General features: G+C 35.7%; 5 protein-coding genes across 7 annotated transcripts; 1 reads left to right on the top strand and 4 right to left on the bottom strand.

The window, feature by feature from the left end:
- Positions 1–18,756: 18,756 nt before the first annotated feature.
- LOC111882314 (probable nucleoside diphosphate kinase 5) lies at positions 18,757–20,502 on the bottom strand. Of its 2 annotated transcripts, none has more exons than XM_023878677.3 (6): positions 20,323–20,502; positions 20,126–20,211; positions 19,618–19,842; positions 19,407–19,514; positions 19,142–19,251; positions 18,757–18,961 (listed from the first exon to the last, which is right to left on the bottom strand). In XM_023878677.3, the coding sequence occupies exons 2-6, from the start codon at positions 20,209–20,211 to the stop codon at positions 18,930–18,932; spliced, it is 561 nt and encodes a 186-aa protein (XP_023734445.1). In that variant the 5' UTR covers positions 20,323–20,502; the 3' UTR covers positions 18,757–18,929. The 2 variants fall into 2 exon arrangements, with proteins under 2 accessions (XP_023734445.1, XP_023734448.1); XM_023878680.3 differs by having other exon boundaries at positions 20,339–20,488.
- Positions 20,503–21,354: 852 nt separating this feature from the next.
- LOC111882302 (uncharacterized) lies at positions 21,355–26,389 on the bottom strand. Its single transcript, XM_023878662.3, has 12 exons — positions 25,693–26,389; positions 24,118–24,270; positions 23,801–24,016; positions 23,607–23,696; positions 23,391–23,507; positions 23,038–23,307; positions 22,706–22,940; positions 22,528–22,628; positions 22,282–22,452; positions 22,127–22,201; positions 21,936–22,043; positions 21,355–21,864 (listed from the first exon to the last, which is right to left on the bottom strand). The coding sequence occupies exons 1-12, from the start codon at positions 26,125–26,127 to the stop codon at positions 21,523–21,525; spliced, it is 2,313 nt and encodes a 770-aa protein (XP_023734430.1). The 5' UTR covers positions 26,128–26,389; the 3' UTR covers positions 21,355–21,522.
- Positions 26,390–33,113: 6,724 nt separating this feature from the next.
- On the bottom strand, positions 33,114–33,988 carry LOC111882296 (40S ribosomal protein S29). The gene is made up of 3 exons (XM_023878655.3): positions 33,830–33,988; positions 33,447–33,546; positions 33,114–33,280 (listed from the first exon to the last, which is right to left on the bottom strand). Exons 1-3 carry the CDS (start codon positions 33,889–33,891, stop codon positions 33,272–33,274), a joined length of 171 nt encoding a protein of 56 aa, XP_023734423.1. The 5' UTR covers positions 33,892–33,988; the 3' UTR covers positions 33,114–33,271.
- A 171-nt stretch (positions 33,989–34,159) lies between these two features.
- Positions 34,160–36,002, top strand: LOC111882288 (proteasome subunit alpha type-6). Its single transcript, XM_023878645.2, has 9 exons — positions 34,160–34,347; positions 34,545–34,639; positions 34,734–34,815; positions 34,906–35,002; positions 35,087–35,145; positions 35,237–35,319; positions 35,398–35,493; positions 35,587–35,646; positions 35,738–36,002. Exons 1-9 carry the CDS (start codon positions 34,272–34,274, stop codon positions 35,828–35,830), a joined length of 741 nt encoding a protein of 246 aa, XP_023734413.1. The 5' UTR covers positions 34,160–34,271; the 3' UTR covers positions 35,831–36,002.
- A 4,656-nt stretch (positions 36,003–40,658) lies between these two features.
- On the bottom strand, positions 40,659–44,140 carry LOC111882277 (developmentally-regulated G-protein 2). Of its 2 annotated transcripts, none has more exons than XM_052770112.1 (12): positions 43,875–44,140; positions 43,144–43,225; positions 42,961–43,028; positions 42,800–42,876; positions 42,541–42,721; positions 42,394–42,450; positions 42,253–42,327; positions 42,047–42,166; positions 41,502–41,672; positions 41,315–41,428; positions 41,072–41,242; positions 40,659–40,977 (listed from the first exon to the last, which is right to left on the bottom strand). In XM_052770112.1, the coding sequence occupies exons 2-12, from the start codon at positions 43,211–43,213 to the stop codon at positions 40,882–40,884; spliced, it is 1,200 nt and encodes a 399-aa protein (XP_052626072.1). In that variant the 5' UTR covers positions 43,214–43,225; positions 43,875–44,140; the 3' UTR covers positions 40,659–40,881. The 2 variants fall into 2 exon arrangements, with proteins under 2 accessions (XP_052626072.1, XP_023734394.1); XM_023878626.3 differs by having other exon boundaries at positions 43,144–43,229; positions 43,875–44,139.
- Between the last annotated feature and the right edge of the window lie 27,949 nt (positions 44,141–72,089).

Genomic DNA, 72,089 nt, shown 5'->3' with positions numbered 1-72,089 from the left:
CCCCTCCCCAAGCTTAAAGATAAGCATCGTCCCCGATGCTTGGAGAGGGCGGAACAACCTATCTAATCACCGGAAGGTGGTGGGGGATGGTAGTCGGGTTGGGTAAGAGTCTAAAACAGTCACAAGTGCACACATATTGAATTTTAAAGCAAAATATGAACGATTAAAGATATGGAAAGAATTTACCGAATCGTTCTTGGAGCCTTGCAGTTGGTGGGAACCTCCTCTTTAACGTCCCCAAGCTTGCCTACATGAAGTATCAAGCCCAAAAGCACAAAACAAATTGTGAAAATTTCGGACCTAGGGGTTCTTGGAAGAGAGAAATTGTTTTGGGGATGAGTTATGGGTGAATGGGGGTGATAAAAACCGACTTTTAGACTTAAAACACATTTGTTCAACAGCCAACACGACCCGTGTTCTTTTAGTGTAAAATCACACGGCTCATGTTGGGGGTTTAAAATTCTGCAAATGGCTGAACACAGCCCGTGTTGGGCATAAGGTAAAAAAGACACGGGCCGTGTACCCCTCTAACAATAGGCGACATAACCTGCGCAACCTTGTTGTAGGTAGCGTCTCGCCCTCGCTGCTGAACACAAGGTCGATCCACCCTGCGGCCTCTCGCCCTGAATCACTAAACCTCCCCCACTTAGGGTCCGAACCTGCCCAAGCTGTTGCTTGCAGTCGATCACTGCCCCATTGGGGCTCAACCAGTCCATACCCACTATCACCTTATTCCCTCATAGGTGAATCACTAAACCTCCCCCACTGGGACTTTTTATGTCCCCTCTGATTGCACTGAAAGCAAATCAGATCTGATGCTGCAACAGCAGTAGCAAAGGCCGTACAATCCCTACTCAAATGCCCAATCCGACCGTACTTGTAGCAGCCGGAACTCCCTGCCTTGCACGCCCCCTCGTGCAATCTCCCACACTTGCCACATCGACCGTGGCTCTGCTGACACCTAGATCTGTGATCTGAAACCTTGGGCTTTTTGCCCAAACTACCTGTACCCGAAACCGCCTCCGGTTTCCTCTTCTTCTCCATCTCGAGATCAATCTCCCTCTCCCGAGCCCTAGCAATCATGTCATCCAGCGTTATACAGCTGGACTGGCTCACAAACTGGCGGATATCGCTCCGCAACATCTCATGATAATGGGCCTTCTTCATCTCCTCATCGGCTACGTACTGAGGAACGAGAAGGGCCCTTTCCCTGAACTTGGCGGTGATCTCCGCCACTGTCTCTGTAGTCTGGGTGAGGTCCTGAAACTCCCTAGCTAACTGTTGCACCTCAATAACCGGTGCAAACTCCGCCCTGAGCCTGGTAGAGAAGTCAGCCCAGGTCATGGCGTCCAATGTTGCATCATCTCCAATGGTATGTCCGACCTCCTCCCACCAATCCTGTGCCCTGTCCTTTAGAAGACAGGACGCCAATCTGACCTTGTCCCCCTCGGGACACCTGCTAGTGCGGAAAGCGTTGGCCACATCTGCCAACCATCTAGTACTCGCTATGGGGTCCCGCGCCCCATGATAGTCCGGAGCTCCACATGCCCTGAACTCCCTGAATGTAAGGGTGTGCGACCCCATCATGGCCGCCACCTCGGTACGGAAGGTGCCCAATCTCTCATCCATCAGCTCTAGAATTCCCTCCTTGATCGAACCAAAGATCACAGGAGTCTGCTCTATAATGATGCGCGTAATCTCCGAAGAAAGAAACTCTCGGGTCTGCTCATCCATGCGCTCGTCCCCCGAGCCTGAACCTGATCCCTCCCCGGCACCTCCACTGCCGGCTGCTGGTCTCGAACGCAAAACCACCATTCTGAAACACATCACAACTACATCAGAAAACTGAAATATCTCAAGGGATCATTAATACCACAACTAGCTTCCTGGTCTTGTCTCAGCCTTTCTTGATTCGAGTACGGATCCTCTGCTTTCAGTAGTACGGGCCCATACTACCTTCCACATCTATCCGTACTTTCTTCAAGAACTGCCTTGACTCCACCTAGCCACTTCTACTACTACTGATCTCTGCTACTCTCATCCTAGGCTTGCCCTAGGGAAACCTCAGACTCAACTCAACTAGTCCTCAGCTGCTGAAGGCCTCCTTATAATGCTAATTAGCCACCACCTGAACACCATCACATGTGACGAGGCTCAAATAATCCTTCAAGTAAAAGACTCGTCCCTATAACGGTTGGACTCAAACAAGAGCTGCGCAATAGGGGCCAATTCCAGCACTCTGGGATTATTCAACCCTTATCACATGTGGTGTGACGTGTTCACCTAATGGCTAACTCCCATCACTCAGAATCCCACAAAGCACGAAGCAAGCAGCATTCGAACACAAGAACCACTCAAGCCATCCTATCCTCATAACGGGGAAACTGTACTAGCATACAATGCTAAGCTCATACTATTAGGCATAACCTAAATAGGCTATCCTACTGCTGTCTATTCAATACTAGCATGCAATACTCATAAAGCTGTAACACATAAAGCAGGAACATAAGGCATCCTCCTAGATCCTTAGTCCTATACTAGCATGCTGTTCTACTGAAACTGAAACTGAACAAATAACTTGTATGGGTAATTTGGGAGTACTTACTTGAGCTCGGCTGATCGCATGCACCACATCCTTATCTCGTTTTAAGAAAAATTTCCTTTCTTTCTAAACGCTTTTAAAATTTCTTTAGAAACATTTTTCTTTTCAAAAACCTTTTATTTTTCCTTAGTTTGAGTTCAGATACACCCGGAAGTGTATCCGAATCCCTCAAACCAAGGCTCTGATACCAACTTGAAACAACCCAAAAATACGACCCGAAAATTTCATTTTCAATATAACCAAAAATCATAAAACTGAGTATATCATAATAAGACCATGCGTTGCGTATCTCAAAACCATACTAAAATACTGTAACAAGAAAACTGTGTCACAACTGTATCAAAACATATTTAAGAAAACTGAGTCAACTCCCAAGATAAAAACTGAAGCTGTGGTGTGTGCGATGCCATCATTCCGAGCTCTTCCCTTTGTTTGCGGAAGTACCTGAAACCAAAACTGAAACTGTAAGCACGAAGCTTAGTGAGCTCCCCCAAACTACCACATACCATACAATACATATAAAGCACATACTGGGCCTTGCCCACTGCATCAGACCGAAGTCTGGAACTAGCTGCATCGGACCGAAGTCCGGAACTGACTGGGACCTTGTCCCCTGCATCGGACCAGAGTCCAGAACTAACTGCATCGGACCGGAGTCCGGAACTGACTGCATCGGACCGAAGTCCGGAACTAGCTGCGCCGGACCGAAGTTCGGAACTGACTGGGACCTTGTCCCCTGCATCGGACCGAAGTCCGGAACTGGCTGATCATGGCATAGCATAACACATATCAACTATTATAATCACATATATTGCATACTACATCGGAACAGAGTCCGGAACACATAACACAACATGCTTGAATCACAAAGACATCAAGCACTCTAACTACTGCATTAGACCAAAGTCCGGGACTACTGCTAATTAGATGGGCCGGCATTGTGGCCGTAGACCCGTTCCTACTGAGAGGAAACTCACCTCGTGAACTGGCTGCTGTGTGTATGGCTCTGAAAGCTATCTGCTGCTGCTCCGGTATCTCCCCGGCTACAAGTCCATAAACACACTTAATCAAATACTAAACACTGCACTGGGGTAAAATGACTCTTTTACCCTTGGTCAAAGTCAACCCTCTCGGTCAAAGTCAACTCACAGTTGACCTGACTCGCCGAGTTGGGCCGCCAACTCGCCGAGTCTCTAATCTCATTTCACAACCCCACTCGTGGCTACTCGTCGAGTATGGCATCGACTCGACAAGTAATCTCTCGATCAAGAACTCAGACAATCTGCATCCGACTCGCCGAGTCATATGAACAACTCGACGAGCTGTTCTTGAGCTTAAGAAGATTGCCTTGGACTCGCCGAGTTGTATGAACGACTCGCCGAGTCCCTCCATTACTGAGTCTAACCTCAAACTCGCTGAGTCCACTCTACCACTCACTGGTCCTACTCGGCATCACTCGAAAAGGGAAATCGGGGACTCTCGACTCGACTCGCCGAGTCGTTCTTCAAACTCGCCAAGTCGCTTGCATGCAACAACTCAAAACTCGATTCTGCTTGAATCCAGTGCATAAAACTTATAGATCTGGACTCCCTTAACTCGATTAGCACGTAAAGATTCTATCTTTACGTGCCCATATGCATCCATGAAGATAAAATGGCTCAAAATCATAAAGAGAAGGCTAGATCTAGGGTTTTCATACTAGGAATCAACAAAAGACAATAGATCCGGGCTCTACAACTCCTAAATAAACAGATCCAAGGATATCTCGACCTAATAAGGCATCCATACCATCATAAGGCTTGAGAAAAGCATCAAACTACATCTAGAAGAGTTCTAATGGAGGTTTAAAGCATAAAACAGGGGGAAATCCGAAGAATACCTCAAAGAACTCTGATTTGCCCTTGAATCTTTGCTCTACAACTCTTCTCCTTGCTCCTTTCTTCTTTTCCTTCTTCAAGCCTTCAAAAATTTAACACAAGAACACTTAGATCACTCAAGAACGGATTAGGGTTTTCTCACAGCTCTCTGAGGGTGAAGGAGGCGAGATTGAGGGCTATAAGGTGGCTTAAATAGTGAGCAACCCGGGGATTTAGGGTTTCTTTCAGACAGATAGACTCGCCGAGTCCAGAATATGGACTCGCCGAGTCTCCGGCTAACACGTGCTCGAAATCCCGTCCCTACTCGGCGAGTCAGGCTATGAACTCGCCGAGTCCCTCTTGCAAACATCAAAATAAAAACCATGGAATCATCATACCGGAGACGGGTCGTTACATTTGTCCTCAAGTTATGGATTACCAAAAGTCTTTCTTTTAAAGTCCATTAATAAACACATAGGTTACATAAAATGAAGAGTCTCGCATTTTAATAAACAATTAAGTCATAAGTTATGAAAGATGAAAAGTTTTAAAAGTTACAAAACTTGCCCTTAAGTTTTGGAACATGTAAATTCACCTTAAAAATTTTAGTTTCAACCCCTAGAATTTTAAAAGTTAAAATTCAACCCTTATCAATTATAATAAATGAAGATCCATCTTGCCATATGTCAATCTCTCATAAGTTTTGACACTTGTCATTTTGTTATATTTTTAAAATAAATAATATCCACATATCAATTCTTAAGTTTTTCAAATTTTAAAATTAAAAAGCCACATAATATTTATATATTTATAAATATAAAGTATTAAATGTCATAAATATGATACTAAATTGCAGTTAATACGTTTCTTTATTTCTTATTTTAAAATTTTATTTTAAAAAATATTTATTATTTACATTTTTATATTTAATCTCTTTTTAATCAACCCGTGTAATACACGGGTTTTATACCTAGTACTTTATAATATTATAAGTTAATATATATATATATATATATATATATATATATATATATATATATATATATATATATATATGTATAAGAAAAAATTGTTTTACCATTACTAGGCCTCATTCACGAAGCTGGTCTATAAGGGGGGTATAAGGTTACTGCTTATAAAATGGCAGCTTAATGGGTCTCCACTATCACCCACCGCTTCCTTGACTGGTGGAGGGTCGTTAGCCGAATAGGTAGGATAATTACTTTAATCCTCATTAAAGTATGATGGTTATAAATTAGCTAAATGTTTTTATAAATTCTCAATCTTAGTTACTTCAGGAAATGTGAATTAGGGATGAGATTTAGAACCGGAAAACCGGACCGGAACCGGAATCGGACTAGATCCAGAACCGTTAGAACCGGAATATGTAGAACCGGGTCTGGTTCCGGGTTTAAAAATTGGCTTTATCCGGGTTCCGGGTAATCCGGGTTTGGGTCCATCGGGTCCGGGTAAACCGGGTCTAAAAACCGGAACCACTTTTAGGGTCGGAACCGGTTTTTGTGAAACGTTTAAAAGATGCATATCTTATTCGTTTCAACTTCAATTGACATACGGTTTTTTCCAACATGTAGTTTAGAGTTTATACATGATTTTAGACTAGAAATTTGTCATTTTTAGTTTTATATTCATTGACTTACAGTCCTCCAAAGTCGAGATATCAAAGCTGGAAGTTTTTAGTTTTTCAGTTTTTTTGTATACGGTGAAAGTTTTAAAACATGCATATCTAATTCGTTTGAAGTCGGATTGACATGTGGGTTTTTCCAACTTCTAATTTACAGTTTTACATGAGTTTAGACTACAATTTTGTCATTTTTGGTTTAACATTCAATGATTTACAGTCCTTCGAAGTCAGGATATCAAAACTGAAAATTTTCAACTTTTCAGCTATTTGTTTTTGTACTTTGTATTATGTGAAAATATTAACACAAGCATATCTTATTCGTTTAAAGTTGGATTGACATGTGAGTTTTTCTAGAGTATATATTTTAGAGTTTGTACATGATTTTAGACTATATTTTTGTTAATTTTGGTTTCGTATTCAGTGAGTTACAGTCCCCTAAAGTCAGGATATCAATATGAAAATTTTGGTTTCGTATTCAGTGAGTTACAGTCCCCTAAAGTCAGGATATCAAACCACTAGGTAGTAAGTAATTACCAAAAAATTCCGGTTTTTCCGTGTTTTCTGGTTCTAAACCCACTTTATCCGGTTCCAACCTACCCACTTTGATTTTTCCGGGTTTTCCGGTTCTAGACCCACTTTACCCGGAACCATACCCGAAACCGAACCAGAACCGATTCCTATATACCGGTCCGGTTTCTGGTTCTATAAAATCCCGTTAACCGGTTCCGGGTTTTCCGGGTCCGGGTCCATCCGGTCCGGGTTTGGACCCACTTTCATCCCTAATGTGAATATGGTGCTAACCCATGAAATTACATTTTGCACTTTGCTTAACTCGTTAGTAGAGAATGTATGGTTAACCGGCACACTAACCTCGACTTCACAAGGTAGGCAAAGGGTGGCTTAAGGTTTATCATAGATCAGTGGAGCGCGTGTGGTTAACCGACACATCGGTTAGGTGATAAACATTAAGAGTACCAAGTAATTTGCATGGTTAATTCACACCTTGTTCTGTGATACTCGGCATCCCAGTCACAAAACATGAAGGGCACATTCGAGATTGAAACATGCCATTGAAAAGTTCAATGAACCTCAAAGAATCAAGGAGTTTCAAAACTAATTAAAACCTAATAATATATTTCGGTTTTCATGGTGGAAATTGGTGAATCGTCATTCACCTACCTTCAAATATTTTATAGCTTGGATTACGACATCCCTCTTCTAAGTTATAAAATACTGTGTTGGGTCCTAGCCTTAATATTACATTTGGGTGTCTTATTAAGGACTATCTTTACATCTAATCTAAACTTGTCCTTCTTTCTTTTCAGATGTCTTCCAACAATGTTGCTTCTGGCTCAAACCCTACCGACTCCTTCTCTACCATGAACCTTTGTAGGAGAGTCTTCTTTGATGGATCCAACTTCAATGATTGGATCAGGAACATCAGGATGGTCACTCGGTATGAGGACAAGGAATATGTCCTCGACAAGGAGCTTAAGGATCTTGATGAGTCTACCGCTACTCCCGAGGAGATCGCTGACTTTAGGGTGCAGAGAGATGCTACTAAAGTGGAATGTATCATGTTGGCCACAATGACAGCCGAGCTCCAAAAGTCCTATAAGGACTATTACCCTTTTAAGATGCACCAGGACTTGATGGACCGCTACCATCAAAGTGTTCATCAAGGGAGGTATGAAATCATCCCCTCCATGATAACAACCTGAATGAAGGATGGTGAACCCATCACGGGCCACATGCAGAAAATGAAAACATTTGTGGACCGTTTGCTGAAATTGAATGTGAACTTTCTCAAGGAGTTGGCAATAGGCATCATTTTGCACTCCTTACTTCCTTGTTATGATCAATTCAGAATGACATATCACATGAACAAGGAGGAAGTTACACTCAACAAACCTCTAGGACTTTTGAAGACTGTCGGATTATCCATTGTATGTATCTACCCTAAAACTTAACAAAATATAAAATTTTGAAGAGAAATTATACAACGAAACGATTGTTTTTATAGAAATTGTGAAGGGTTGCTTCGGTGAAGGTGTCATCCACCTACCTGCTAGATACTCCACCGGTAAAGCTCGATTTACATGATCTTCTTCAAATCGGTGATGATGAATTTTACTTCCTGCAACCCGTTACAAGCATCTTTGGTGGTCCAATTGGGCCACCATGTCAAAATCTTCTGAACCCTAGTCTCGTTGGCAGTTACAAGATTGTGAAAGTAGATCATCTTTTTTTTCCTTATTATATGTTGTCAATCCTTGGATATGTGTCATTTTTGTTTTGAATCCACCAAAAACGATGTATATATATGTACTTGTTGTCTCTCTTAGAAAACATTAAACTATATATGCATATGTCACATGTTCAATGAAAGTCCTCAATGAAGGCAATAGGGTTTCGGCTCGATGAAAGTCATCAACGATGTATGTATAAGAACTTTTGGATTTATCTCCTCTTTGCAGGTTCCATTGGAGCCGGGGCAGTTATTTTCTGGACATAGATATTCAAGTTGAGAGGTAACTATAAACATTGTTATTTTTCTCAAATTATCTAGTATCCATTATAATTTTCTCAAATTACTCGGTTGACATCATCAATCTTAGAAAGAAAACCAATTAGGGTGGAAAATGGAATGAGATGATCAGAAGAAAGGAAGAAGGTGGTTGTTGTTGTTGGTGGTGGTGGTGGCGGTAGATGCCGATGATGGTTGTGGTGTTGGTCCTAACAGTGGTGGTGGTAGTATATTCAAATGGACCACCAACAATCTTGGGGACCAAGATTTGCTGACTAAGACGTACATAGAGGTATTTAATTATAAGCCAACATATTATTTCCTACATGGCACTCTTGGCATCATTAACTTATTATTACAAGTAACCTGACCAAACTAGCCAGTAAAAGTTGAATTTGTTCCCTTATAATGCAAAAAATATCATGAGCGACCATTTAAACCAAAACCCGAAATTTCGTTAGGCTGCAGTGACAATAACCCAACTTTTAAAACGTTTAAAATTACACAAAAATACTTATCTAAAACACGTCATTGATTTTCAAAAATGGTAATTAAGTTGCAAAAATATTAAAAAAAAAGTTTTCTGTTAAACGCAACTTTTAGATTTAGAACTTTTTGTTTTAGCTAAAAGAGAGAAACTCCTGCTACTAAACAAAAAAATTTCTGTGTTTGAAAAAGAAAAAAAAAAACTAAAAGCTTCTAAAAACTATATGCCTAACACGCCTAGTCAAACTTTGCTGACTCGAACTCTTGCCAAAAGTACTTCAAGACAATTATAATCATTACTAATTGTTAAAATATACCAAATATGATGAATTTCAAACTTGAGAAACTCAACTCAGATTTACATCCTTACAGTGTTCTCATGAAGTCACCCTTATGATTTTTTTTTGAACGATTTGAAAGTTTCATAATCATAAGCTTTTTGAAACAGTCATATAACGTCCCAAAAATTATAAGGTAAAAGTTTCATTTTTAATTCAACCATAAACACCATTAATCCATTTCAATCATACAAAAGCATATCAAAGTAAAATAGTTATTAGAGTACAATCCCAAAATTATAAAGTTGTGGAAACATAGGTGGATGCGTTGTGCTCAAACCGAGACCTTCCCTCTCGAACCAAGTACCTAAAACCATAACCATAAAACCGTAAACATAAAGCTTATTGAGTTCCCCAAAATACCGCATGCCATATATATGTCAGCTTAAGGCTGTACCAAGTCTATTTCACCCCCGAGTCTATTTCAACTCACATGTTAGCACAAGGCTATATTGGGTCTATTTCACCCCGAAGTCTATTTCAACTCATATGTTAGCACAAGGTTGTACTGGGTCTATTTCACCCCCACATATATATAGAAAACAAGCACACATGCATACAACACATACAATAGGAGTCACAAAGACTACAAGCACATACAATCCCTAGTGTCCTACAGTATAGTGAGCAAACTCACCTCAGTCTGCAGAAAATCCAACAGATGCTTGGGCTACTGAACCGGAGAATCCCCGCGCTAACCAATCAAATACAACCAAAATCAATAATTGAGTCATAATCCATATTCGGGACTTTAATTTACTAAACCTGACTCCTGGGGTAAAAGACCATTTTGTTGGAATAGTGTCTAAGGCTGCAACTATATTATGCAAGTATTTGACCCGATTGTGCATGGTCTTTTTGGGTTGCCTTCACCATAGCAACTTGATAGAATGATTTATTATGAGAGAATATATATTATTAATATATTATGAGAATAATATAAGGAATAATAATATTATTTGATTAATATAAGTCATAGATTAATTAGTATTAATTTGGTGACTTAAAGAGATTAATTAAATAAGAGGATATAAACTGTCAATTGTTTGATAGTTACACTTTGGGCTGTAAATCCTTATTTGATAGAGGATGGACGAATTCTAGGGCTTGGGATAGCCTCAAATTCGTCCAAGGCATATCTTAGGTAAGGATTGGAATTGCTTTAAGGAAAGATTATCCAACTAGGGTTTAAGGGTGAAACCCTAGGAGCCTACAAGTATAAATAGACCCCTAGGGCAAGGGAAATCGGCATCTCTTCTAAAGAAAGAAAACCCTGGCCGAATTTCTTCCCTAATCTCTCTCTTAAATCATCCTCCAAGACAACAAGATCAAACAAGAGTTTCAAAGGTAAAATTCTAGATCTTATTTTGTATTGTTCTTATACCTAATTAGTCATTAGAAGTCTTGGATTCAAAGCATGTTTAATTAGAGAAACCTAGATCCAAGCATTAGGGTTTGCATGTGCACATAGGAATGTTCATATTGTAACGCCCGTAGATCAGGGGTAGTCAATTTAGAGACGATAAGCGTCAAAAATGACTTTTGATATAAGATTATTTAGGATGAATAATCCTAACTAAGTTGTAGTATATTTTACAAGGATTCTGTACATATAAAGAACGCCAAAATCCGAGTAATAACGAAGAAGTTATGACTTGTTGAAGTTTCGCGACAGAACCGGCACAACGCTGAATGACGTAAAAAGTGAATTTACGTTAGAGTGATATTTAGCCTTAGCGATCTAAACGAGAATCGGAGATCTCGTTGTTAGTAGCGAAACGACGAAAAGTTAGGCAAGAACGGACGTCAAACGAAGAAGTTATGAATTTATAACGAAATTTTCTGTCCCGGCCTATTAAAAATAAATAATAAAAATAAAAGTCAAAATTAGCCGACGGAGTCTAAACGAAAGTCGTAGAGCGTAGTCTCACCTACGCGTGGATATAAAGAACGTCGAAAACGGAGTTCGTATGAAGAAGATATGAATTTTCAAAGTTTATTAAATAATTAATAATTAAATTTAATTATTAAATCCCGGTATTATCCGAAGGCGAGTCATCGGACTCATCCGAAGTACGCCCCGCGTACAGCGAAGCATAACGACCTTCGCACTCGAGTTCTTCGGATGACGCATGCAGTGACGTTTCGGACGCGTACGCCCCGCGTACTCCGAGGCTCCAGCCTCCTATAAATAGGATGCGAGGGCAGCCGGCTTATTTGCTCTTTTTCTCTCTTCTCTCTCCCGTTTTGCATCGTTTTGCGTGCCCGAAGTGTCCCGAAGCCCCGGTCTCAATCCCGAGTCCCGAAGCAAGATCCGAAGCCCCGAGAATCCCGAAGAGCGTGATTCCCAAGCCGAAGCTCTGCCCGCGAGAAGTTCAATTTTTGTGAAGATCTTCCAGATCTGCGGAGATATACTACTTCTGCAAGCCGTAGTGCTGTCTGAACATCTTCTGATCAAGTGAGTGTATACTACCTTTCATAAACACGATAATAATACAAGTATGGTTTGAATGTATTAAGTATATTGTTGTTTATATGCGTGAGTGTATACTACCTTTCATAAACACGATAATAATACAAGTATGGTTTGAATGTATTAAGTATATTGTTGTTTATATGCGTGAGTGTGTAGTTACTTTCTTCTAACACATAAATATGAAGTATTTGCTATGAAATACGTGCTATGTGTTTATATATCACTAGTTTATAACCCGTGGGAATCACGGTTATAAGATTAATTAAACTTTAATAGTTAAAATTTAAAATTATTAGTAGCTTATTTTAAATAAATTATTAATTAAGAGGTTTTTTAGTTATATAAAATTATAATCATTGATTTAAATAAATATGTAAAATTATATCACTTTATAATTTTTATTAATTTTATTTTAATTTTTATTCTAATGTTGTTAATTTAATGTAATTAGAATGAGAAATTTAAATTATGAAATTTTAAATGGAGAATCAATATGCTGACAAATGGTATGCATTAATTATAAGACATAAGAAGGTGAAACATGACAAAAAATAAATAAAATATACATTAATTATGAGGCTTAATATGATGACACATGTCAAAAGAGATTAAAAACTACTCTTTTATTAGAATAGGGAGATTTGTCTATTTGAGATGGGCTTGGGATTGATGTTTTATACAAGTGTTAAATGATTTAAACTGTGTAAGTATTTATATCTACGAAAATGTTGGGCAGAACTTAGGTAGATGGGATAGTTGGTGACTATGGAGTTAGCGCCTATTGTATAAACCTTGGCGACGATGTGACTTCGTGCCTATTTGATGAACCTTAGCGACTATGGAGTTAGCGCACGTTGAGTAAACCTTGGCGACTATGGAGTTAGTGCTTGTTGAGTAAGCCTTGGCGACTATGGAGTTAGCGCATGTTAAGTGAACCTTGGTGACTATGGAGTTAGCGCCGCTTGAGTAAACCCCGACGACTATGGAGTTAGCGTCTGATAACTATGGATTTAGTACCTGATAAATAAACTTTGGCAGCAATGGACTTCGTGCCAATTCCTTAGGTAAATCCTTAGGAATGAATGAATGAAGGATAGTTGGTTCTTAGGGTAAAACCTTAAGAAGATAATGGGGATGGGTAATTGGGTTGATTGTTTGCTGATTAAATATAATAATTATATTATTGTGGGTTGAAAACCCTATGTGCTCACCAGGCTCCCAAGCCTGACCCACTCAGTTTTCTTTTCATTACAGGTAATGGAACCAGGGTATAAGTTGGTGGACTTGACGAGAGATTTTGGATTATAGATCAGTAGTTAAATAACTATTGTAAGGTCTATTTTATATTGTTTATGCTTTTGGTCTGTATCGAACATGACATCCCAAGGTTTTATTATTAAATGAAAATACAATCTCTTTGAGAAATGTTTGGATAAATGGTCATCATATTTTTCTTTTGGGAACAGATTCCGCAACAGTTTTCTTTAAACGATTACTCTGATTTTAAAAACAAAGCATAAACAAATCGGTCTTTTCTGGCCGTGAAATTGGGGATGTCACACATATGGCCAAAACCCATCACATTTTACCCTTCCCCTTAATTGGCCCAATTAACCATGGTCCAAACTCGATAGCACTTAAAGCCTAATGATGGCCCAAATCCGAAAGACACTCAAGGCCTAATATGGGCCTAATTCCATAAAGGCCCAAGGCCTAACAATGGCCCATCTCTGCAATACTGGTGGCCCAAAAAGAGCCTAAAACCCTAGAGTCCAAAAGTGGCCCAAAATCAAAAGCCCAAATGGCTCCTGGTTGAGTACGCTCAGCGTACCATTGGCTACCCCCCCCCCCCCCCCCCCCCGCGTACGACCTACTGTTGCATAACGTGCAACTTGCCAAAGCTTGAAAATGGGGTATTCGTGCATTAAGTTGAGCGTACACATACATATGCCTAGCATAGTCACCAGATGTCCAAAACTCATAATAAGCACTTAATGTTTAAGACCAAAACGTCCGAACTCAGATCTAACCTCATTTTAAGGTCTTAACATGTAAATTTGGCAACTTTACTCCTTTTCATGTCTTAATGGGACCCAATACCCGTTTTTATCCATCTAAGTCCATAATATGAACACAACTCTTACATGGTTCATCCAAACCCATCAAGATGGCATTTTTATGCACTAACATCATCAGAAATGTTAATATCTAACGTTCTAAGCTCCTGGAGTATCTCAGACTCACAAGGGTGACTCAAGGGACCATAATATGCCCAAAACAAATCCCAAGACTAGATCTAACATATAGAGTCATCAAGATAAAAGCTTTATACCTTCATATGCTAGAAAAAATGATGAAGACTTTGGATCTAGGAGCTCCATTCCAACCAATGCCTGAACACCAAGCTCCTTCTTCTTTAAATTGTACAAAAACACCAAAAGTTAACTACCCAAGCTTAAGAACACTCAAGAACAAGCTAGGGTTTCGTATTTAAGGTTAGATGGGATGGAGGCTGAGGATAAGAGGGTTTGAGGATAAGTTAAGGCCTTTAAATAGGGTCCAAGACCCTAAATTAGGGTTTGAAACTAAGTCGAATACGCCTAGCGTACGCGAAGGAGCCTTTGTGATTACTCCAACCAAGTACACCCAACATACATCCCTTGTATGCCTAGTGTACCCGGCAAGCCCCCAACCAATCTATCTTTCGATGGCCATGACTTTTGCGTCCTAACTCCGTTTTCGATGATCTTTATATCCACAGAAAGGTAATGAGTAGCTTTACAACCCTATCTAATTACTTTTGACTTAAAACACCTCAAAATAAAATCATTAATTCATGAAAGGCCCGGACCATCACTTTTACCATTATACCCTTGGGCTCCAAAGTACACCCAAACTCTTGGATCACATAATCTACATTACCCACATCCAAATGGTTCCAAACCTCTCTTTCCCCAAATCCCAAAGCCTTATGATAGTTGATCTTCAGGTCACGACCCCAAGTTATGAAACGATTCGAAATAGGGTGTTACAGGTCAAACCAAAAGATTAATTTTATTGTCACAAGGTCTTTTTCATAATTAAGAGTATGCAATTAATTAGTGGAAAATTGACTTATCAGAGTAATTACTTTTTAGTTTTGTTCACATATGCGTAACTTCATTTTTTTTGTACACATGTAGGTAAAGAACTTTTTAGAAGTGTTTACATATGATTGGCTGTAGCAAGTTACAATCGGTCATAATGATCATATCTGAACATTTCCAACAAGTTTGTTATCTAGATGTATAAAAAAAAGTTACCAAGATATGAACAAAACAAAAATATAATTATCAAAATAAGTTAATTTCCCTTTTTACTAAGGCGGTCGATCATAATGTTTGCAATATTAATAGATTCAATTAAATTTCCATAAAACAATATTTATGATCATTTATAAGCATTTAAATTGGTCATGACATGTTACGAGCTGCTTTTGGTAGCATAACTATCAAATCACGAGATATATATATATATATATATATATATATATATATATATATATATATATATATATATATATATATATATATATATAAAGACAGGAGCAATGTTATCGATGTAAATAAAAGTTATTTCTATTTTTTTGTATTTTAAGTTATTGTAATACATAGAACAAACTTAATTGAAGATGGTGTTTTATTTCATGTTATTGTTTTTTTATCTCTGGTATTTTTAGCATGTAGTAATTTTAATTTTTATATTTAATATCTTAAACAATAAAATTCTATAATTATCAAAATAAGTTAATTTCCCTTTTTACTAAAGCGTTCGATCATAATATTTGCAATATTAATAGATTCAATTAAATTTCCATAAAACAATATTTATAAGCATTTATAAGCATTTAAATTGGTCATGACATGTTACGAGCTGCTTTTGGTAGCATAACTATCAAATCACGAGATATATATATATATATATATATATATATATATATATATATATATATATATATATATATATATATAGCAATGTTATCGATGTAAATAAAAGTTATTTCTATTTTTTTGTATTTTAAGTTATTGTAATACATAGAACAAACTTAGATGACGATGGTGTTTTATTTCATGTTATTGTTTTTTATCTCTGGTATTTTTAGCATGTAGTAATTTTAATTTTTATATTTAATATCTTAAACAATAAAATTCTATAAAATAACGATGTGTTTTTTCCCTGTCAAATTTGGAGTTAAAGATATTTACCAAAATAGCATGGTTTTAAAAACATTACCATTTAGGTTAAATTTTATACCAAATCAAAATCATAAGGTACAATAAAAAAAAGGGGGGAATGGAATTATCAGGATAATTACCTTTTCATTTTGTTCACATTTTGGTAACTTCTTTTTTCTATATACATCTAGGTAACGAACTTGTTGAAGGTGTTCACATATGACCATTATTACCTGTTGTAATTTGTTATAGCCGATCATAATTGTCATATGTAAATATTTTTTACAAGTTTGTTATCTATATGTGTACAAAAAATTGAAGTTACCTATATGTGAACAAAACGAAAAGATAATTACCCTGATAAGTCAAATTCCTGCCAGACTTTTTATTTAATACTATCTGCCATTAAAAAAAACATTGATCCACTTTATACTAAATTTTATTTGATTTTTAAAAGATAAGGAAGCCGTATGATATATTTGGGTAATATGATTCTAATTATTTGAAATAATAATATTCATTACATGAATTATCAATAGTCACACGTAAAAAATAGCTGAAAGTGGAACTTATTATTAATCAAGGGGTCGATGAGGAAAATTAAGCAAACTTATCTCAGGGATTAACTGAAAAAAAAATTGACTTGAGTGTTAAGTGTTAACGTCGTTAGCAAATCAACTCCCATCGGAAAACACGTGGATCATTTTATTTATTATTTTAAAAGCTATGTGTAACACCCATGTATTATATGAGTTCATTTAAAAAAAATTAAATTTGAAATTTTAAACATTTGAGAAGTTTGAATTTATAAGAAATATTAAAAAAAATATTGAATTATTAAAACTAATGTATTTTTTCTCTTTTAAATTTAAAACAAATAATAGATAAATAAAAAAAGAAAACTAATAGGGTTTTAATTTAGAAAATTTAAAATTAGAACGAAAGTCAATTAATGAAATTAATATGTATTTATTATTACATTTATTTCAATTAATATATTTAATTAACTATTATATGAAATTTTATAAAAAAGAAAATAACCACAAAATATCATGTGGGAAAATTTAATTAAAAATAACCACAAAATGACATGTGGCGAAATCAATGAGAATGAGACATATTGACAAAAATATTTTCATTCTAATTATTAGAGTAGATTCTCTGCGAAATACTGCCGTTTGTAACAACTAACAACTTTTGACCTCTCATGGATCGTAGGGACCATTTTCAAATTTCTCGGGAATTTTCAGGTTTAATCAATACTTTTATTAAACATTATTAATTCTTAATATATTACAGATATGGCTTAATTAAGGTATTTGAGCTCTTAACGAATTATATATTTTCATATTTTTTTAGTCATTTGAAGCAATCTTAATTCTTAAATACTATATGTTAAGCATAATAATCAAGTATAAATTGCATATAGGATAAAACCCATTTACTTGTAGCTCCGGTAATATTTTAGGATAATAACAGTCTGTATATCTTTTTAATGATCGGCCGTAATTAAGTTAATCTCAAAGCAAGGTGCCTAATATGTCATTGCTTAGCTAATGTTGCTCATAATCATATGATTGAAATACGGATAGCAGTAATTAAGATACAAACTTTAGTATTTTATTGGGTAAAGGCATTTAGATAAGCAGGTGTGTCGATGAATGTAAATGTAGACGTGTGTGTGTTGACTTCCAAGGACTTATGAAAAGAAGAATTAATATATAATTAGTCAATTAGAATATTAATTAGTGCATGGGCCGGATGGATTAATGGATAATTGGACGACACGTAGTAATGGGAATAAGTGAACGTCCAGCAGGTTCTTTCTAGAGATTAGGCAAATGCGTTAATAAGAAGTTAATTATGATTAAAACAAGTGTTATTCCTTCTTCCACCTCCTAATCCAATTAAATTATCTTCTACATCGTCCCTTCATTACGCTTCTTGCTTCCACTTAAACCACTCCCCATATTCTTGGAGATAATAAGATATCATAAACAATAACAGTAATTTTAATAATAGATCGACCCCACCCCTTACAACCATAGATGTTTCTATAAATCATATGCTATCAAACATCCATATATTTTGATGACTGACGACTTCTTTTTAATTGTGTCTTATTTATAAAATATAATGTGAAAAGGCCCATTAAACAAAAACTAAAAGAAAATCATACGTGATTTTTGTATGGAATGGAGTCTATAATTTTGAATAATGGGGGAGTGATTAGAATGGAAACCGTGTAGCAGACATGGTTTTGTTGAATGCAAAAAAAAACGTCATGCCCTACATCATCAATTTGGGATTTAGATTTTTTACTGAGAGTTGTTATCTTCCCTCGAGATGCATGTTAAAAAAAAAAAAAAAAAAAAAAAAAAAGGACACTAGCAATCACTTATCACTACAACCAATGACTTGCTAGTAATTTTAACTTTTAACAGAAGAGAAGAGGAAATAAAGGGATGTGATGGGCCTCCATGCTAGAGTCATTGGGTTAATAAATACAGCCTACTTATATCAGCATTGGTGGAACCAACTTTCCTAATTAGGAAGTTCATTCTTTTCTTACAATAAAGAAAAAAAAGGCTAATGATGTTACTTTCACCAATCAATAAATTTCTAAATAAACTTTTTTTCATAAACCATTAATGAAAATGTAAGAATATGTAAATGAGACATAACTTAAACAACAAAAATAATAATTCATCTGCTACAGGATCTAACACCCCGATTACCATTCATGACAACATTTTGGGTTCTTGACAGAATGTATGTGTTTTTTTCTTTAGAGTTCATCATGCTTCAGAGTAGTTCCTTCTGTTGTATTACACAATTACAAAAACCAGCATAAGTCACTCATCTTCCATCAAACATATTTTTTTTTGTGTTTTACTATTATAAAAAAAAAAAAACATTCATCTTTATATAATTTACTTATGTTCATGTGATAATTGTAGTTCATAAGCTAAAGGAAAGTAACATGACAAAAAATTTAACCTGAAAATGTCTCTGTGAAGAAAAATGAAATTTCCCTTGCAGCCGACTCACGTGAATCTGAACCATGAACACAATTCCGCTCCAAATCCTGCCCACACATGGCCCTAATGCTATACAAGACAAAACTTTAGATAACAATTAACATTTAACAACATCACCATGGAAAGTAAAAAAGGTGCCATTAACTATATTCCTTAGTGATACAAAGTTTTCAGGCTTGAATCACAAGAATACAACATGATAAGAGAAACGCGACAAAAAAAACCTGTGAGGATGTGTAGATTTAGCCTTGTGAGCATCAGTTGGTCCAATAAGAGTGCGCCAATCAGCAATAGCATTAGCTTTTTGCAAAGCCATTATTAACACTGGACCACTGACAAGTTGTAAAGATCAAGAGACCAATATTAAGAACAATGAGCTTAGATTGTAACTTTTATGAAAACTGAACAGATTGTTTTAAGAAGACAAGAAAATACCTTGTCATGTATTTAACAAGGTTGGGAAAGAAACTCTTTGTTGAGTGCTCGGCATAGAAACTTCTCACACTATCTTCATCAAGGTGTACTGTAGCTTCTCTTTGGATGCTGAAGCCAGAATCCAGAATAATCTTCCTTATTGAGCTAGTATAGTTACCAAAAACCCCATCTGGTTTCACTATTGCTAATGTCCTCTCGGTTTCCAATTCACCATTTGCAAATGATCTAAAATTATATGCAATAAGACAGCATTAGAGCAAGTTCTATAAGCAAGTACATTGAGAGAAAAGGAAGCTCTTGGCATCAACAACTCGTCGATTACTAGATATGCATAGCAGCTCTACTAATATTATTCTGTTTAACTACTCAACTTGAGATCACATTTATGAATAGACAGCTTATGCAACAACTTGAATAACTTAGTTAAATCTATAGACTTCAATTTCCTAATTTCATTGAAGTTCATTAAGCATATCATTCAGAAATTAGAAACCCTAACACTATTCACCTGTGCGATAGAGCAGCAACAGAGGTCAGAAGGATAATTATTACAGCATCCCCAAAGCAAATTCCGCAACGGAGATTCATAAGCATCTAAATGAAGAAAAAAATCAGCTATCAGATACATCAAGTGATGAAAATTCGAACAATTGCAAAACAAAACATAAGGGGAACAATACAAAGTTAAGAGTTACTGAATGGAACCTTTGAGTCGACGAACCTTAATTGCGAGTGCAATGGAAGCGTGACAGGGTGTCGATTCAGGGAAGGAATAGGCGGGAATGAGTAGTCAAGGACCGGAAGAAACGCTGTTGATGGAACTTGCACGCGTTTAGGCACTTGCCCAAATTTTTGGAAAATATATTTTTTGTTGAATAAACTTTGTAAAATAGAAAAAAAAAAAAAAAAGTTATTATGAGTTTTATAATATAAAGTTCTTTTTTGTAAAGAAACTTTATTACAATGGAGATATTTTAAGATTTTTGGTTTTCTCACGTGACAAAAAAAACTTATAGGAAAAAGTTTGAGGACAAATGGACAATGGTTACTAAAATTTAAGTGTTTTTTTATTTTTTATGAAGTTTGTTATTTGATTTTGATTTTGAAAAAATTAAACTGTTCGATTCAATTTTCTATTTTAAGTTTGATAACCATGGTTGTGACAAGATTATAATATTCATAATAACAAAGCTTTTACCTATAAGTTTTTTTGTTGTCATAAGATGTTATTTGATTAATTATTTAATTTTTATTTTCGATCAGGCTATCCGATATCTAGGCAAAAGCACAATCCCATGTTGCTTGTGGTTTCTATTAGTGAACAATGCCCCAAGTATAATAAGTGTATTGTGGAATGAAAGTGGTCATGGATGTTAAGGGAATGAATTTGTATATTTTTCTCTTTTTTTTCTCTCTTTTTCACTGGTCTATAACCTCATGAAATGGTTTGATGATGAGGTGGATTTTTCACTGGTATATAACCTTATGAAATGGTTTGAAGATAAGGTGGATTGAGCATGAGGATACCCCATTTCCTTACATTCTAATTGCCATTAGTTGTATAAATCTAGAATGATTTTGTTACTATACTACTACATTACCAAATTCAACAAATATCGTATACATGTTTTTAATAAATTTAGTTTCAACAAGTAAAAGATGGTTGAAAATAGTCGTTGTCTACATGTTGCCTCTCTAAATAACGGAAAATGTTAATAAATGATGTTGCAGACAAAATAATAAAAAGCAAGTTGTATTAATTAGTCACGTTAACGTTAGCACTTAGCACATACAATATACAAGTTTAACAAGTTCGAACAATGTTTATATATCATGTATCATGTATATATTTATATAGGTACACACTTATTAAACTATCGTAAGTGTTTTCTTTAAACCAACTTTCTACATGAACAGGCACAAACACATTTCAGCACACGAATAACACATCTCACAGCAACATTCTAGGCATTGAAAGCAAGCAAGAGCAGCGCATAGTTGCGTCATTACAATGGAGCATTGATTGTTTATTTGACCACATGCCTGAATCATGCACCTGCAACAAAATCGATCAACAAACATAATCCAGCAAGACGAAGCTGCTTGCGCAACTTTTCCAGGTGGTTCCCTTAGCTTCAATTCTTCGTTCCTTGGAGGTAAATTCTCAACAGTTGCAATCAAGTTACCAAATCCAAAGTTTAGATTCATGAGATACGTTATCTTCTCGTTCTTCGACTTCGTATACTTCTGTAATCAAATCAAACCTGGTTATTTGATTTCACTTGCCTAAAAACGATGGTTTATGAAAATTGGCGTACCTCTTCTGGTGGATCTGATTCGATTACTTGTTTTAGGTTATCATGTTGTACTAGAATCATTCGAGTATATTCACAAGGAACCCCTCTTTGTAAGCTCGTTTTTGAAACCTAGAATTACGATAATAGTTCAAGCAACTGAATTGAATATTGAAATGTAAACGATATCAGGATTCAAGAACACAAAAGCAAACCTTCTCCTCTAGTTCTGTGTTTTGGTCTAACCATGCTTGTGCTGTAAGCATACCAACCTCCCTCCTTGCACATACCTCAAACAGGAGATATATAAAATGAGAATTAGAATTTAATAACGAAAAGAGAAGCCACAAATCCGGATCAAAATGTTTACCATTTCTAAAGGCATGTCGTTTGCTTTGCTCACTTTGACATCAATCACATGAGTGTTTAAATCTGCTAAGAGACCTCTAGCTTTAACAGTGTCAGGGAAGCGCCCTTTGAATCTGCCTGATACAATTAGAGGACTTCCAGACAATAAATCCGGAATACAAAATGGGAATATCTGCAACAATCAGAAAAGAAAGTGAGCCTAGGAAACACATACATTACGAAAAATGAGGCAGTTTATAGTTTATACCTCATATGACTCGAGATTTTGTAGAGCATCAAGGGTTACATTTGAAAAAAGAGGTGATGTAGCATTGTCAATCAGTTGTCGCATACGAATGCTGATTGAATCTGGTAAAAAAAAAGTCATTAATTGTGGATATTTCATATAACTTGACAAATATGGATTTGTGGTTGATGAAACTGACCTACATCGTATGCAGAATCATAATGTCCTCTTCCAATATTTGCAAGCATTTGCAAGAAATATTGATTGATGTATGAACCTATTCCAAATGTGCAAATTCTAGGAGAGTTCAGTTCTCCATCCACAATATGACCTTTCACCATATTACAAATCTCTCTTTCATCTTCAACAGATCCATCAGTAATCAGAAAAATGAACGGAATGGAATCGCTTGTTCTACCAACCATGTCAATTGCCTGAATATCATGATCATCAAGTTCTTCAATCTCAATCTCAATCTCAGTTTCATATATATATAGAAGAGTGATCCAAAACTTGCACAAATTAAATTACCTGTTTTAGGGGAAGCATGAGGTTGGTACCTCCATTAGCAATAAGATTTGTGTTCATCCATTCAATTGCAGTTGTAATCATTCCTTCTGTTACCAAATTCAATGAAGATGAAAACGATTTAATGTTTTCATTCGAAGCTATAATGTTGAATGAATCTCCTTCATTGAGCTTCCAGAGTGATCCTACGATTTCATCTTTTGTTTTCTCAAGAGGGTCATCTCGCATGCTGCCACTTATGTCAATTACAAACACCACTTCCTTTCTGAAAGGCTATTTAACATATCCATAAACACATTTATTAATTTATCACCAATATACCAATGAACATGTTACAACCTTTGATATATACCCACCTTTATGTTTTGTTTATTCCCTGGAAATAGATAAAAACAAAACATATCTCTCTGATCATAATCATGTAAAGATGAAGGCTGAAGGAGCATACCACCAAATATCTCATTTGAGCATACCTGATAAATAATTAAATTTAAATGTAGCCAACTTAATTAGTTTAACACTAAACATACGTTTAATTTGAGACATAATTAAGATCATAGATATGATGTTACCGAATATGAAAAATAGAAATCTTGAGAAGACCACTTGATAACTCCTGCCTCATACAAAAAGACTAATTGGCCAACCTGTCGTTTTAGTTCCTTTAAAAACAAAGGGAGGTGTAATATGACTATTAGTATACTAGAATTTTAATCAAATATGATATGAATTATGAAAGAGTAATTAATTAAAAAGGTTAATATACCTTTAAAGGATGGCTAGCATTGTTGCATGTAATGGAAGTGCAAGTGCCAGAATTGACATTTAGAAGTATTTTTTCTGTACAAGAGTAGTCTTTCTTGAACACTGGAAATACATGAGGGGGAAAAGTGAAAGGAACGCTGAGGCAGAAATTATGGTCTTGATACAATAGTTTCTGAGAGAATCTAGCTTTCACATGGATGTTGGATCCTCCTTCAACCTTGGAATTTTAAGAGTTAATTAAAATGTAAGTAAGTGATTTATTTGGTGATATTATGAAGGTTACAAATATTTTAACGCTGAAAAGTTTTGGGGGGGAACCTGTGAGATTTGAAAAGTGTAGGTGTTGCCTTTCATTAAGAAGCCATCTTTTTTATTTTCTCGTAGGACGTGGTTTTTTTCATCTTCTGGGGTTATGAGTTGAGTAAAGTATGATCTTGTAGTGGTGTCAACCTCAACACCTAGAAGTGAACCCTGGTAAGCCAAATTCATGCATTTTTTAGAACTTAAACATGAAATTTAAACATCAAAGATGAGACAATGGCACAAATATTCAAGAAGTGATGTAAAAAACAGTATTTCGATCTATTGTTGAAATCAGAAAAAAGTAAGCTTTGACCAAAATTAAATAACCGCCTACAAAAACATACATCATAGAATATATCTTTAATACTTTAATAATAAAATATATAATATATTAAGAATTAAGAAAATTATAAGCTTTAACCAAAACAATCACCTACAAAAACATACAATATAGAATATATCTTTACTATTTTAATAATAAAATGATATATTCATTTATTTATTTTGGGTAAACATGTTTTATGATAAGTATTTTAAATTCAAATACTAAAAAAATATTTATTTCGCGATTTGTGTATAAAACTAAAAACGGTATATCACTATTCATAAATGCTGGAGAACCTATGGAATATAGATTATAAAATGTAAATGACTTATAATAATATAATCATATAATAAATATAAATGTAAATAAATAAATCTATTCTAATAAATGAAGGTTTTTTTTGTCAAATGTCACACTCTCATTCAATTTGCCAAATGTCATTTTGTGATTATTTTTAATTAATTTTCTTTTTTATATGTCATTTTATGGGTTTTTTTTAATAAATATCCTATAACATTTTAATAGAATAATTAGTTAACTACAATAAATGTAGTAACAAATGAATATCAATTTATTAATGGACTTGATTTCTTATTTCAAAATTTTCAAATTAAAGTTCATTAGTTTATTTTGTTTATTTATTTAAATTTAAAAGATAAAAAAAATTGTAATAATTCATTATTTTTTTATTTTTTTATAATCCAAAGTTTTTAAATATTTAGACATTTATATTTAATTTTTTTAATTAATCCATATAATATTCTTATACCTAGTTTGAGAATAATTAATATTAAAATAAATCATAGATGCTCACTCGTACACCTGCATTCTTTACACGCTTAAATTGTTTATTTATGGAAGTTACATACAAGCTTTTTGACAAAATACACAATACATGGATTTTTTTAAATTACAATTTTAATTAGAAACATATAATGTATATGTATAGTAGTAATAGTACAGATGAGATGGTTGATGATTTGAAATGGTCCTGTTGCTGATAAATGGTGCAGCTGCACCACCTTTTAATTTTCCGTTCTTTAATTAATAGTCGAGAACATAACTGATTTTACAGAAATAAAATATAAATTAAATCTTTGATTTTAGATATTATACTTTTTAAATATGATCTTCATGTCGTATGTAAACTTTTGCAAAGTATTCGGATCAAAACTTTTAATCGAAATTAAGGAGCTTAGTTAAGCTAGCTATTATATATGAGATAAAATTGTCGTAAGAATTTCAAACGCATAATCAGTAATTACCTGCTCTCCCATCGGAATCGCGATACGACAATCACATAATGTGGTTGAAGATACACAATGAAGGCGCCAAACACCGCTAACGGTGACGAACACCGTGTCCAAATAACAGTCAACCTCCATCGTTACTCCGACCATGTGCAACGGAATCAACGCCGGCGGATCACAGCGTCCGTATATGTACGGCTGATAGCTCCGAATAGCCGGATTCTCAACAACAAGAGGCTCATTTATGACGGCGTAAGCCATCGGCGATGTAGGATGGTGATTCTGTGGCATCCGAACTGAGGAAGCGGAGGAAGACGTCGATAACGATTTCTCCATGGACGGCGGCTTCGGAGCAGACCTGGAAGGGGAAGGGCTGTCTTTTCCGTAGTATATCCGCTTGGAAAGTTTGATTCCCATATCGACTGATCTGGAAAACTCGTTAACTGCCATCGCCGGAGGGAGAGTACTGAAGATTAGATTGAAGGGCGATAGAGTGAATGTGTGAATGACAGATGGAAAGACATCATTTTAAGAGAAGGGAGATGATGACGATTGGTGTTGGGGGCCATGTTCTGTACTGGTAATAGACTTCAATCTCTTTTTGGACGCATCCGTGGTCTACTTGGCCACGAACCACGGCCGTGCACACCACCCCGGTGGTTCGTGGTGGCTCGTGGTCGTGGCCCTCCGTGGCCCGGACAACGAATGCAAACGACCAATGATACGATGCGCAGCTATTCGACCGTTTCTTGTATCCGTTGTATAGCCGTTGTTAAACGGCTAGATTAATAAAAAAATAAATAAATAAATAAATAATTTATTTACCTATAAATACTATACTTTTACTCCTTATTTTTTACACCATTCTTTTCTTTCTCTATACACAAACTACACACTATATCTTCACAACCAAAAATCATGGATCCCAACCAAAATACCCCTCCAAACTACCGAAATCGCAAACCCGATGACGTTTTTGCGTTAGACACAACACCTCGACAATTCCCGACGATGGAGTCACCTCAAGGCGGTTTTATCAATCTACTTCAAAGTGGTTCCCCTATCCAACAAACACCACTTTTCCAACAACAATATCAACCTTTTCCGGCTTTCCAACAACAACAAATGCAACAACAATACCAACAATTTCAACAATTCCAACAACTACAACAACTACAACAACAATCGTCACAACAACAACAACCACCAAGCTCACAACCACCACTTTCGCCGGATTTTGTTCCGGAAACGCAACCTTCACCACCACCTCAACCAAAAAAGAAAAAAGGAAAAAAACCGGCCCGACCCACTACCAACCAAGAAAGGGTCCCATGGACAAAAGAAGAAGAAGAAAAGTTAGCGGAGGCATGGGTGGCGGCTTCCGAAGATCCAATTGTAGGAGATAGCCAGACGTACGGAAGTTTTTGGGAAAAAGTCCGAGCCATTTTTTACGAGTTAATGGAAAGTCAAGCTCGAAATGCCGATCAAATTACGTCGAAATGGCGAGATATTCGATTAAAATGCACCGATTTTGGAGGAATCTACAACAATCTCCTAAACATACGCAAAAGCGGCTCGAACGATTTTGATGTTTTCAAGGCGGCCATGGACTAATATGAAAAAACAACGCCTACACGCAAAGCTTTTCCGTATATGAAGCCATGGCTAAAATTGAAAGACTCCCCAAAATGGAAAGAGCAAACGGAAGGAAGTTCCCAATCTTCCGGTTCAAAGCGTTCGAGAAACCCCGATGGAGCTTCTCAACAATCGGACGACCGAACACACATCGACATCAACGACGATCCAATAGATCTTGAAACCGACCAACCTCTTCCTCGGCCCGTTGGAAGAAATAAAGCAAAAAAAGCGGCGTCAACATCTTCGAATTCTAGTGTTATGGATATGTTCGGCGATAAATTTGATCGATATGTGCAGCTTCAGGAAACAAAGGCCGAGGTGATGACTCGGATGGAACAAAAAATGATCGAAGCACAAACATCATTTCAAGAGGCACAAGAGACACTCCAAACAAAAACCGATATGGAAATCTTGAAAATGAAAGCGGACGACCTTGAGGGCGAAGACTTGGAACTTTTTCTAGCAATGAAAGAGTCGGTTCGAGCCCGACGTAGGCGTAGGGGGTAGTTTATTTTATGTATGGTTGGAATTTTTAGTTTTTTTAATGTTTTTTTTTTAATTTTTTTTAAATTAACTAATGTAATTTTTATTTTGATTGTTATTTTTATTTTATTTTTTAATTTCAATTAATTTAGTTTTTATTTAATGTAATTTGGTATTTTAATTTAATGGAAAAATAGTATTAAAAAATGTTTTTAATGTATTTTTGAATTAAATTTAAATAGAAAAATGAGGTGGAGTGGTGTGTTTAGTGGTAAGTATCCCATGTATGTGGTAGTGGAATGTGGTGATGATGTGGCACCCACCACATATGTGGTATGTGGTGGGTATAACGGATGGTCTTATAATTCTTTATCATGCACATCTATTTGCGAGTGTTTGTCTGTTTGATAGGCTATCAAACTATAAACTATATTATTTAATTATTATTTTTAATTAGTGTCATTTGTATTAAGCCATATAAAAATAGACTAAGGTAGCTAAAGTATCTTTCATCTATATTTCTTTAACAATCATAAAAATAAACATTGTTTATCAAGTAATGAAACCATAAAAACACTTTACATTGAAATGTCACCAAAATATAAGTACAAAGTAAACACGTTTTCAAATCAGTTTTAACATTAGAAACATATATACTATAGAAATTTCGGTGAAGAATAAGCTTTTTTTTTTGTCAAAATAAAACTAAACAAAAAAATATTTTTACATGCAATTTGCTCGAAAATAAAAAATTGGTTAAAAGGTAACGTAGTAGAGTGATTGGCACACAACAAGTCAAATGATTGAACGATGATCATGGTGCGTCAATATAGCTAGGGTGATGTGGGATTCATCTTGTGGAAAGTTTTAAGTTTGTAATATACCGTAGTTTATGCAATAAATATAAAAGAAAAATGCTCATGAACTTTAAGCACACTTTAATTGTTTATTTATAGATTTTAGATTAAATTGAATAGCAATATAGTAACTATTTTATTTTTACGTAAATAACCGCTTAAACGTATATAGTTTTGACTAGGACCGTCAAAAAAACCCGAAACTCGTTCTACCCACCTGATCCGTTCCGAATTCGGGTAGAATGGGTCGGGTAAAACGGGTAACGGGTATGAACATTCAGGTAATAGGTTAACCCGATAATAATATAGGTCGGGTTTTAGGTATGAATATTTATTTTCGGGTATACCCGAATTCCCGAATTCGTTTTTTAAATAATATCAAATATACAATGCAGTCACGTACGCACACTTCAAATAAAACAAAATCATTTGTTTCCTTCTTATGAACGACAACTCGACAGTCGACGCAAACTTGCAAAGGGAATATGACGCTAAAGCTGAAGTCCTGAACCGTCATCACAATTCTCAGTTTCTCACTATCGCACATAATGGAATTAAAAAAATACATATTATAATGATTTGTATGTTATTATATATATACTTATATACTTGTTAATTGTATGGAGTATTTTCCTATCCGATTCTTTATTAAACCAGCCAACATGTAAAAATAAAAATAAATAAATAAATAATTATCAATAAGTGTCATTTACGAAAGTTTCGGGTATACCCGATAATTACCCGACCCGACCTCAAATCTGAATACCTGAACCCCGAAAACCCGAATTACAATATAGGTCGGGTATCGGGTATTATTTTCTTAAAGAAATACCCGTTATACCCGAAACTCGAAAATTTTACCCGTTCACACCCCTAGTTTTGTCCCTCATGTATGTTGATGACTTCTTTAAAGCTTTGGGGGCCTCTTATGTTATTTATTTATTTTCTGTTTTATTTTAGTCTAGTTGGTCTCCTTTGTAAAAATAAAAAGAGTAAAAAGATAAGCTTACCGGTCAAACTATATTATTGAAATCTAAATCGGTCCAACGCAATTGTGCACGTGTTTACTAAATGTGTAGCTTCAAGTTCAAGGATTAACCACCAAGTTGTTAAATTCCAAGGATTAACCACAAGTTGTTAAATTCTTGTGTACTTGTGAGACCTAAATTTTTATTTTAGGGGTGATTGGATAGTTATTTACTTATTTCATTTTGACCCAAGAATTTTAGTGTTTGATTTCATAAATACTTATTTTTTATAAGTCACTTTCTACTTATTTATTAACGTATTAAGAAATTTTTGATAAATTGTTTCTTTATTATAAATAAATAAGCGTTGTCAAACACTAAAAACAACATATTAGTTTATTTCATTTTGAAACTAGATAAGCTAATCAAAACATTTTTTTTTAAACTACGTTTTACCACCAGATAAGCTAATAAACACATTTTACAAACAGGTATAAGTTGTTTTAAATAAAAAATCCCAAACACCCCCCTTAATTAGATATACATACAAAAACCTCCTTTACAATTTTGTTCTCTTCGATATCTCTTACAACCAAGTTATTACATATATGTGCAAATGCTTAAAACATGAATCTCTGCCGACATAAAAGACTCAAATAAATTACCAAAATGACTTGATATTTGACGAGAACGTTTATTTTAGACGCCTAGATAGTACAAAGGACCTTGCCATAATAATAGAAAAAGATGTGACCATACGAATAGGGCACTCGTGGGTGTACGTCCACCGACACAAAGATTTGCATCATTTTTATCTTCGTCAGATAACTTTATTTGTATTATAATTCGTTTTCATTGTATTATATTCGTTTTCTGAAGGCAATTAAACTCATTTATCATTTGTCTTTTGATGGAAAAAGGTTTGAAGTTATACTTCGTAAAAACCAAGATTCTTATTTCAAAAACATCTTTTATAATATAATTAGAATTTTATAGAAAAAGGTTAAGATTAATAATGGTAAAACAATTTTGTTAGGTTACAAAAAGCCTTCATTTCATGATATAAATCCAAAAGAAACTAGAAAAAAGAATGTTAATTTGACATGTTGATGTATTGTCAGTTTTTACCATGTTTTAAAACCTGATTTTGTAAAAACAAAAACTCGATCAACTAAGTTTGTAGACTTGTCAAACTAAGTTTTGGTTATTTTCAAAACTCAAATATACTTTAATTTGAAAATCCGTCAACCTACTACGATTTTGAAAGTGATGAAATCTCAAATGTACGTTCATCTAACAAAATTCAACTACTTTCTTTCTATTATTGTTTTTGTTTAGGAAATCAATTTATGATTATTAATCTTGTAAGTGTTTGAGCTTAGTTAATCTAGAAAAAATAATCATGAAGGTTATACAAACCATCTCCTAGTTAATCAATAATTTCTTCTCTTAGATATGGCGTGCATGCTCCTCGTCCCCAAGAATATAACAGTAACTATAACAATTCCCAAGTCTGGAATAATAGAGTAAGGGATACCTCATTATTTGAGTCCTCCATACACAATAATATCAAACTCTCATTGATTTATAAACAAGACATTAGGATGAAAAATTGACAAATGCATGATATGAATTAATTTCACCTACCAAAAAGTCTATATTTCTTAGACATAATCCTTCTTGTTGTCTTTATCAACAGTGATACATCGTTATTAGTCCCATCATAATTATGTGTGCTTGATCAAAAATAAATACACAACTGAAAACTCATATAATTTGGTGTTTATATCTATCTAAATTGTATGTTATCATAGCATTCTAGTTATTGTTAGGTCCTATGATATTCTTTTAGAACCATGTCCTTATGGTACAAAGACCTAAAGTAATCTGTAATAAAATGGATGTGTGACTTTGTAATTTGTATTAACTATTTACGTTGAGAATATCAAATTTCATGTAACAAAATTTCACTCAGTTCAGCTCGTTACCAAGTCTGGTAGTTTGATTTATGTTGACCATCATTAGTTGTATTTAAAATTAGAAATTGAGTTTAAATTTGAAGGTTTTTATTCATATAGTCTTAATTTAATAAAAAAAATTACAAATAATAAAGTATTTTTGTTGAACTTGAGGTCATCTCAAGCTTTTAATATTGTTTTATTGAATGTCATAGGTTAGATTAGGAGTACATTAGATTTGCAGTCAAAAAAGTTTGAGTTACTATTGTATACATTATAGCATTTTGTAGCATAAATTTGAGAAAATATACGTGTGAACTAAAACTAATGTAATAAATTATATTGTATAAATTATAATAAATTCTAAAACAAACAATAAGCATTCATTGTTAATGACTACTCAAGGCGGAAAGTCTCATTAATGTCTGCCAACCTTTGCCAGTTTGCCTTATTCTACACAACTAAATCAACATTAACGTCAAGAAAAAGGTGAAGGTATATAATACGAGGATTTTCGATTCAATAATTTTCAACCCGAATAAAGGTTTGAGATGAACCCATTTCTTTTAGGTGGTGAATAAGGTCACAAACCCATATTTGAATTGGTTGTAAACCGAATGCAACGTTTATGAGGGTTGGGTATAGGAAGCAAATTACATTCGTTTAAGGCATGTAAAAAATCTAATGAATAAAGGTATGTTCATAATCATTCGTTTAAGTTAACTCCTTTTGATAATTAATCGGCCCATTTGATAATAAATCATCATTTGATTATTTACTCAAATATTGACAATTATAGTTATTTTAAGAATAAAGTCACCCAAATAAAATTTATTTTGAGAATAAAGTCGATTTCATTCAGAAGTGTTGAAAATCAAATGATCAAAGTCCAGAAATGGTTAAATTTATTTTATCACTTGCCTTGAGGGACAACTAAATTGTCTTTAGAAGAAATTTGGACTTTCATCATTTGCTCTTTAACACAATATGTCGTTGACACAACCCATGGAATATTTAGCATTAAAACAAACTAGCAAATGTATTCAGTAATCATATCTAGTTATAACTCAAAGAAACTTACATTTTGTAATTTGTAAATCATTCGTAGATGTATATTAGGAAGTCTCTTTAACTTATCAAGTATATTTGAAACCAATCAATAAACCATTGAGGATATTGTTTGTAAAATGCACCCACAATGCAAAAAGGAAAACATAAATGTTTCTAAATTTTTTGTCAAAAAGTGTCGTACCATGTGTTTTCATAATTATATTAATTATATTTGGTACGGGTTGCAAGCATTTAGCTAAAAGGATGCTAAAAAATTTGATATACATGAACACAACACAGCAAGTCGCATTTTGCTTTACTAACATGATAAAAAAAAAACACAATATGATCTAAAAGAAGGTTTTTGAATTGTTACAGAGTATAAGCACAGTTTGAAAATCAAAGGTTTTTGAACAGTTCAATTTTAAAACTTTAGGTTAAATTTGATTGTTGTGGCGTTAAAAATGTGTAAAGAAAAACAGTGAAATTAAAACAATTCTTACCAAACTTCATCAACAAAGTCTTACACTAAACATAACATTAGTTTAGAAATAATAAATGCCAAATTTTCATGGCTAAAAGATTACTGACATGCTTCTGCTTGAAAATTGCAACGTCGGATTGTTCCACCATCCATTAATCAACGATACTGTTATGCATAAGTTAGAAAAGTTACAACTTTACAAAACAAGATTTTGCTAACAACAAAACTAAGCAAAAATCTGAAAAGGATAGAATTTGAACAATATGTTTAACTTCCATTAAAATCATTGATAATTTCAAATGTTGAAACCTGTCACAGATTCAAAACTAACCTTAATAAAGCCAATTTCCTTGGCATTGCTGTGGAAGCACTGTCTGCAGCACATGAGCCCATACTTTCTGATAAGTCCGTGCGAGTTGCCACATACACGGCTGATTTACCACAACCAAAAATCATATCAGATCATAAACTCACCCGATATAACATAATCTTCAAATGCACCAAGTGCAAACATAAATCAGATTTGATCGATAAAATTTAACAAACAATCACCAAAAACATCAACAACTAGATTTAATCTATTGAAAATGATGCCTTTCTTTGATGCGAGATTTGAGTAACCATTACCTTCTTGTTATATAAAAATAGCTTCAAATATATCAGACGAACACTAAAATTGAGCAAAAAAAAAGAGAAAAGGAACATGAATCTAACCAAGTTCGAGAACCAGGTCCGTATAGTTTAGGATGCGAGTTCCAGATGTTCGAGTGACCCATTCTTCTTCTTGCGTTGGCGTCGAGCTCGAGCACACAAATGGAGAAATTCAAAACCCTAGAATTTGCAGTTTGATTTTGAAGGCAAAAACTTTTTAATAGTGTTCTGAGGAGGCCCAACAAGCGCAAAGAGTTTTCATCCTGGGCCTTAGCTGTTGTCGTGGCCTACTATCGAAAGCCCAATGGTGAAAGACTTATTGGGCTGCAAAACGATGTCGTTTTATCTTTTTGGTCCAACTTACCCCGCCCCAAGAGGTTACTAGTCCTCCTTCAGGATCTTGTCTTGAGAAGAAAGAAAAGTGTTCGTGTTCTTGATTCAAAAGGGCAAAGAAGATCATTACTAATACTCACCGAAGAACACTGATCCTCCGAGCATCATCATCATGAGTCGTGGAAGTGGAGGTGGATATGATCGTCACATTACTATATTTTCGCCCGAAGGTCGTCTCTTTCAAGTCGGTATGAATCCCTAAACCCTATTTCACCACGATTATCTCCAAATATCTTCTTATTAAGAATTGATGTTCTTCTGTGATGGATCATTGGATAAGGAAATTACGTTTCTGTATGGTTCACTTCAGTAAATTTTATACGATTCTGATTTGAATTAGGGTTTTTTCCTTATGAATTATGTTGAATGTTGTGAATTGAAACAGAATATGCTTTTAAAGCTGTTAAAGCAGCTGGAGTCACCTCAATCGGTGTTCGAGGCAAAGACTCCGTATGTGTCGTGACCCAGAAGAAGGTTCCGGTGAGTGTCTGCGACTCAGTTTGAGATGAAATCGCTTTCAAATCCTAAAAGTTTCACGGTTTTTAATAAAACTTTTTTCTCTTGACACAAACAGGACAAGCTCTTGGATCCAACCAGCGTTACACATCTTTTCCCCGTTACTAAGTTCCTTGGATTGTTAGCTACTGGCACTACTGGTTTGTTTTTCCAATGATTTGCAGCATCAAATCAAATATATTTTGTGTAACCAAGACTACTAATAAGTAGTGTTTGATACATCTTTCCAGCTGATGCAAGGACATTGGTTCAACAAGCAAGAAATGAAGCAGCTGAGTTTCGTTATAAATATGGTTATGAGATGCCTGTTGACGTATTGGCAAGATGGTATTAATCCTATTGTTTTACCTGGGTTCCATTTATCAGATTATGTCATATCATTTTATATGTTGATAAATCTATATGTTGCAGGATTGCTGACAAATCACAAGTTTATACTCAACATGCTTACATGAGACCACTTGGAGTAGGTTAGTTTCTACATGTGAAGTTGTTATGGAGTTAACTGTGATGCTTGCTTTTGTGAATGTGCATGATTTTATTGATTTGTTTGAACATCAGTGGCTATGGTGTTGGGTATTGATGATGAGAATGGGCCTAAACTCTTCAAATGTGATCCAGCAGGACATTTCTTTGGACATAAGGTGTGTGGAATTTTGTAATGGATTTAGAAAAAAGATATAAATCTGTTATCTGATGTAGTTTTTCAATTTTGTTTGTAGGCAACAAGTGCTGGGTTGAAAGAGCAAGAGGCGATTAATTTCCTTGAGAAGAAAATGAAAAATGACCCTCAATTTACTTATGATGAAACTGTACAGGTGAATTACTACACTTTCTTTGAGTTGCAACTATTTTGTACTAATTGTATTTGACATTGACATATGCTTGATGCTTCCCATGTTTGACTGCAGACTGCAATCTCTGCTTTGCAATCTGTTCTACAAGAAGACTTCAAGGCCAATGAGATTGAGGTATGCCAAAAAAAGAAAAATCAAATTTTGTTCAAAAAATAAAAGAAAATGATTTTTGACACACATTATTTGGTATGTTTTATGGTAATAGGTTGGAGTTGTGAGAAAAGAGAATGCAGTTTTTCGTGTGTTGTCGACTGAGGAAATTGATGAACATTTGACTGCTATCAGTGAGCGTGACTAGATTTGTGTTGGGTTTGGTTTAATGTTTTTTGTGATTTATGTTTTTATTGAATTGGAAGAATGTTTGGTCAGGATTTTATATTAACTCTGTTGTTCTTGAATCGCTAGCTGTTTCTCAAGTGAATTATTATTATTCATATTTGAATTGGTGAAATGGTGATTTAGTTTATTTACCTCCTCCAGATGTGCTGAGTTTATGACTACTCTTGGGCCATGTTTGGTATAGCGAAATGAAAGGAAAGAAATGGAACTGATTCCATTCTCTTGTTTACGTTGTCTTTATTTGTCCAGCTTCCTGCTGACTTTCTAATTTAATTCAGTTTCTTGTTCAAAAAAAAAAAAAAAAAAAAAAAACTAGAATATGCCATTAGAGATTATGGTTCATAGAAAATGCCATTACAGATTACGGTTCATGTTGAAAAGGCAAAATGTACGCTGTTGTGCTTATGATTACCTCTACGTGCAAATTGGCCTCAAACTATTAAGTAAGACAAAAATTTTATTGATAATAAAAGTTAACTGCTAGAAAGTAATTAAAATTTGATGAATTAATATGTTAATCAAAACATAATTGTCATTTGAAAATGATAAATCACTGGAAAAAATATTTCTAGTCCATTTCTTACTATAGTCAAACAAGAAAATTGATTATTATGTACATTCTTCAGCGAATTCTATGTTGTACCAAATAGAAAAATTAATTCTCGTTCATTTTCATTTTCTGCTTCAATTCTATTTATCTTTACCAAACTCATACTTGATATCGAAAGCAAACCAGTTTGTGATAAGTAATAACCATTTGATTTTAAGCTACTGAATGTCACTATGAAATAATTATTATGCATTTATGTTTTTTAGGAAATTTTCTTAAAAACCACTCATTTTTCTATAAAATAATTATTATGCATATATGTTTTTTTATGAAAATTAAAATAATAAGCATGTATTGACCTCGTCTTATATTATGTGTTTTATTAAATTTAGCAACATTGTTGATAAAAATATCAACGAATAAAAATAAAAACAGAATACCTAGATAGAGAAACTAAAACCAAAAAAACCAATGGTTCGGTTTTGGTTTTAATAAAAAAATCTAATCATTCTCATTCCGCAATTCAAATCTTAAAATTCAGATTCTGCCAAACAGCTTTTATGTTTTATAGCAAGAATTTACATTGTATTCCAAAAGGAAAAAAAAAATATTTTTATTAACGGTTGATGTTTTTTATAAAATAAGTTAAACATGAACGTTTTTTTTATTAAAATAAAAAAAATTAACATATTGGTGCTTTTCTTGAAGAAAAAAATAATTTTTGCGAAAATTTCTCTCTCTCTCTCTCTCTCACACACACACACACACACACACATATATATATATATATATATATATATATATATATATATATATATATATATATATATATATATATATATATATATATATATATATATACACACACACACATACACTACATAGAAGGGATGATGTCACTACTGCCACACAATTTTTGTTGTCACGTTATCTTTGTCACACTATATAAAACTTTTGTCATTTATGAGGGGTAATTTATAGAGTTTGAGAACTAAAAAATCACAAAAAAATAGTAGTTGATTGGTTAGTGGGTGGGGTTACATGAGAATTGAACTTGGTAGACATATGTCGAGTGTCGAGGTCGTGGCGCGGTGTGTGCTGAAGCCACATCGAATGTGCCGATCTCTAATATGAGTCACTCCCTGCAGTCTCATTAGAATTATTTTTAGAAGAATCGGCCACATTGTTATGGACTAAACTAGTTCAGATGTCGGTGTCGGGTTTCACCTTTTCGGTTCTGAAATTGGTTTTTGGCCATTAAGTTATGCTCCAACCTATTAAATCATTTTCCAAACCTCCACAATTTTAGGTAAACGTCAGCGTATCCACAACGGGTGTTGTCAAACATGTTTGATACTCATCTAAAACTCAACCGCAAGTGCTAAATACAGATTTGGATGCTTGTATGACCAAAATATATATACTACCTTTGTTGCATAATTATTGTTCATTTTTTACTTTAGAAGTTTTTATTCTTCAAAGTTGACCTTAAATAATTTTGTTTTTTTTATATACAATACTTGATGTAAAATATACGAGTGGATAATGTTTTAAATGTTTTTTCATTGTTATAACTTATAAGTTTCATCAAGTAATTTATAACATAAATAAAAATATTAAGGTGAAAGTTCAAGAATAAAGACTTCAAAAGTCGAAATTGTACATTAAATATGGGATGGAGGGAATAATAACAAATGATTATGAATTTGTTAGTCAGTTAATTTATAATTTAACTTATAAAATATTAAATTAAGTATTAGAAATTACATTTTTCCATAAGAAACAATAGGGAAACATAATGTGTTTTTTCATCTATTTAGAATATCGAATTATTTACTGAAAGACGCTTTAGTTCACTCGTATACCTTCTAAACTAGGTTTCCATTAAAACCGAGTTGGTTCCTTCTACGTTTAAGAAATCATCCATAAAATCGTTATCGACATCAAAAGTCACGATTTCTTTTTTCTTTTTAAGAAAATCTGACATCGTCTTGTTTTCCTTTATAAGTTGTATCCTTCACTTAGCTTCCCGAAGCATAGATATTACCATCAATTGTACGGTAGAATCCGATGATTGGTTTTCTTCCGTTACCATGTATAAGAGCATCTTTTCAAAGACATGTTATAAAAAATAAAAAATTTTGTCTTAAATTGTGGGTCCAACAATACGATGAAGTGCATGTACTCGTTCAATTTGTTGAATGAATCTCAATACTTGTCGTACTTCGAACGCATTTTCGGGATCACGTGGCAAATTCTCACTTTTGTTTCTCTTAGATGTTTGTAAACAACAAAAAAATTCTCGTATAATGGTTTTGATAAAGCCAACATATTCTCCGCTTTTGTTTTAAAATTTTCATATCTTCTATGACACGGAAATCGGCTCACTCTGAGATTCTACCTAAAAATCTTATGTATATGAAGTATTTACAAATTGAACACAAACCCTATTAACATATAAAATACATAAGCTAAATAATTTTTTTTTAATAAAAGCATTACAAAAACAACTTTTTTTTATAAAAACAAGTTCTTTTATATAAAAAATATATATATAAAAAAAAAGAACTACAATTTTTTCTAAGAAAAAAAAAAACAACATTTTACATTGAACTTTATACTTGAAAAACGTCTCTCTCAAGCCGAATGTGGTCTTCAACAACTCATATGTGGATTTTTCATCTCGTTGGATAATCACCACACAACAATTTCTTCATCTTTTAAGTCACTTTTTCATATACTTTTTAATTTTGTGATTCTACTGGTTAAGTGTTTAATATGTCTTATGATTGTTTAAACACATTCAACATGATAGTTGTGTTCTTTAGCCCATATTTAACAGTTAGCTTCAAAATATTGGTCATGCACCTAATGTAGAAAAATTTTCCACCATCATTCAAGTTGGATAATTTTTTGATCAAAATTTTATTGCCTTTATCATTTGAAGTGACATTGTTGACAGTCATGGTTATCGCGTTTTTTATCCTCAACTCGTTTATACAATCAAGTAGCAAACGGCCCATGTCTTTCCCCATTGTGACTATGTATGGTTCTAAAGTTTAGAATTCTTTTATGCATTACCCAATTATCATCAACAAAGAGATCCGTTACAACCATATAATTCACTTTTTGACAAGAGGAAGTCCAATTATATGCACTCAAGTGTATTATTTTGCTTGGATTACTAAAGTAAGTAAATAATTTTTTTTATTTCGTCAAACATAATACTTAGAAACATCACCACAATAGTAATTTTCTCATTAAAAGCAATTTTGTAGTCAATATAAGCTTCATTTTCTACAAACTTAAATGGTGGTTCACCTACAACAAATAGGCTAAGTAAAGTTTTCTTAATCTTAACATCATCATGTTTCCAAGTTGTGACACTACTACCGTCCTCACAAGCTTGTTTTTAGAAAATTACAAAGTAGTTTTCTCTTTATCATTTTTTTGGATTTTTTTTGGATGACATGTTTATTTAAACTAGGGCTACAAGGATAGTTAAACAAAACTTACATTTACTTATATCACAATGGCATATTCTCTTCTTTTCCCTTGTCGGAATCATCCTCATCAACAATAACATGGGCGGGGTGGATTCAACAAATATATCATCTTACAATAAAAAAAAAACATTTACTTATATCACAATACATAAAGTCAACAACAATGGCATTAAGACTACAACATCAATGAGTTATTCAACATTAGGCATTCAACAGAATAACATCAGGCATTCAACAATCAGTGTTACAACATTAAGGAGATTCAAGAATCAAAATTACAACATAAATCCCATTCAAGAATCATGATTACAATTTTACAACAATAATCAAGATTACAAGATCAATGACATTGAAGAATCAAGATTTACAACATAAAAAACAATTATTAAAAAAAATAATAATAATAAAAAATTAAAAAAAAATTTAAAAAAAAAAAAAAAAAAAAAAAGACGTACTTGAGTTTGAGTATCTTCCATGGATGAGGGAAGCCAATTTTCTATTACCATTAATGGTGGAAGATGACAAAAAAGGGTTTTGGTGAAGAATCGATCAAAAAGGTAGAACCTGTTTCAATTTTTTTTTTTTTTTTTAGGTGCCGGAACCACTAAATGGCATGGCAAATATGAACAAAAAGACGTACTTAAGGAATTTCTTAACATAATTCAATAAAACAGACTGCATCTGCGGAGATTGCACAAATCTTTCCAAAACAAGAAACCAACATCCAAATATGAAATACCAACAGAAACACATAATATCACATGTTTCCTCAATTGTCCACATTACATATCACAATACCATTTGAAAAACAAAACCTATGTCCGAATTCCCATCAAAACAATACAAAAAAAACATTTAAGATGCATGCATTAAATATCTGGCAACATAATATAACTAACATTCCTCTCAAAATTTATAATATTGTTTTCATCTGCATGCATGCATATATATAACTTAATTCTTGAGTGGAGCCTTCTTTTCTCTATCAGCTATTCGAGCAGGACCAGTTGTATGCGACTTGAACCTCCCTCTTCCTTCACTATCCCTCTCCTGTAAGTAAGTAATATCACATAAATCAAGAGTTTTTTATACAAATAAATTCTCATTTTTATTTTATATTTTAATTTCAAAAATGTAATCATACCTTTTTCTTGACAATCTGAACAACATCCTCATCCTGAAGAACATGACTGAGGCCACAATGCTGTGGGTAATGCCTTGCACTTGACCCCCACACCAACACATATTTAACATCCTTCACCAAGCTTCTATGTATGTGGTTACAAAAATCTTCCACACTGCATCCACCTCTATCCTGTAAATTTTTACTCCATTTTTTAATCACATTTATTCCAAAATATATATATATATATATATATATACATACAGCAGAAAGAACCACAGGATCACTAAAATCAGGCTGTTGCCCCTGTGGCTTTGTGTAAACCCTAACTAGCCCCATTGCATCCCACATCTTTGCAAGCAGTCTATCCAAATTCAGCTGCAACATAATAAATACCAAGGTCAAAACAGTAATTTAGCCTCAGATCATAAAATATGAAATATCAATATACCTTCAAGTTGCAACTAATGACAATAGAATTCGGTTGTCGTGCTAGTTTGTCCACGTCATCAATACCCACAACATCTATTTTGTTGTAGACATATATACACTTCATGTACTTTCGATTTCCTTCTATCACATCAATCAAATCATCCACAGTTGCATCCTCACGAAACAAAATCTGAAAAAAAAAATAAGTTTTTGTTCAGTAATCAAAAAAGATTCTTCAGGTAAATCCAATTTAGTTGTTGACTTGTTTCTTTTTTACTTAATCTAGACAGAATGACTTAGTGTGTTAAGCAAAAAAATATGTCTTAATGCATTAAGACACTAACCCTTTACCTATTTGCCCTTCTTTTTGCCTCCAAACTCATCTCACGTTAAAAGTTGTGACGAATATTGTGTTATTTGTTTTTTTGAATGTGAGAGTAAAATGGTCATTACATCTCATTCAGACGGCTTATTCAGACCTTATGTATACAACACTTTATCCAGAAAAACATCATTACCCATTCAGTCACTTTACTTAGCCAGGAAAAAAAATCCTTAAGTTACCTCTGCATTATGGATCTTGTATTCATGTAGAATTTGGTAGCAAAGTTTTTCATCCACATGAGTCAACTGCATGGTGCTGTTAAAAGAAATACCCCCAGTTTTTTTCTTTTTGAAGTAAATCTGTCAAAAAGTATCCAAATCATCAACAAAAAGTATATATATAAAAAAACAAATAGTTGACATGAAAATAACATTTGACATATTACTTGGGGTGGTTTCTTGTTTAAACGCAAACCAACAGCTTCCAATTCTTTTGTCAATATCTGTCGATGCCCTTCACTCTAAAAAAATTTATAAAAATGTTACACAAAATGATTATAAAACATGAAAATACAGCAACGACTTACTTTTGATGCATCAAGAACCATCAACACAATGTCTGATGACTTTGAAACTGCAATGACCTGAGGTTGAAAAGAATGAATGAGCATTAATATTTTTTTATTAAAATCTTTCCATAATCAGATTTATAGTGAAACTGTAAAAGTTATTACCTGTCTACCACGCCCCTTCCCTTCTGAGGCTCCTTCAATGATTCCAGGAAGATCAAGCAACTGAATTTTGGTATCATTGTAATGAATAATCCCAGGAATACAAGTTAATGTTGTAAACTCATATGATGCAGCTTCTGAATGTGTCCCCGTTAACATGGTCAACAGTGTTGACTTTCCCACACTGTATAAAAAAAAGAATATTAAAACATTAGTTTCTGTTGGTGGAAAAGAGGGTATCAGATAAGTCCTGATAACAGACCTTGGAAATCCTATAAGTGCAACACGACCATGGCCATATTTTGTCACCTCAAAACCCTCTCCAGCTCCACTAGAGCCCTGTTTATCATGAAAAAGAAACATGAAGATATACATCATGATAATGAGTAAATCACCATTGAGAAAACTGTATCAGTTGCTTACTTTGGGGGGTTCCAGTAGTTGTGTCCTTAGCTTGGCTATCTTAGCCTTGAGCTGACCCAAATGATATTCTGTGTTTAGAAAAAAGGCAAAATGAACTACATGTTTGTGAAATAATCTTCATATAAAGAATGATGTATCATTGACAGAGATATGAGACAATATGAAAGCCTTTATGTTCATAACCTGTTGCTTTATTTTTCTGGGTGCGTGCCATCTCGGCTTCAATTTCTTTGATCCTTTCTATGATCCCCATCTTTGTTTATGACTGACTGTGGATATATAGAAGAAATATTTATTAGAATATACAAAATTACGTATCTTTTCTGAGTTTCAATAGGTAAAAATCAAACCAACCATAAGCACAGTTGAACATGTAAATCTATGTGTATACTACAAGAACACCAGCACAACATCTTATTTACTTAGAGCTTCAAGAGTAGTAGCAGTGCAATAAAAATCTCAATTTATGTATGGGCATATGGCATTCAACCTACTTAAGTTTTCAAGAAACAAATGCAGCAAACTTTCAGAAGCAATATACATCTTAACAAGGTCAAAAGATATGAACAACTGAAAAGACAGATGCATGGTTCTTTATGTTTAAACTATGTTGGCAGCTGCCCAAGCTAATATAGGTAAAGATAGAAATATGTATAAGCATCAATGATTATCCTAGAGCTCTCACAAAAGGACCTAATTACTTCACAGAAGGCATATCTAATCCGACCCCAATTTCAGATTTCTCATGATGTTTTTACATGATAAAACAACTCAAGCATTTCTTATGCAAAAACTACATCGGAATTAACTACTCGATGGGAAGTGAATGAAATGAGTTAAATCAGCGACTTAAATCAACAGGATTCGGCGAACAATTGAAGGCATGGAGTGTAAGTCTTAAAGCGAATACATACATGCCTTGACGGATAGAAGTAGATGTGGGATGAGTTGAGGTCTTGATTTCCGGAATCGGCGACGATAAAGGCACCGGTTCTAGGGCTGACTTAAAGTGAGAAAGAATTGGCAACGATGGTGGTGATGGCTGCTAGCCCCTTTTCACCACTAGTGTGATGATGATCGAGGGTCGAGGGATGATATGATGATGCGTTTCGCCAAACTCTCGTTACGCTTCGGGTGCTGTAATGTGTGTGTGTGTCAATGAGATTTGGGAATCGAGTCCAGTTCATAGCCCAGTGCCCCAGTCCACTTGTATCAAGTGAAGTATTTTTGTTCTCAAATAATTAACTTATCTTAAATATTACTAAAAGAGAAACCTTATCACATCATCTTAAATAATCTGAATCATTGATTGTATTTCAATCTTATTTTTTTCACCCTTAGATCAAATTGCTGACATCATCTTCCCCATATGGAATGTATTTAATTCCAATAAATACTTTCCAATCATCAATTAATAACTTATATTCGTTGAAATGGAATGTATTTAATTCCAATGAAAGTTTTCCATATTTTACATCTTGAATTTTCAGTTATGAAGATTTTAATATGGTTAATTTTAAAAACATATTACTAACAAATCATTTGAATCAAGGCCTTAATATCAACCATTAATATAAATCCGTTTATATTAGTAACCATTAATATAAAATCTTTTTTTATTAGGAAATCATTAATACCGAAAAATTATATTCAAATTATCACATACATATACGATTCATCATTGAATCCGAGACTCACATTTATTTTCAATCGTTTCTTTTCTTCAAACCTTCTCCTACAACATCGTTAATCTTGCTTATAACTTCTATCATCATTCTCTACTATAAACATTCACTCTTGTGCGCTAGAAGGTCAGTACCTTCTTTCGCTTTTTATATTTTTTTCGATTATTTTTTGTTCCTATACCAAATGTATGTATTCATATATTTCGATTTTCTTTATCACAAATTACATGAAATCAGTTAACTACTTTTCTGAAACTTTTCAAATAAACATGAAAAGATATTAGGTACCTTTAACAAAACAAAAATTAACTATCTTTGGAACTGACATTAATTACGAAAATATTACTTTTATATATTAGAGATGATTATGATTTTTTTTTTAATTTTTATGTCATAAGAATCCGGTTAATTTTGGCATGATTTTAAAATATCATTGAAATTATTATGTTTTTGTATATCATATCAACCTACTTTTTTATCTTTGTATAGTAACAATAAAATTTATTAATTTACACAACAAATATAGATATTTCAAATTTTTTAATATTATTATACCTTACAAAATACAACTCCCTCCAAAATAAATTTTCGCCAGTTTAAATTTGTATTTTCTTTATATAATTTTTTTTTAATGATCATGATTTTTTTTTTCTCCAAAAGTATATCAAACGTTTACGTCTTAGATAATGCTGCCCTATTATAATTATTATTTTCCAAAAGTATATCCGTTTAATGAGGAATTTGATATAATAAAGGAAGTGAATGTTAATTAAAATGAGATATATATTCCATAATTATTACATGAGTTTATTAAAAAAATTAATATCAAGGTGTAAACATTAAATATTTTTAAAGTAAAATTTCAGAATACATACAAACGATGATGTTGTACAATGAAATATAAAATTGAATATACCGAAAAAAAACACTATTAAAGCAATCAATCTTGAAAATAACATAGTTATGAAAAATTATAAAGTAAGATAAAAATTATAAGATATTAGGAGATTTGTAATAAGTACATTTAGTAAAAGCGTTACGGTTATTAGAAAAAATAAGACCGTTAAGATTAGTGAAAATACAATATATAAACTAAATTATCACAATAGTAATGAAATGTCATTATTTGATATTTCATATAATTGACAGATGTATCAAATTACATTGATGATATACTAAAATTATTCAAAGTTGCGCCAAAACTAATGCAAAGTTCTTGCGAACAATAAATAAATAAGAACAAACATAAAAGCTAGCATTTATATTTATAATCAATTTAAAATAAACCAATCATGATTTATAAAAGAATCTCCATTGATGATATACTAAAATTAAATATATATATAACATTTAACATTTTATAAATTATATTACATAACTTTATTTGAATAAATGAAATAGTTGTCAATATTTAATGCAATAGAAAAAACGGTATATTGGTTGTCAATATATGTTTACATTAGGTAACATTATTATGCAATGAACGTCTAATTAAAATGTTTATAAATATATAAATATCATAACTATATGAAACGAGGAAAGTCGTTCAACTAATAAAATAAAAAATGATGTCTACAAAGAGATCTTTCAATGATTATATATATTTATCGTTTTTAATGTATTTTCTACACATTTCAATAATAACAATAACCATATATTTTTTATACTCATTATACAATATCTATAAACGATTATATGTTTTTTTATGCACTTCCCGCGTTTAACGCGGGCTATAATCTAGTTTCTAAATATGAAAACAGGTTTATTTTTGTTAGAAATTTGGGAGTAAAAATCAAATGTGTGATAACCAATGAATGATATTTCACAAATCATGTAAGTTTGTTTGTATTAGTAGTTCTCAATATATTATATATATATTATATATCTAGTTAACAAAAAAATTAATGAGATATAGTTCCAGACTACTTTGTGTTCTAGGCACAAAATAACAACCAACTTTTTAAATATATTTTGTTCAGTTTGATAAGAGAATCAAAAATGCAAAATACGAGTATATATAATCATGTATCCTAAAATTGGATATAGTTGATGAAAATTATAGAAATTATAGCTGAAAATGTTTTATGAATAAATTATTCTGATAAGATGTTTGATTAGAACTATCACAAGCGGCCTATATTGAAGATGTCACATAGACAATGCAACTTAAGTTTCTTTTAGGTTGTCTTCAAACAGATCCCAAATTTTGCATGTTTTTCAATTCTCCTTCATTATGATTACGGTTTTTATTGCATTCTAATTCTAAATTTATAAAGACAGTTTGGGGCTCTACCCCAACCCCTAATGGTAACGTGACCCCTTTCACTCTCGTCTTTTGTCATGTTTGGGATCAAATTCTCATTATATACAAATATACATTATGGTAATGCCCTTGATTTTAAGCTAGAAGTTTTGCACTTTTAAGTGACAATATTTTGAATACTAATATAAAATAATAATAATAATAATAATAATAATAATAATAATAATAATAAAACTAATTTAGTTAATAAATAATAGATTTAAAAGCCTCAAAGTTAATTAACATATAGAAAATAATTAAATTGAAATTTAGTTATAGAGATGGTGTGGATGTTGAAGTTAAAAATCTTTAAAGTTTGGAATTAATGAACAATATTAGAATAAACTCATTAAGTTGAAATATAGGCTTGATTATACGAAGTTTTATCACCTAAGGTTGAAATAGAAGATAAAAAATGTAAATATTATTTAGAACGTCATCTTGGGGGTTAAATCAAGATTCTTATGTGGAGGAACTATTTATACCAAGTATAGGAATTTTGGCATGGTTTGGCTTGAACTTAGTAACAATGTAATGGGACTAAGTTATTAAAATATTTACTTTTCAAGACTAAAGTGATGGTCTTAAAGTTAGGAATGTCATTTTGGGGTCAAAAGCTAAAATAGCAAATGGATGGGATAATTGTGCCAACTTATGAACGATTAGAATTTAAACACCATCTTTTTATCTATATTGCTCGGATAAGGTCATAAGAGTGGTGATTTACAAGTAAAAGGAGGAATTGAACACTAGAATCACAAATCATCCAAGGAACTTGTGAGTGTAGAGTGTAGTTATTCTTACATTTCCTTCGTTTATGCATTTATATTTGTAACACCCGTTTTCTCAGTTTAACAATTTGAAGACTTAAAGATTTCTACTAAGAGGGCTATGATTGCAATTACTGCCATGGCAAGAATCATTTTTCTAAGGAGTGTATGTTAAGAAGGTTGAATGAAAATAAGGAGGATGAGAAAGACGAAGCCTACTACATTCGGAAGATAGAGGATTTGAAGAAAAAGAGTGATGGGAACGCGAAGCCTGATTTGATTGTGCATGAAGGTGGTGATGAATTTGGTAGCGTTGAAGTATGGTTCACTAATTCCGAAGATGATGAGGTTCAAAAGCCCACACATGGTGGATGTTTTGTGGCTAGTCGTACCCCATATAAAGATAGGTTCAAGAAGTATCAGACGACTGATTGTCAAGTTGAGGAAATCTTTCCTTCAACAAATCTGATGACGATTCCTCTTTCAAATCTTTATGAGGAATTCATGAATTTGTTTGATGAGCCCGAAATTGCCATTTCTTCATAATCAAATGCTCCATATAATAAGGATGGTGAATTGAAGAAAATCATTGACGATGTTGCCAAAGATCTTGGAAATGAGCCATCCATTCCGAAGGGTTTTGAAATTCTAAAGGATTCTGAAATTTCACCTTCGCCACAAGCTTCTAGTGCTCCAGTTCAGGGGGAGGATTCTAATTCAACCTCCACAATCGATACACCTATTCAAGGGGGAGGATTCAAATCTCGAAGTCAACATTAATATTCCAATCCAGGGGGAAATCTGATTCCAAACGTAAAGTCACATGTATATTTCCAGGGGGAGAATGAGAACGAAAATAATGACTCAGGCGTTCAATTGAAATTTGAAGATGTAAATGTAGAATTTGACCCAGTCTACAATCCGAACTATCTGTCATTGGCCAAATGGACCAATGATCATCCGAAATCTCAAGTTATCGGAGCAACAACTCCATGAGTTCTCACAAGAGCTCAACAAAAAGCGAATCAAACTGCATTATTTTCAAAAATGGAGTTTTGCATGTTTATTTCGTTCATCTCTAAAATTGAGCCAAAAACTGTAAAGATTGCTCTTGATCATTCCGATTGGGTGCGGGCAATGTAGGAAGAGCTTAATGAGTTTGAGCGCAACAAAGTATGGATATTGATTCCAAATCCAAAGGATGCATCTGTGGTCGGATTAAAATGGGTATTTCGGAATAAGCTTGACAAAGAAAGCAATGTGATTCGGAACAAAGAGTAATCTATTCGGATTTTCCTTGCTTATGCAGCGCACAAAAATTTATAAAGTCTATCAAATGGATGTCAAATGTGCATTTTTGAATGGTGAATTAGAAGAGACAGTCTACGTGGAACAGCCACCAGGTTTCGTGAATGAGAAATATCCAAATCATTTTTACATTTTGGATAAGGTTATGTGTGGTTTAAAACAAGCACTGCGTGCATGGTATGAAACCCTTACTCGTTTCTTAAAGCAATCTAAGTTTAAACAACGTTCGGTCGACCCAACCTTCTTTCGCAAGAAAGATGGTGACCAGGTGATGATTGTCCAAATTTATGTTGATGATATCATTTTCAGATCCACTAATCCTAGATTAACAGCTGAATTCTGAAAATTGGTGGAAACTAAAATTAAGATGAACTCAATGGGTCCTATTAACTTTTTCCTTGGTTTAAACATTAGATAGAGTTCTGAGGGCATTTTCATCAACCAAGAAGCCTATTCGAAGACTTTACTTGCGAAATTTTGCAAGGTTGGAGTTTCAAAAGTTAAGGTTCCAATGGTGTTCGGAATAAAGATCACTCCATCCGTGGACAAGCCTGCAGCTGATATAACTCTTTATCAACAAATGATTGGTTCTTTAATGTACATAACAGCTAGTCGTCCAAATATTATGTTTTATATTTGCTATTATGCAAGGTTTTAGGCAAATCCTCGTAGCCCCATATGACTGTTGTGAAGAACATCTTCTGATATCTAAAAAGAACTACCTCTCTCGTAATCTGTGTAACGCCTGTGTTTCCGGGCTTGCCATTTTTAGGAATGTAATAGTCTAGGTTAACCTTTGTAACCCATTTTGAAATAATAAGATTGTATTATTTGAGTATTATGTGTTTTGTGCTTAATTGCTTAATTATGTGGTTTGATTAATTAAGAATAAAAATAAGCGTCAAAATTTAAGTGTAAAATAAACTTAATATCTTTGCTTAATGTTGTAGTAGTTGAAACGAGGTTTCCGAATATATATAGAACGCCCAAGTCTGACTTCGTATGAGGAAGTTATGATTTATTGAAGTTTCGACTTAGCAGTGTGCAGCCCGAAATACTCGATTTGAGATCGAGCGGTTTTTAGCCGAAGCAATCTAAACGAGGATCGAAGGTCTCGTTGTTGGTATCAAAGCGATAAAAAGTTAGGCGAGAACGGACGTCAAACGAAGAAGTTATGAATTTATAACGAAGTTTTTCTGTCGCGGCCTATTAAAAATAAATAATAAAAATAAAGTCGAAATTAACCGACGGAGTCTAAACGAAAGTTGTAGAGCGTGGTCTCGCCTTCTCGTGGATATAAAGAACGTCGAAAACGGAGTTCGTATGAAGAAGATATGAATTTCCGAAGTTTATTAAATATTTTGTATTTAAATTTAATTGGAAATTCGGAAGCATTATCCGAAGGAGTCACCGGTCTGATCCGAGGTACGCCCCGCGTACTACAAAGGTGTCGACACTCGCAGCAAGTGGCTCGGATGACGCATGCAATGACGATTTCGGAAGCAGTACGCCCCGCGTACTCCGAGGCTCCAGCCTCCTATAAATAGGATCCGAAGGCAGCCGAGTCTTTTGTTCATTTTCTCTCTTCTCTCTCCCGTTTTGCATCGTTTTGCATGCCAGGAATATCCCGAAGCCCCAGTATCATACTCTAGCCCCGAGGCAAGTCCCGAGATCCCGAAGATCCCGAGAAGTGCGGTTCCCGAGCCGAAGCTCTGCCCGCGAGAAGTTCGATTTTTGTGAAGATCTTTCAGATCTGCTGAGGATTACTACTTCTGCAAGTCGTAGTGCTGTCCGATCATCTTCTGATCAAGTGAGTGTATACTACCTTTCATAAACACGATAATAATACAAGTTTGGTTGGAGTGTATTAAGTATATTGTTGTTTATAGGTGTGAGTGTGTAGTTACTTTCTTCTAACGCATAATTATGAAGTATTTTATACGGAATACGTATTATGTGTATAATTTTGTGGTTATGTGTGTGAATGTGTATTCACTTTCTTCTAACTCATAGAAATGATTTATTCTCTATGAGGTATGTGTTATGTGTGTGTGTGCCTCATCTGTTATGTGGAATATGTGTTGATTAAAGCATGTTATGCAGGTTTTTTTTTACTATGTATAAAAATGTATATTTTTATCTACTAATATGTTGGGTAGAACATGGGTAGATAGTTGGTGTGTAATAAACAGATGAGAGGCCTCGTTGTTGTTTGATTTAGTCATCTCGCGGAGTTTAGATGACGACCACGGGCTATTCTAGACAGTCTTGTGGAAACATTAGCAGGTTCGCCACCTGTAGGTGTTAATGAACTTGGGTGTTCATTCGCTGTACTCCATCCCCCTCATGGTTGCCTTATTTGACTTATATTGCTGAGGTACCCCCGAAGCATGTGTTGTCACCCCGATGAAATATTCTTAGACTAGGTCCCTTATGTTAGTTGTTTTAGGGACATAAAGTGAGAATAACGAGAATGGGTAATTGGGTTATTGTTGGTTGGTGAAAAATTAAATATGATTGTTTATTGTGGGTTGAAAACCCTATATGCTCACCAGGCTCCCAAGCCTGACCCACTCAGTTTTATTTGTATTACAGGAAGTGGCACGAGGGCATGAGATGGATGAACCATCAGTTGTTTTGTTTACAAGTCTGTATATGTATATATTTGTTGAATGACTTGTAATGTTATCGTTTATGCTTATTGGTCTGTATCGGAACATGACACCCCGAGTTTTGATTATATAATGAAAAATACATTTCTTTTATGAAATGCTTTGGTAAACATTGTTTTATCATGTTTTGTTTTTGGGAACAAATTCCGCAACTCTTTCAAATCAAAAGGATTTACTCTGAAATTATTTTAAAAGCATAAATGAAATCGGTCTTTTCTGGCCGAGATTTTGGGGATGTCACAATCTGGTACCCTTCCAACTCAGGATTTTTTGTGCAAGCATCCTCCGATGCGGATCTTGGTGGATGTGGTCTCGATCGTAAAAGCACTTCCAGGGGATGTCAGTTTCTAGATGGCAAGCTTGTAAGTTGGCAATCAAAGAAGCTGACGTGTGTATCCCTATCTACTGCAGAAGCTGAATACATCGCAGTCACATCATGCACTTCTCAAATCATTTGGATTCATAATCATCTAAGGGACTATTGAATAAACATGAAGAGAATCCCTCTATAATGCGATTCAGAAACCGTAATTCGGATATGTCATAATCCAGTGCAACACTTGAAGACAAAACATATTGCACTAAGATATCATTTAATCAAGGATCACGTTGAAAATAGAAACATTGAAGTGCATTTTGTTCGATCCTCTGATCAATTGGCTGATATCTTCACGAAGGCCTTACCTGAAGCAACATTCAATCATATTTTGCAAGGTCTTGGAATGATAGAAGCTGAATCAGTTCCAAAATCTCATTTGTAATAGGAAGTTACTCTTCATGCTCCAAGCTTCAGAACGGTTCAGATTTCACTATTCATAATGGTTTCGGAACGCGTCTGTATACTTTGTATATTATGTGTTTTCCGATTGATTTCGAGCTTCGGAACTCTTCGGAAGCCACTGTTCATTTGTGTTTCTGAATTTTTCTTTTCTTAATATTTTTACTTTGTTTTCTGTTTTTATTTACTTTTTCAGAAAAATCAAAATCACAAAAATATTTTCTTTATTTCTGTTTTATTTTTATCTTTTTTAGAAAATCCAAAATCACAAAAATATTTTCTTTATTTCTGTTTTAATTCTTTTTAAATCCAAAATTACAAAAATATTTTTCTTTATTTTAGTATTGCTTTGGGAATACGTTTCTTATTCAGGTACAATTTCTTGTTGCCACAATTCAGAACGATGGGGCAAGTATTACATTTCGAATCTATGTACTAGCTAAGTGTCCCTAAAAGCATGTTGACCTAAGCCTCTTAGACTCTATGTTGAAGCCTTAATGAAACTTTCATTCTGATCGTTTCTTCCCAATCAGGCTAATTATTCACATAAGTCATTGAGCTACCTTACTCTTCTCACAATGAGTTAAGAGTTGACTGCTTAGTCACTATTTTTTAGCAGAGGTGCAATTTTCTCTTCGGAACCATCACTAACATTTCTCCATCAACCTCACTTTCATACAATGTAACCCTTATTACTTACCAATTGATAAGAGGCGAGTCCCGAAGCGTCAGAAGGCTCCGAGAAGAAGAGCTTTTCGGCTCGGAAGTTCTGCCCCCGTAGAGCCCAGTTCCTAGCCAAACCTCCTAGTAAGTGAGTTATGCATACCCTAATTTAAGTATAGCTTATGTTTAAGTTCAATATCGTTATTATGAACTTATAAAAAACAAATATATTATAAAATATAATATACATTGTGTAATTATAATATCTTTTAACTACTCATAGTACGGGGAATCTGGTTTGAATGGCCGCATAGGGTTGTTGGATTTCAAAATTGTTATAATGCCAAAATGGTCATGCCCTCCGGTGTTTCATGTATGGCCCCTGTCTGTACATAGTGGTTGAAAAGTATTGTTTAACACTTATAAAACAATATCACTCGTAAATAGTCGTAATAAATATTAGACTAAAATATAGCGGTAATGATACTAGGTTTCGCCGAAGGAAAATAGAATTGAGAAGTGAAGCACTGTCCGAGTTTGGAATCATCACTTTAACAAGTGAGTGCATAGTTAGTTTCATCTTACACATAGATATGACATATTTAATATAAATTACATGCTATGTGTGCATATTATCTATGTTCTTGATATCTATGCTAGATGAACAAAATATATATGTTTTATTTGATATAAACTGTATATGTATTATATACCTATAAAAATATTGGGTAAAGATGGGTAGATGTGTAACACCCATAAAAAAATCAAGCCAATTTAAAAAAATTTCAACCAATTAAAACCATTACTTATTACAAAGTGTTTTCAAAATATTTTAAACATCAAAGTATCCCAAAAATTCCAAATCATAAAACATGAGCAGGTCTACGATCACGCCTTCGCCTTCCTGCGATCATCTAAAGTACCTGAAACAAAATCCAAAAATGTAAGCCCGAAGCTTAGTGAGTTCCCCCAAAATACCCATACACGCAACAATATACATATAATCACAAAAAACATACTATCGGTCCAATCAACCATCGGGTTGGAATACCTCATGCCCTCAACCTTCGGGTTGGAATGCCAACATACTATGGGTCCAGTCATCCTCGGGATGGAATCCCCCAGCCCCACAACCATCGGGTTGGAATGACCACATACTACGAGTCCAATCATCCTCATGATGGAATACTCACGACCCACAACCATTGGGTTGGAATGCCCAAGTCTGTTGGCTCTCGCACAAAGCATATAAGCCTCAACCACCAATCAAACATGTGCACGTATAGCAGATAATCACATAACAGTCTATAAACAGACAAATCGATCTAACAGATCATAACAACGTAATAACATCCTATCTACCAAGATATCGATCTAATAGATCATACTAGCATAACAACATCCTATCTACCAGGATACTGATCTAACAGATCATAAAAGCATAATATCATCTTATCAACCAGGATACTGATCCAACAGATCATACTAGCATAACATATCGGGATAACAATCCAAAAGGGTCGACATTGGTACCTTAGACCATTGAGTGTAGTGAGGAAAACTCACCTCACAACTGTCGAATTGTAGTGATAAGATCAAACTCTCGAATCACAGTCGCGAACTCTGTAACGCTCTATTCCCGGTACGCATCAGTTCATTTAATATTAATTTTGTAAAATCTACTTGACGAGTTGGTAGCCTAACTCGTCGAGTAGATGCCAGATTAAACGCGGGGATTTAAATGGTCTACTCAGCGAGTCGAAGCCCTGACTCGACGAGTAGGTCTGTCAGGAGGAAACCCTATCTTTTAGGTTTTGCACTCTATTTAAGTCACTTAAACCCTTTTGGGCCTCCCTTACCAGCCTCCCTGTCCTCCAAAACCCTAATTCGTTGTGAGCTTCATCCTTGAGAGATTATTGAGGTTTTGAGTGTGTTTTTGTGATATAGAAGAGACTTGGAAGATCTTGGAGCCATCAAGCTTGTGGAGAAGATCAAGATCCAGGATTTCATCCATCTTTGTCAACCTTCTGAGGTAAAATGCTCTTAGCTTGATAACCCATAGCTTAGATCTCTTTTAGTGTTGATTATGGGTCTTTTTGATCCCTTTGAGAAGGATAAGTTACTCTTCATGGTTTGTATGCCAAGCAATCCCTTTTTCCTGTGATATTTAGCCTCTAGAACCATAAAAGAGGTTTTGAACCTGTTTTTGTCCAAGCAATGGTCGTGTTCATGGAAGTAGGTTGCTATAACTTGAGTTTGGGTCCATTTGAGGTGTGTAAATCCATCAAGTCTCCAACTTTATAGAAATGGACCATGGAAACGATATGGATATGTATTTTGGAGCCTTAGAAGTGTGAAATCAGTTGTTAGGTTAGATCTTCCAGGGACTCGACGAGTTCATATGGGAACTCGGCGAGTCCGATCAAGGATCGTCGATAATGTTCATGAAACTTGGCGAGTTGTCAAGGAACTCGAAGACTTGGATCATCTAGTCCCTTTTTTGACTATGCTAGGACTCGGCGAGTCTGAGGATGACTCAAAGAGTTAGTTCGTCCAATCACGATGATGGGTAGCCTAGAAACTCGACGAGTCATAAGGTGACTCAGCGATCCGAGCCGCGATTTTAGGGTTCTTAAGTTCTAGAATCCGACGATCAATAGGCTGACTCAACGAGTTAGGTCAACCTGGGAGGTTGACTTTGACCAGGATGTTGACTTTGACCAGGGGTAAATTGGTCATTTTTGTTGGGTTATGGGCATAACATCAATCCTATGGTGTGTATGCAACTCTAATTGCTTTGATCTAGGGTTTCTACTATGAACATAACAACATTGAATACCAAAGCAATAAACCCTAATCTAGCATGCTTATTTCAAAATTGACATAATAAACAAGTTAGAAACTTTACCTTGATTGTTATATAGCAATAACAATCACAATCCTTCTTAATATTGACTTCTGAAAGCTTAGTGCCTTAAATGTTGCACCTCTAATGGAGTCACAAACACCATTAGCAACAAGGAAGAACAAGAGAGAGAGAGAGAGAGAGATGAGGCACAAAATCGTCCAAGGTTCTCTTAGAAGTTTTAGGGACGATTTTGGTGGCCATAAGGGTTCCTTTTATAGTTAGGCTTCTAGGGTTTTCAACTTGGAAACCCTAATCCAGTTGCTTAGTCCTTAAGCAGCCCAAAGGATCCTTACAGAAGGCCCCCTTGGACGATTTCTATATGGACTCCCATATAGAATTTGCCCATTACTTCCTTATGGATCCTAAGCCCAACTTTGTAACTATCTTATAATTACAGTATCAGTCCCCTTAATTTAATTAATCTCTTTTGACCACAAAATTAATTCTAAATTAATTCTTGATCAGTATTAATTAAACAATATGATTTATCTTTTAATATATTATTCACATAATATATTAATAAATCATAATTAATCCTCGTTCTCCATAATTCATCCTATCAGAGTATCAGTTGTTATGGTGAAGGCAACCCAAAAGGACCATGCTCATAATCGGGTCAAGTACATACCAAAATAGTTATGGGCTTAGACACCTAATCTAACAGTCTCCCACTTGGATAAGTCTAATAACTATTTTGCAAGTACGACTTCAGAACCTGATCAGCAATCGTAGCTTTCAAAAGCCACTGTCAACTCTGATCTTATCAGAAACGCGTCCTTTAGATAAGGGATCATATATTCCTCCATTCTAGATATCGTATAGACATGAGACATGGATTATAATCATTCTCTCAGTCTACGTATTGTTTCCCGATTTCCGATTTATAACGACTGACAACAGACTACAATTGAACACATCAACTTAGTCCAAACTTGGCCAAGCTCTTAGGGTGTCATCACTAAATCATCGAGGGGCCCACATATATCACTTTTATCCAACTTCGGGTAAAAGGAACGGATAAACTTAGACTCATATGCTTGCTCTATTTACTTATCAAATCACACACAACAATACGTTTTATAACACCAAGTTATTGGTGCGTTTACATATTATCAACGTGCAACCGACTTGTAAACTGCAACTATATATCTCCGTTTGAAGAATATATTATCGTCTCACCAATCACTCGTGATAAAATCCATGAAGCGATCCAAGTGAGCGTGGGTTTAATCCAATACTCTGATCTTATTACAGGAGCATTCATGAACCCTGCAACAAACCTTTGCTATGCCCAAACGCTTTAGACAATCTACAGCCAGATTCATGACAATCTTCTTTCATACCTACTTCCAACGCATGATCGAATGTGGATGTTTGAATAACCTAGTTATTCTGGAAGTCAAAACATGTGAAATGAAACACAAGAATAATACTAATCCTATATGGCCCCAAAACTTCTGAGTATAAATAAAACACCTTTATTTAATCACCATATTGATTACACATTATTCATTGTATAATGTTTCGAATAATCAACTTAATACTTGAATCATAACAACAATTGTCCCATGCTCCAAGCATGCACGCTATGTTTACCTATGGTACTTTACTTTCTAAAACATATCAATTAAAAACATTTCTAACGATACTCATTTCACAATTCCTAATCCTTATCGTTAGTATAAGAATACAAAATTCTTGCCACTACTAGAATATGTTAGATTCTAACACTTTATGCAACGATCATTTCGTAGTGTCACAACACCAAAGTCACTAAGACTCTGCTAATGAAATTACAAAGTGCTCTATTGGATATTGTTACAAGACAATTCCACAGATACGAAGTCTCGCATTCAAATTACATTCTTTTGAACATCCTTCTTGCATAAAAGTTTCTAATCTACATAAATTCTTAATATCTAACTCCCACATATGGAAACATTTCCATATTTGCCACATGACAACTCATTATTAATAGAATCTTATCTATAATAATAATGTCAATATGGTCCAATCATTACTTCCAACTGTCCACAAGCGACCAATCATTAGCGAACCTTAGATCTTCCTTGACCGATGTTTAATTGTTTTAGTCAAATCCGGTTCCAGTCCTTTTTCCCTCTTAATGGCCAATACATTTGGAAAATTTAGAACGGTCGAATATTACAGCATATGCAATCGATCCTATACCCGAAGCGTATGGGACACGATGAAAAACGTGATACTTTACCAGTTTCTTGCTATAATATTGTCATATATATAATTCCCTTATGTTGAATCTTTTCAACATAATATTTATGTAACACCCCGATTCTCAGGTATCGATTTTATAAGAATTTTCTTGTTTTCAAGGTCTACTCGACGAGTTGATTGCCCTACTCGTCGAGTAGCAGCGGGTTGGTCCACGTGTTTTAGTGACCTACTCGCCGAGTCCAAGAAGGGACTCGACGAGTAGGAGCTGGCAGATGAAACCCTAAATTTTGGGGATTTGCACCCTATTTAAGGACCACTTATTCCCCTTAGCCTCTCTTACTACCTCCCTTCAGTTCAGAAACCTTAATTCATGGTTGCTCTCTATAATTGTGTGCTCCTTAGCTTGGAAGAGGGATCTTTGGAGTAAAAATCTTGGAGTTCAAGAAGTTCGGAGCAAGGGCCTGTTGTAGATCCGAATTCTTCTCTGTCTTGGCATCATTTTGGAGGTAACAAGTTGTTACATTGGCTATCTCTTAGTTATATCTCTTCATTATGGGTTGGGATTTTAGGGTTTAGTGTGGTGATTCTCCGATTTGGGTCAAGATATGAGGTTGCAACCTCAGATCTGGACTCCTTTAGCCCCTCTTTGTCATAAAGCTTCCGTCTTTGTTGAGCTATGACCTTTCCCTTACCTTAAGCCACTTCTTTAGCTTGTTTTTGGTCATTATCATGTTGCATGCATGTAAAGTTTGCAACTTTACGAGATAAACATGCCTTGGGAGGCTGGATCTACAATATGGAGCCTTAGCATAGCTTAAAAAGCATATGTATGGGTGAAGGGTTGAAGGGAATCGGCGAGTCACAAGGTCGACTCGGAGAGTCATATGAATATGGTCATGAACTCTACGAGTTGATGAACAACTCGACGAGTCCGATGGAGATTGCCTTGGGCTCGGCGAGTCAGTCGGATAGGGTTTTCCCAACCTTTGGAGACGTATGAACTCGGCGAGTTGTAGGGAAACTCGATGAGTCAATCAAGGATTTCACAACTGTTGGGTTTTGAGCATTCTAACACTCTAAGTGTACATGCAACCCTAAATACCTTGGATCTATGTTTTCTCTATTATACATGCAAATATGAATATTCCAAGGTATTACCCTATCCAGCATACAATCTTTTAATACTTGGGTAATATAACAAGTTAGAATACGTACCTCTTGATGTGACTTTGTAACAACGTAAATGTTCAAAACAATTTTTCAGTTTTGAAACATACATTTGCTCAGAAAATATTGTCAAAACATATTGTATCAATTGTTATCATCACAAAACATCTCCTCAGAATCTCAAACATAAACTCCACAAGTGTGTACGAATCATGTCGGCGCCTTCCCGCGCTCATCACTAGTACCTGAAACACATAACACAACAACTGTAAGCATAAATGCTTAGTGAGTTCCCCAAAATATCGCATACAACATATACGCCACTCGAGGCTATAATACGACCTTCCGGTCGATGTGTCTCAGTGGGACCCTCCAGTCCCGTAGCTCGTTGGACCCTCTAGTCCGGTCATAGCTCGTTGTACCCTCTGGTCCGGTCTATAACATCATACACATACATATATCACATAGCACATAAACTCATACGTAACACATAAGACCCTCTGGTCAACACATAATACCACTCTAGGTAACGTATAGTGAGAAGACTCACCTCGATGTCTCGGTAAGTATCTGACTCGGTAGAAATGTGATCTAGCCTCCGCCTAATCACATAAGGTAAATACTCTCATAAATACAACTGTACTCAACCCTAAAAGTCAACAAGGTCAACGGTCAAACTTTGATCCGACTCGTCGAGTGCACTAGGGCGACTCGGCGAGTCCACACGTGTCCACTGACTCTCTTAGTCCCTCTCTTGGCACGTCGAGTACTTCCCCTGACTCGACGAGTTCCACCTGGCATGAATCGCGGGGCCACCCCGACTCAACTCGCCGAGTCTCAAGAACAACTCGGCGAGTTCCTTCTTGAACTCAGACTTCCCTGACTCTCTCTGACTCACCGAGTTATACCCCAACTCGGCAGGTCCACTCACTGAGTGATTAACGGGCAACCTTCATACTACTCGCCGAGTCTGTTCTTCGGACTCGGAGAGTTCATGCCATGCATAAACTCTATACAACTCCTGAGGTCAGATCTGTTCCATACAATCATAGATCTGGCCTCCCCAAGCATGATAATCACGTAAAGTTCGGACCTTGGCACTCATATAACATCTAAATGGTTCAAAATGGTGATTTAGCCCCAAAAATGACATCCCTAGCTCATGGATCCCAAAAGGACTCATAAAGCTCCAAGGGTTAAGGCCTCTGGACCTTTTTGGGTCCATATCCAAAACACAAACTCGAGAAGGGACCAAATGCTCCACTTAATCAACCTCTAAAAGGGCTAGAAAACCCTAACACTAAGAATCAACAACAAAAACTGAAGAAGGTCTGAGAATAATACCTCAATACAATCTCTATGAGCTCAAAAACCACCAAAAACGCACCTCATTCAGCCTCCTCTTGCCTTGAACACTTCCTTCTTGCAAAAAACACCCACAAAAGGTTCAAGAATGGCCTCTCCTTCCTTACAAACGCTCTAGATCTCTTAGGGTTTCTCTCTGGGGGTTGGTGGCCGCAAATGACGGCCCTAAGACCCTTTAAACAGGTCTCAAACCCTGGAAATTAGGGTTTCATTAAACAGCATGGACTCGCTGAGTCCAGTCATGAACTCGTCGAGTCCAGCTGTGAACTCGCATACGAATCCGCGACCATACTCGGCGAGTCTAGACGCCAACTCGCTGAGTCTCCCCTCAACACCCAGAAATAAAAGAACAAAATATTATACCTGGGAAACCGGATGTTACAATTCTCCCCCACTAGAATCAGACTTCGCCCTCAAAGTCTCTCTCTGCAAACAACTCCGGATGCTGCTCCCGCATCTCATGCTCTGGTTCCCAAGTCAACTCTGACACTTTCCGATGCTGCCACTGGACCTGCACCGGGGGCACTTCCTTGTTCTTCAAAACCTTGATCTTCCGATCCCTGATCGCCACCGGTCTCTCAGCATAATTCATGCTCGCATCCACCTGAATATCTTCTAATGGCACCACTATCGACTCATCGGCTATACACTTTCGCAACTACGACATGTGGAAAGTGTCATGAATCTGCCCCAACTCTGCTGGCAACTCCAAACGATAGGCTACCCTGCCTACCCTTGCGATCACCCTGAAAGCACCAATATATCGGGGCCCCAACTTGCCCCTCTTCCTGAATCAGATCACTCCTTTCCAAGGAGAGACCTTCAGGAGCACGAAGTCGCCGACCTGAAACTCGAGCTCGGACAGGCGTCTGTCCGCATAACTCTTCTGACGACTTTGAGCGGTCAACAACCTATGTCTGACCTGCTGGATCTGCTCTGTCGTCTGAAGCACAATCTCTGTGCTGCCCATCACACGCTGCCCTACTTCCCCCCAGCAAATAGGGGTTCGACACCTCCTCCCATACAACAGCTCAAAGGGCGGCATGCCAATGCTCGAATGATGGCTGTTGTTATAAGAAAACTCCGCCAAGGGCAAATACGTGTCCCAACTCCCGCCGAAATCCAATACACATGCCCGTAGCATGTCCTCGAGCGTCTGAATCATCCGCTCACTCTGCCCATCAGTCTGTGGGTGGTATGCGGTACTAAAATGCAGTTTCATACCCAATTCCTCATGAAACTTCTTCTAGAATCTGGAAGTGAAACGTACATCTCGATCTGAGACAATCGAGATCGGCACTCCATGCCGCGATACCACCTCTCTCACGTACATCTCTGCCAACTTCTCCGTGGAAGAGCTCTCACTAATGGCCAGGAAGTGAGCACTCTTCGTCAATCTGTCCACAATCACCCAAATTGCATCAACACCCCTCGCGGTCATCGGCAATTTGGTGATGAAATCCATGGTAATCTATTCCTATTTCCACTCGGGAATCTCTAACGACTACAGCTTTGTTGGAATAGTGTCTAAGGCTGCAATTATATTAGGCAAGTATTTGACCCGATTGTGCATGGTCCTTTTGGGTTGCCTTCACCATAGCAACTTGATAGGATGATTTATTATGAGAGAATAAATATTATTAATATATTATGAGAATAATATAATGAATAATAATATTGTTATTTGATTAATATAAGTCATATATTAATTAGTATTAATTTGGTGACTTAAAGAGATTAATTAAATAAGAGGGTATAAACTGTCAATTGTTTGATAGTTACACTTTGGGCTGTAAATCCTTATTGGATAGAGGATGGACGAATTCTAGGGCTTGGGATAGCCTCAAATTCATCCAAGGCTTATTTATGGAAAGGATTTGGATTGCTTTAAGGAAAGATTATCCAACTAGGGTTTAAGGGTGAAACCCTAGGAGCCTACAAGTATAAATAGACCCTTAGGGCATGTGAAATTGGCATCTCTTCTAAAGAAAGAAAACCCTGGCCGAATCTTCCCTCTCCTCTCTCTCTCTCAAATCATCCTCCTTGCTAGTTGGTGTTTGTAAGCCATTAGAGGGGTGACAATTATGACTCTAGAGCTCCAAGACAACAAGATCAAACAATAGATTCAAAGGTAAACTTCTAGATATGATTTTGTATTGTTCTTATACCTAATTAGTCATTAAAAGTCTTGGATTCAAAGCATGTTTAATTAGAGAAACCTAGATCCAAGCATTAGGGTTTTCATGTGCACATATGATTGTTCATATGGCTAAAACCAATCAGTGGTATCAGAGCCTAGATTGGTTTCTATTAAATTGTTGCTTGTTTGTTTGAATCTTGCTTGAAAAATTCGATTTTTATGTTTCTGAGTCATGGACTCGGTGAGTCCCATAGTGGACTCGGCGAGTCCCTTGGTGCACTCGGCGAGTCCGAGCGTCAGGAGGGCCAGATTCGGGATTTTTTCATATTTATCTTATGGAAACTTGCCTTTATGATATTAGATCAACCCTAATCCGATTTTTTGATATATATGACTATAATCTTGATCTAATTAAAGATATTTATCAACTAATAAAATATTTAATTTCCTTATGTGAATAATTAATTAATTATTTTGATTAAATTGGTAATTATCTTGCAAGAAATCATTAAATAAATCAAATATGGATAATTATGGAATTAATTGTTAATTGACATTATTTGTTATTTGATCCTCCATGTTTTAAATGTTTAAAACTTGTCCTCAAGTTTTGAAATTTATGTTTTATGATTAAAATTTTAATTTAGAAAATTTAAATTTCAAACCCTAGAATTTTACAAGTTTAAAATACAACCCTATACTAATATAATATTACAAGATTAATATATATATATATATATATATATATATATATATATATATATATATATATATAACTTAAATGCTAGTCTTACCGTTAGTAGGCCTCATTCACGAAGTCGATCTATAAGGTGGGTATAAGGTTGAGGCCTATAAAATGGCACTTAATGGGTGTACACTCACACCCACCGCTTGCTTGATCGGTGGTGGGTCGTTAGCCGAACGGGTAGGATAGGGCAACCTCATCCTCTCATTAAAAGTATAATATGAAATACAAAGTAACTACATGTTTTTAAAATTTCCCAATCTTAGTTACTTTAGGAAAAGTGAATTGATGCAATCCCATGAAATTGCACTTTGCACCCTTGCTAAGAAGTTAGTGGAGCGTGTGTGGTTTACCGGCACACTAATTGGTTCTAAGCAAAGGTGGCAAAGGGTGATTCATTGTTTATCATATTTCGATGGAGCGTGTGTGGTTTACCAGCATATCGAATAGGTGATCGTTACAATGAAGGCACCATGTGAATTTGCATGGTAATTCACACCCGCTTTGTGATCCTCGGTATCCCAGTCACAAACAAGAGGGGCATATCGAGATTTAAACATGCCATTGAAATGTTTCAATGAATCTCATCTAAACCTAGGAATTCTCAAATTCATTTAGAACTTAAAGTTAGGTTTTCATGGTGGAGAATTAGTGAATCGTCATTCATTTACCTTCAAATTGTTTGCATGTTAGATTACGGCATCCCTTTTCTAATATGCAAATATTGTTGTTTGATCCTAGCCCTAATTTTTCTTATTGGGTGATAATTAGGGATTCATATTCTAATCTATCTTTGTCCTTTCTATTTGTAGATGTCGAACGCAAACAACGCTGCTGCTAGTTCTTTCACATTGATGAGCCTTTGTCAAAAGGTCACTTTCGATGGGACGAACTTTAGCGAATGGATAAGATACATTCACACTATTGCTCGCTATGACGATAAGGAGTATGTCCTCGATGAGAAGCTCGAGAAAATCAACCCTGAAATTGCTACTCCGGCTGAAATGACCGCTTTTGAAACTCATGAGCGCGATGCAACGAAGGTACATTGCATCATGATAGCCACTATGAACTCCGAATTCCAAAAGTCATATGAGGACATGTACCCGTACGAGATGCATTAAGACTTATTGGAGAGATACCACCAAAACGCGAGACAAGAGCGTTATGAGATTTTCACTAACATGATTTCTACTAAAATGGGTCATGGAGAGTCTCTTACCGTGCACCTGCAAAAGATGCAAAGGTATGTCAACCGTCTTCGCAAGTTGAATGTTGACTTTGGGGAAGACTTGCCGATCGACATGGTGCTTCACTCTTTGCCTCCAAGCTACAATCAATTTAGGATGACCTACCACATGAACAAAGAGGAGGTCACCCTAAGCAAACTCCAAGGTCTCTTGAGGGTCGCTGAGAGAAACTTCAAGGACAAGTCTGTTGCACCAACTCCCAATCCACCCGTTGCTCCTGTTTTGGCTATTGGACAAGGAAAGGGAAAGAAGAGGAAGGCTTCGTCTAAGAACTATCGCAAGGTTAAAGCCCGAGATGGTGCCTCTTCTAGTGGGACCAAAGTTGATCCTGCTAAGCTCTGCCCTAACCCAAAGGAGGCAGAGTGTCACCACTGCCACAAGATAGGACATTGGAAGAGAATCTTCCCAGAGTACCTGCAAGCCATCAAGGAAGGAAAGATCAAGCCTTCTTTCGCAGGTATATACACAATTAAATCTAACGATTCATCTCATGTTATTTCTTGGGTTCTTGATACCGGTTGTGGTTACCACATTTGTTCTAATGTGCAGGGACTAAGAAGAAATAGGGATGTGGAGGCTGGAAGAATAAATCTAATCATGGGGAACGGAAGATCGTCGCCTGTGACCAAGATTGGAGTGTATTCTTTAGTGCTTAGGAATGGTTTAAGTTTAGATTTGAACAATTGTTGCTATTCGCCAGAAATGGGTAGAAACATCATTTCATTTCATGGTTTGTTTAGACAAGGTTTTAGATTTTCTTTTAATAATGAGAATGGTTCTATTTTGGCTTATCTAAATGGTGTCTTTTACTTTGAAGCTATATCATGTAATGGAATTTATGAAACTGTTATGATTGTTGATAACTTAGGAAATGATGTTTTGAACATAGATTCTTCCAATAGTATGGATAGAGCATCCTTATGGCATTGTCGTCTAGGACATGTCAACAAGAAACGCATAGCCCAACTCCAAAAGGATGGAGTGTTGGAGTCATTCTACCTCAGGGAAGATGACACGTGCGAGTCTTGTTTACTTGGAAAGATGACCAAGTCACCCTTCACAAGTACGTGTGAAAGGGGTGAGGGTCTATTGGACCTAATACATACCAATGTATGTGAACCGTTTAGATCAACCAGGAAGGATGGGAACCGCTTCTACGTGACTTTTACCGATGACTATAGTAGATATGGGTATATCTATTTAATCAAGCAAAAGTCAGAAACTTTTGAAAAGTTCAAAGAGTTCAAGAATGAAGTGGAGAATCAATTGGGCAGGAAAATCAAGATGCTTCGATCCGATCGAGGAGGAGAGTACCTAAGTCTTGAATTCCACGATTATTTCAAGGAGTGTGGAATAGTTTCACAATTGACGCCTCCTAGGACACCGCAGTTGAATGGTGTGGCAGAAAGGCGTAATCGAACCTTATTGGATATGGTTCGCTCTATGATGAGTCGTGCTTCACTACCTATCTCTTTTTGGGGGTATGCCTTAGAGACTGCCGCCCATATCCTTAACCGAGTCCCTACTAAGAAGGTTGCCAAAACACCTCACGAGATGTGGACAAGGAAAGATCCCTCGTTAGCACATATCAAGGTTTGGGGTTGCGAGGCTTTCGTAAGACGAGATACTCACGACAAGCTCGAACCTCGTAGTGAGCGATGTATTTTCATCGGCTACCCGCAGAAATCCTTTGGATATCTATTCTATAGACCGAAGGACAATGTTGTCTTTGTTGCGAGGAGAGGAGTTTTCCAAGAGCGAGAACTCATAGGCCAAGGAGACAGTGGGAGGCAAATCGAGCTTGAAGAGATTCAAGAGTCGATAGATGAAGGAACCTCTACCGCTGGCACTCAACCCGAGGAGGAAACTCCGGTTGAACCGATTGACGATTCCTTACCTCTTAGACGTTCCGAAAGAGGTAGAGTTCAACCCCAGTTTTATGGTTTTCATATTACTACCGAAGGGGACACGTATATTAGTGATGGTACACTAATAAACCTTGATGAACCTAATAGCTATAAGGAAGCCATGGCAGGCCCGGAGTCTGCAAAATGGAAAGAGGCAATGGATAGCGAGATCCAATCCATGTATGATAACCAAGTTTGGAATTTGGTTGATAATGTGCCCGGACGTAAGACCGTTGGGTGCAAATGGATCTTCAAGAAGAAGACCGACATGGATGGAAACGTACACACATATAAAGCGCGATTGGTTGCGAAGGGATTTACTCAAACTCCCGGAGTGGACTATGATGAGACCTTTTCACCAGTTGCGAAGATAAAATCTATTAGAGTGATGCTAGCCATTTCCGCATTTCATGATTATGAGATTTGGCAAATGGATGTCAAGACTGCTTTCCTTAACGGAAAGTTGGCTGAGGATGTTTACATAGCTCAGCCAGAGGGATTTGTGGATCCGAAGCATCCGAATAGAGTGTGTAAGCTTGAGAAGTCCATTTATGGACTTAAGCAAGCATCTCGCAGATGGAATCTTTGCTTAGATGAGAAAGTCAAAGAGTTTGGATTTGTACGAAGCGAAGATGAATCGTGTGTATATGTCAAAGCCAGTGGGAGTATAGTAAGCTTCCTCATTCTATATGTCGATGACATATTACTCATAGGAAACGACATCCCGACTCTGCAGGAAGTTAAGTCCTGGCTCGAGAAGTGCTTCGCTATGAAGGACCTCGGAGAGGCTTCTTACATTTTGGGAATAAGGATAGTAAGAGAGAGAAGTAAGAAACTAATAGGAATTAGTCAGAACACTTACTTAGAGAAGGTACTAAAACGTTTTAGTATGGAAAACTCGAAAAAGGGAGAATTACCGATACAAAGTAATGCCAAGTTGAGTAAGACTCAAAGTCCGAGTACCGAAGCTGAAATAGCATAAATGAGCCGAGTACCATACGCTTCCGCAGTTGGCTCAATCATGTACGCTATGACTTGTACTCACCCTGATGTAGCCTTTGCTTTGAGCATGGTTAGTAGATATCAAGGGAACCCTGGCAGAGCCCATTGGATTGCGGTGAAGAATATCCTTAAGTACCTTCGGAGGACGAAGGAATGGTTCTTAGTCCTTGGAGGGAGTGATGACTTGAAGGTGCAAGGGTATAGTGACGCCAGCTTTCAGACCGACAGGGACAACTACCGTTCGTAGTCGGGCTGGGTCTTTACCCTGAATGGAGGAGCAGTGACTTGGAAAAGTTCCAAACAAGAAACCGTAGCTGATTCAACGTGTGAATCAGAGTACATTGCAGCAAGCGAAGCGTCAAAGGAGGCAATAGGGTTGAAGAACTTCATCGGTGATCTTGGAGTTGTACCCGCCATAAAGGAGCCCATGGAGATTTTGTGATAATGAAGGAGCGGTTTCCTTGACCAAGGAACCGAGAGATCATGGTAGATCTCGACACATCGACAGAAAATATCACTTTATTAGACATCGTGTAGAAGAAGGACAACTCGTAGTGAAGAGGATATCATCAGAATATAACCCAGCAGATCCGCTTACGAAGGGACTGAGTAGGGTTAAGCACTTGCAGCATGCTAGGAGTATTGGGCTGAAGGATGATATTAGCATAGATTAGATAGTAGTAGAAACGTGTAATAGATATATGTAATTAACATTTGATGATTAAATAAAGGTGTATTATTTATGAGTAATGTTACTGTCTTATGTTAATTGTTTAACTATTGTTTCATTTTGCATGTTTTGACTTCCAGAATAATTGAGTTTATTAAGAATAATCAAATTATTCAAATTGTCCACAATCGTTCATATGTTGGAAGTAGATATGAATGAAGATTGTTGTGAATTGGTGCGTAGATTGTCTAAATGGTATTAGACATGGCAAAAGATTGTTGCGACGTTCATGAGTGCTTATGAACTAGTTTTGAGCATTGGAACAAACCCGTGCTTGCTGGAATCACCTTATGGAATATGATATAAAAGGGTGATCGCAAGACGATAATATCATATAGTCTTAAAACCTAGATATATGATTTGTTATTTGTTAATTGGTTGTACATTGATAATGCGAAAACGCATCAGTAACTTGGTGTTATAAAACGCATTGTTGTGTATAGTTGATTAATGAATAATTAAATGCATATAAGTCGAAGTTTATCTGTGACTTTTATCCCAAGAGGGTAAAAGCGATATCTCGGCCGCTCGATGATTTGATTTGACTTATGTGTCGGGCCCGGTCAGAACTGAATTGATGTGTTCGATTAAGTTCTATGTCAAATAAATCGGAGATCGAGAAACCAAAATGCTAGACTAATCATTCCATAGAATTGTCAGCATGATATCTAACAGAGGACTGTACGATCCCTTATCTAAAGGACAAGATTGATTAGATCAGAGTTTGACAGTGTCTTTGAGAGCTACGATTGCGAATCGGATTGTACTTGTGCATATAGTAACTAGACTTATCCAAGTGGGAGACTGTTGGAATAATGTCTAAGGCTGCAACTATATTAGGCAAGTATTTGACCCGATTGTGCATGGTCCTTTTGGGTTGCCTTCACCATAGCAACTTGATAGGATGATTTATTATGAGAGAATAAATATTATTAATATATTATGAGAATAATATAATGAATAATAATATTGTTATTTGATTAATATAAGTCATAGATTAATTAGTATTAATTTGGTGACTTAAAGAGATTAATTAAATAAGAGGGTATAAACTGTCAATTGTTTGATAGTTATACTTTGGGCTGTAAATCCTTATTGGATAGAGGATGGACGAATTCTAGGGCTTGGGATAGCCTCAAATTCGTCCAAGGCTTATCTATGGAAAGGATTTGGATTGCTTTAAGGAAAGATTATCCAACTAGGGTTTAAGGGTGAAACCCCAGGAGCCTACAAGTATAAATAGACCCTTAGGGCATGTGAAATCGGCATCTCTTCTAAAGAAAGAAAACCCTGGCAGAATCTTCCCTCTCCTCTCTCTCTCAAATCATCCTCCTTGCTAGTTGGTGTTTGTAAGCCATTAGAGAAGTGACAATTGTGACTCTAGAGCTCCAAGACAACAAGAACAAACAAGAGATTCAAAGGTAAACTTCTAGATCTGATTTTGTATTGTTCTTATACCTAATTAGTCATTAGAAGTCTTGGATTCAAAGCATGTTTAACTAGAGAAACATAGATCCAAGCATTAGGGTTTGCATGTGCACATAGGATTGTTCATATGGCTAAAACCCATCAAGCTTACCATGTGGACGCTGGTGCTCGGCCTTCACCCTGCGACAGGTCAAGCATCTCTCTACAAACCATGCGACATCCCTCTTCATACAGGGCCACCAATAATCCTTTTTCAGGTCCAAATACATCTTAGTGGCCCCGGGATGGATCAAGAATTTCGATCGATGAGCCTCCTCCATCAAAATGGTACACGTGCCGCCCACGGACGGTACCCAAATCCGTCCCCGAAATGTCATAAGCCCCCGGCTATCAGTAACTAATTCCGATACCAGCCCGGGAACTCGCTCTCTCTTCTGGCTTTCTGGCTTCACAGCCTTAGCCTGGGCCCCATGAATAGCATCCAACATCGGGGTCATCACTGTCAATCTCAAACAAACATCTCGTATTGGGGCGTCCTCCGACCTATGGCTCAATGCATCGGCTACCACATTAGCCTTGCCCGGGTGGTACTGGATCTCACAATCATAATCCTTGACCACGTCCAACCACCTCCTCTGGCGCGTATTCAGGTTGGGCTGATCCATTAAATACTTCAAGCTCTTGTGGTCCGTGTATATCGTACACCGAACCCCATACAGATAATGTCGCCAGATCTTGAGAGCGAACACTACCGCTCCCAGCTCCAAATCATGAGTGGGATATCTCGACTCATGAGGCTTAAGTTGCCTCGATGCATATGCAATCACATGCCCCCTCTGCATAAGTACCGCTCCCAATCTGGATATCGATGCATCACAATAAACCACAAAATCTTCCATCCCTTCCGGAAGGGCTAACACTGGGGCTTCGCATAATTTCTGGCAAAGTGACTCGAACAAGGTCTGCTGCTCCGAACCCCAAGAAAACGCAACACCTTTCCAGGTCAACTTGGTGAGTGGCACGGCGATCTTGGAGAAATCCTTAATAAATCTCAGATAATAGCCAGCCAAACCCAGAAAACTCCTGATCTCGGTGGGTGATCTCGACACCTCCCACCTCATGACCGCCTCAATCTTGGCCGGATCGACCAATATCCCATTCTGGTTAACGAGGTGCCCTAGAAACTGAACCTCTCGTAGCCAGAACTCACATTTGGAGAACTTGGCATAAAGCCTCTCCAATCTCAGAACTCCGAGGATCTCCCTCAAATGCTCCTCATGTTGCTCTCTGGATCTCGAATACACCAATATGTCGTCGATGAACACAATCACTGAGCGATCCGACATCAGTCTGCACACCTTGTTCATGAGATCCATGAACACCGCCGGTGCGTTGGTGAGTCCAAAAGGCATCACCACGAACTCGTAATGCCCATAACGAGTCTGGAATGTTGTCTTCTGGACGTCCTCCTCCCGCACCCTCACCTGATGATAACCAGACCTCAAATCGATCTTGGAGAACCAAGATGCTCCCTGCAACTGGTCGAACAAATCATCGATCCTCGGCAATGGGTAACGGTTCTTGACCGTTAGCTTATTCAACTCACGATAATCAATGCACATCCGAAGCGAACCATCCTTCTTCTTGACAAAAAGAATAGGCGCCCCCCATGGCGAACTGCTCGGCCTGATAAACCCCTTCCCCAGCAGCTCCTGAAGCTGCGAGGATAATTCCTGCATCTTCAGAGGCGCAAGGTGATAAGGCGCCTTGGCGATAGGCGCAGCTCCCGGAACCAATTCAATACCGAACTCTACCTGCCTCCCCGGAGGCACACTCGTCAACTCCTCTGGAAACACATCCGGAAATTCACGCACTATCGGGACCTCGTCAACTGACTTCGGTCTCTCAGAACCAACACTCGCATCCATCACATATGCCACAAATCCCCTACAACCCTGTTGTAGACTTTGTCTTGCTCTGGCGGTCGAGCAAAATGCTGACCCCATACGTGTACCCTGGTCGTACACCGTAAGAACTCCCCCACTAGGGTCTCAAATCGTCACAAATTGACGCTCGCAATCTATCACAGCTCCATATCGACTCAACCAATCCATAC

The sequence above is a fragment of the Lactuca sativa genome, chromosome 1 (assembly GCF_002870075.4).
Source record: "Lactuca sativa cultivar Salinas chromosome 1, Lsat_Salinas_v11, whole genome shotgun sequence".
Taxonomy (NCBI): Eukaryota; Viridiplantae; Streptophyta; class Magnoliopsida; order Asterales; family Asteraceae; genus Lactuca; species Lactuca sativa.
The sequence above is the reverse complement of the archived record's forward strand: the minus strand, read 5'-3'. Positions and strand labels throughout refer to the sequence as shown.

Coding starts and splice junctions, on each gene's coding strand:
- LOC111882314 (XM_023878677.3), bottom strand. CDS start 20,211: ATGCTTATGAATCTCCGTTGCGGAATTTGCTTTGGGGATGCTGTAATA. Junction 19,843..20,125: donor GTTGCTGCTCTATCGCACAG/GTGAATAGTGTT, acceptor ATATAATTTTAG/ATCATTTGCAAATGGTGAAT. Junction 18,962..19,141: donor CTTCACAGAGACATTTTCAG/GTTAAATTTTTT, acceptor GTAATACAACAG/AAGGAACTACTCTGAAGCAT.
- LOC111882302 (XM_023878662.3), bottom strand. CDS start 26,127: ATGGCAGTTAACGAGTTTTCCAGATCAGTCGATATGGGAATCAAACTT. Junction 23,697..23,800: donor ATGCTAGCCATCCTTTAAAG/GTATATTAACCT, acceptor TTGTTTTTAAAG/GAACTAAAACGACAGGTTGG. Junction 22,629..22,705: donor TGATTCTGCATACGATGTAG/GTCAGTTTCATC, acceptor TTTTTTTACCAG/ATTCAATCAGCATTCGTATG.
- LOC111882296 (XM_023878655.3), bottom strand. CDS start 33,891: ATGGGTCACTCGAACATCTGGAACTCGCATCCTAAACTATACGGACCT. Junction 33,547..33,829: donor GGACCTGGTTCTCGAACTTG/GTTAGATTCATG, acceptor GTGGTAAATCAG/CCGTGTATGTGGCAACTCGC.
- LOC111882288 (XM_023878645.2), top strand. CDS start 34,272: ATGAGTCGTGGAAGTGGAGGTGGATATGATCGTCACATTACTATATTT. Junction 34,348..34,544: donor AGGTCGTCTCTTTCAAGTCG/GTATGAATCCCT, acceptor GAATTGAAACAG/AATATGCTTTTAAAGCTGTT. Junction 35,003..35,086: donor GTTGACGTATTGGCAAGATG/GTATTAATCCTA, acceptor TATATGTTGCAG/GATTGCTGACAAATCACAAG.
- LOC111882277 (XM_052770112.1), bottom strand. CDS start 43,213: ATGGGGATCATAGAAAGGATCAAAGAAATTGAAGCCGAGATGGCACGC. Junction 42,877..42,960: donor AACTACTGGAACCCCCCAAA/GTAAGCAACTGA, acceptor CATGATAAACAG/GGCTCTAGTGGAGCTGGAGA. Junction 41,429..41,501: donor TCATTAGTTGCAACTTGAAG/GTATATTGATAT, acceptor ATTATGTTGCAG/CTGAATTTGGATAGACTGCT.